At 37.9% G+C, this 60846-nt stretch overlaps 1 protein-coding gene across 5 annotated transcripts; it reads left to right on the plus strand.

Annotated features, from left to right (window-relative positions):
* Positions 1 to 7433: 7433 nt before the first annotated feature.
* Positions 7434 to 42880, plus strand: LOC109678689 (inositol polyphosphate 1-phosphatase). Of its 5 annotated transcripts, XM_074071277.1 has the most exons (8): positions 7434 to 7650; positions 13907 to 14990; positions 15227 to 15288; positions 31287 to 31558; positions 33740 to 33800; positions 36821 to 37021; positions 38967 to 39141; positions 40963 to 42880. In XM_074071277.1, exons 4-8 carry the CDS (start codon positions 31355 to 31357, stop codon positions 41519 to 41521), a joined length of 1200 nt encoding a protein of 399 aa, XP_073927378.1. In that variant the 5' UTR covers positions 7434 to 7650; positions 13907 to 14990; positions 15227 to 15288; positions 31287 to 31354; the 3' UTR covers positions 41522 to 42880. The 5 variants fall into 5 exon arrangements, with proteins under 5 accessions (XP_073927378.1, XP_073927375.1, XP_073927379.1 ...); XM_074071274.1 differs by lacking the exon at positions 15227 to 15288; XM_074071278.1 differs by lacking the exon at positions 15227 to 15288 and having other exon boundaries at positions 13907 to 14849.
* Positions 42881 to 60846: the final 17966 nt, after the last annotated feature.

The following is a 60846-nucleotide window of genomic DNA, read 5'->3' on the forward strand; positions in this document are numbered from 1 at the left end:
ATTGCAATAAAGACACTTGCACATCCATGTTTATTGCAGCATTACTCACAATAAGCAAGCTATGGAAACAGCCAAGATGCTTTACAACTGATAAATGGATTAAGAAAATGTGGTATTTATATACAATGGAATTTTATGCAGCCATAAAGAACAAAAATTGTCATTTGCAGGTAAATGGATGGAACTGGAGAGCATCATTTGCAGTTAGCCAAGTTCAGAAAGACAAAGATTGCATGTTCTCTCTCATATATGGAAGATAAATCCAATACAAATACAGCATCATCATATATATGTATAAATATATACAGAACATGTTTCCAAAAGTGGGACTGTTAGAAGGGGCTATGGGTGGAGGAAAAGAAAGAAAGAATGATAGAAAGTGAATAATAATGAGATACATATCACATATGTATAGGAACAAGACACTAGGAAGCACACTGAAAGCTGTTAAACATCAGAGGATAGGAGAAACAGATGATAAAGAGTAGTAGAGGGGGGACCAGACTGACTTAAGTACAATATATTTATGGGCAAAATACTAAGGCAAAATTCCCACTGAACAATAACAGATACCTAAACAATTAAGAGCAGGTCATGTTAAGGGAAAAGCACCAGTGGGAAGGGGAGGGTAAATGAAGTGGGTAAAGGAGGGTAAATGTGGCTGATGTACTTTCTATACAAGTATGAATATGGAACTGAAACCTGTTGAAGTCACCATAAGAAGGGGAATGGTGTGGGAGAGAGAATAATGGAGGGGACAAACCATTTTGGGGCATAATACATGTATATATGGAAATGACACAATGAACCTCCTTGTATGACTATCATAAACTAACAAAAATGTTCTGTTTACATAGTGAAGGACAGGAAGGTAAAACAGGTTTTCTCTCGGGGGAGGATACCAGTGGGAGGGGTTTGGGCATAAGGAAAGGGCAAAGGAGGGAGAATATAGTGGAAATATTTTGCACTCATGATAAAAATAGAACAATGAAACCTGTTAAAAATTGTTCTAAGAAGGAAGGATAAAGGAGGAAGATGGAGGGGGTGAATCTAATTAAGATATATTATAAGCACTCATGTTAATGTCACAGTGTACCCCCTCTACAACTACAATATCAATTTTTTACAAAGGAAAAAAAAAGGAATTTCCTTTTATTTTCCCTTGTTGAAAATCAATGATTGGCAATCAATTAAACTCTGCAGGCCCAGGCCCACCACAGGATGCACAGAATGTAGTCCACCTGCATGAAGCTCCAGGTGTCTTCAGATAAGGGGAATCTCGGGTCATACAATTGGAAGCCAATAAGTAAATCATTCCTCAACTATTAAAAGAAGACCTTGATTCAGTGCCTCCAGATGGTCACGACAATCTCAACTTATTGATTCCAAAAAGGTATGGACACCCTCTCTTCATTGTCACAAGATGAGCAGTTTGGGATAGTGTAATGCCTGTGATTCAACAGCACTTCCCTTAAGGGATTTGCCATTTCTTCTCTTATGCTATGGGCATGGATGAGCAGCACTGTGTGTTTCGAGGTTGTGGAAGTATCTGAGATTGAGCAATGAAGTCTTCTGGATCTTTTCCTTTCCTCTTGCTCAGTTAAATAAGCAAGCTAAATAAGCCCTTCTACAGGATAATATTTAACAAATATGCATCAGTATGGCCATATGATTCATTGAAATACTTTCTAAGCTGGAAAATAACCAGTGCTTACTGCCGGGCAGTTCAGTCACTCTCGCTCTAAGGAACCCCAAAGTAAGCACTCCTTAAGAAACCAGTCTGGTATTTGCCAGCTGGTTGACCATCGCTATCTACAGTAGACCCTATTTCCAAGCATTCACAATGAGCCTAGATCCTTTGGGGGAGATACAAGACGGCCTATGCCTGGAGCCCGGTGGACTCTTCCTCCCAAGGCTAAGACTGCCTGCTGCAGCTGGCATGCCCCAGTGTTGCCCCCACACTGAAGTGTACCATAGTACTTCAATATTTTGAAGATTGTTCTTGCCTTTCATATACTTGTGTTAATCATTTTGTGTGGCCCAAAGGACAGGACTGAACCACATACAGTATGGTGAAATTATTGAAAGGATCCCATAAAACAGAATTAGATTCCAGAAAGCCTTAAGAATTGCAACCAAATCTGGGTGGGGCAGGGAGTTGGCTCTCCTCTACATCCCTCTCTCTGGTTACATGGATTCACCTTCAAACTTGTGGAAAGTTTCCTTCTTTCTTGGTGCTCTGTCTTGTCATGGTCAGATTAATAGGATCCAGGTTCTGTGTTAAGTGTTGAGCCCTGGTGACATGGTGCTGTGCAAACACATAGTAGGCCTACCTGTCATGGTCTAGAAATTAGAGAAAGCTTCCTAGAATAAGCAACTGTTTTAGACAGAGAAACTGCACCCATGGAGTATCACAGGGGACTCCAACTTTCTAACAGCAGCATGGATAGGTAGAAAGGCACCAGGTCACCAAGGGCCTGTGAAGCCACCCTAAGAACATTTAATCAGAATATGATGTAATGAGATTTGAATTCTTTCAGTAACAATTTCAAGCATGCCTTGTGGATCAGAGAAAGCACATGTGGTTCCCCAAACTCCTCTCTCTACCTATTCCGTAAATTCACACTAACTTGGCTTGCAAGAGATTTTGGCTTGCCTTGGTTTATCTAATCTCAACTATGTATGACATCATTCCACAAAACCACTTTAAAACTGTTATTTCTTTACATGATTATTTATTTATCATCACACTTGCTAACTGGCTGATCTGTTTTTCATTTTCTGAACTCAGCAAAGTAATCTGATTAGCCTCCTGTAACTCTTTTGAGCTGTGAATGCCATGAGGTTACATTGTCTGTATGGATGCTGGAGTGTTCATGAGTTCTAAGACTATGGGGATCTGACAGGCAATGATGACTTATTCCTCAGCTCTTCAACCAATATCCATGCTCACAGTCTTGATTTTAAAAGTATATAATATGCTAAGGATGCTTTCAGTTTAAGCTGCTTGAGTGAAAGTTGCTGAAAGTGACACAGATTGGTGAGAGAGGAGCACACCCAAGTTAAGGGTCACGCAAATCAAGACCAAAGCATATGGCTTATCTAATCTCAACCTGAGACCAGGTATTTGATGTATTTCTGCATCTACACAATAAGAAAACTGCAACAAACAGTCTATAGACCATCCTTTTTGTTCTAAGAGTCTCTGACTGTGGTTAGATGTTGAACTAGTGAAGATGAAGAAGAGGTATGAAATATAATAATTGCTAACAATGCCCTCCAAAATGATGACAGAACTTGCTTCATGAAAGAAGAATGGATTAGGATTGGGGTGACAGACAAGGAAATTTAAGTTTATCTGCAATTTTCAAGACTGGGGGAGGGGCAGGAGTGGTGGTAACAAAGCTGTACTCCTAGCTATATGTGGGAGGTAGTGGTAAGAGGCCACTTACCATGGCCAGCCCCTGGTAAAAGAGTGAGACACTATCTGAAAAATAAACTAAAGCAAAAGGGATGAAGGCATGGCTCAAGAGATAGAGTGCTTGCCCACCAAGCACAAAGCCTTGAGTTCAAACCCCAGTTCCACCAAAAAATGTTTTTAATGTGGCCCCTTCTGGCAAATTATGAAATAATGAATACAGTGTGGTACTATTTAAATAAAAATGTAGAGATACACCCTTCACATAGCCAAGTTACAGAAGTAGCTTAGGTGCTCGTCAACAGATGAATAGATAAAGAAAATGTGGTATATACACAATAGAGTATTATTTACCCTTAAAGAAGAATGAAGTCATGTCATTTGCAGGAAAATAGGTGGAACTAGAGAACTTTATTTTGTTCAACAAAATAAAGCAGAGTTAGAAGAATAAATATCAGATGTTTTCTCTCATATAAAAAAATCTAGATCTAAAAAAAAAGACATAAATGTAAAAGGAGTACTATTTGGAGGTTAGCACTGGTAGAAGGGGGCAAGGAGAAAAGTGAATTGCGAGCAAAGTGTATTATACGCACCTATGAAAATGTCATAATGGAACTCATTTTTAAAATTGTAAGAAAAATGGGGGGAGAGGAGGAGAAAAGGGATAAAAAAAGAGAAAGAGTCATAGAGGGGGTGACTATGACCTAAGTACATTATATGCATGTATGGAAATATCACATGAAATCCCTTTGTACAATTAACATATGCTTAAAAATGTGGTCACAATGAAACAATGTGCTCACAATTAAAAATACAAAATAAAATACATAGCAGCCAGAAAGATAAGAGCATTCATAAAATAGGAAACTTTTTTTAGAAGAAGGTTTCTGTTAGGAAAATAATGTGTATGCATATACAGAAACATACTAGAGGAATGCACCCAAAATGTTAATAGTGGTTACCTAAGGGTCATGGTAGTAATACGAATGACTCACTTCTTATCTATAGTTATTTATATTCACGAATGACTACTTCATATTTATACTTATTTGTATTTCTTATTGTTCTACTTGAGAGTAGGTAGTTTTTTAAAACAAAAATGGATGCAATTTTTAAGGAGATAAGACATGTTATATGTAATCTGCCATATTTTTCTTTATGAGTGATTCACAAACAACTGTTGGACAAGTTTTTCTTTCCTATCTACTCTAATTTCTAGTGAATTGCCACCAAGTGGTGACTAGACCACATTGAAGAAAACTGAAAGGCTTATGTTTTTCCATAGATAGTCCCTCTGAAACAGATTTATTAGAAAAAAAGTCTTTAATACATGGTTTAATTTGACATATGATATGCCAAATTATCCAATAATTAAAATGCTTTGCACTTTCACAATGTAAGATATTATATTACACTGTGATACTATATTTTAAGATATTATATAACAGTGACATTTTAAAGAGTTTGCAGTGTATTTTCAAAGACCATAAGCCTTGGTGCATAGTAATGGTAAATTATCTACTTGTAGATTTCTAATAAGTTGCATTTTATGCAGTGCGAATTTATCTACTTTGGTATTTATTTATTTAGCAGTATTGTGGTTTGAACTCAGGACCTCCCATTTGCTAGGCAGGTACTCTACCACTTGAGCCATATCCCTTTTTTGTGTTAGGTATTATTTGAATAGGGCCTCCATTTATGAACAGGCCACCCTGGCCTGTGATCCTATTTTTGCTTCCTGTGTAGCTGGGATGACAGGCACAGGACATCACACATTGCCCTTGAACCAGGATCCTCCTGATCTCTGCCTCCCAAGTAGCTAGGATTACAGGCATGAGCCTCTGTAAGTAAAATATTAAAAATATCTGTATTATGTAAATACAGTTTTAAGGACTTTGGTTTAGCAAAAAATATTTAAAATTACCACTAAACCACCTGCAAGTAAGTAAATGAATAAACTGACATGTCCCACCAAGTTTAGTAAGTTTATTTACAAACTCTGTGATGTTAGCAAGTTTCACAGGGACTAAGTAAACAAGAAAATCCTCCAGTAATTATTGCATTAAACTCTTCTGAGTTTCCCTAGACTTATTTGTAGGTATGTACACATAGCAACAATAATATGTAAGCAGCAAAAAAAACCCTTTTACAGCGTGCACACACTTCCCCTCTGATGAGCATTAGATTTCTGAATATTTGATATCTCTTTGGGGAAGAAGAAATAAAACCGTATGTGTGTGTTGAAACAGCATTTTTTCCCACTCATATTGGAAAACTTGGAGTCCTTTTCAGAGTATCTTTTTATCATTCTGGTGTTTGGTATTCAGAGGCTTTCTATTATTCATAATACTATAATTTCTTTCCCTATGGAAGATGATAATAGAGGCAGAGAAAGAGAAAATAGTAAATATCAATGTGCTGTTCTCAAATTCAGCTACTATTCTTAGAAACCCTCCATTGAAGCTCTCTTTCCAAATCTTGTTAACAAAAGAAAAAATGACTCATCCCACAATACTAGTGGTAAAATTGATTTAGATATGTATAATTTCTGTCTATATTGAGGAGCAAAAGAGTCACTTAGAGCAGAAAGACAGAGGAAGGCAAGACAGCAAATTTGTATATGGGTTTTCGAAACTCAAAGTGGAAGAGGTAGGAAATGAAGTGCTGATGACAGATTGGTGGTAAATGATAGCATCAAAGGATTTTTTTTTCAAGTTTTAAGTTTTGACAATGATGACAAATTAGAGACGGCAGGTGAACAATGACCTCCTCCTAGACCCTGTAGTATGTTGATGTCAAAACCCTCCACACTCATCCACAATATCAGATGATCTTAAGGGATGGGGACTGGGAGACCGAGATACCAGGAGAGAATTAAGTGGGAATTAGCTTCCTTCACATCTTGGTTCCAAGCAATGGTCTGCATCTCTCCATTGGTCCTCCAAAAACATCTAATGACTGCATTTGATGCTATTTCTAAGACAGAATTGAACTGTGTATATCAAGTAATATATTTAACTTTGCAATTTCATGGAAAGACCAGGGGAAGAAAAAAATGTGTATGGGGCGGGGGCGGGGGGAATGTTTGTGAAGAAAGGAACTACATAAAGTAAGTCCAAAAATCAGTGGAGTCAAGTGTATGTTCTTTCTGATTTTCTAATGTTTTCTTTACACTCATAGCAGTTGATCTGTGGAAACTCTAGGTTAATCATGCTAAGCAAAATTTTCAGTATATTCTACAAAAAGACTTGGGAAAAGTATTTAGGATCAAATATTCAATATGTGTGAAGGCATTTTTGAAATTTAAAATTACTTTTAAGTTGTGAGGTATTAGGAGTAATAAATAGTACAGTGCCTAAATATACTTAGTGCATGTCCAATTATTACCTAAATAACGAGATACTTTTAGGTCACAGAAGGCAGTTATATAACAAAATTGTAAAACCAGTATAAACAGATGAGAGATCTACTTTTCTCTTCTTACCTTTCCAGTCCCTTGTTGGCTTAAGTTTTTACCAGAATGATTTGGTAACATGCAATATAGAAGAGATATCATGAGTGCAGTTGAAGAAAATAATTTGACTTTGTGTATTAGACATTTAAAGAAGCCTCTTAATGTTCTATTTTTAATGCTTAAGAAATGAAATTATTTTAATGCACTATTCCCTATGAAATTAATTTTATATTGATACTTTCCCCAAAATATCAAAAGGTAGATTACCAAATTGTGGATAGTTCTAAATATAAAGTTAGTCAAACTTACTCCAAAGCAAAAAATACAAAAATAATTACTAAGCAGGATGTAAATATTCAAGATAACAAAGTATGCAATGAAATGATTTTACAAACTAAAGTGTACATGGGAGGATCCAACAATGAGTTGATTTTAGAGTCCTCCATGAAAAGCTAAAGTAAATAAGAAAATATGCAGGGAAGTTTAAGAATTGAAGGAAGTGACTTGCTGTTAATAGGCCTGCTCCAGGGAATAACCTTTGTACTGAACAACAGAGAACTCTACACCTAATCAGAAAAGGCTGGGTTTGGCGGTTGTTGAAGGCACCTTCCAATGCAGCACAGAGAAGGGCAATCCAATGTCCCTTCTCTGAAGTTTTTTACTATCAGATTACAGATTTAAGACAAGGAGGAACTCAAATTCTAAGGATCCATATACTTCAAAGCTTTGGCATTTATTTTACATCTGGGGAATCAGTAAGCAGCACTTCTGTGGAAAGGTAAGTGAAAAAAATCCCCATTTTATGAGTTTTACATATATACATTGTGTGTGTGTGTGTGTGTGTTCATAGTGAGATAGACAAAAATAAATACTCAATGCTTAGATGAACCTTGTTAGAGATAAGCCTATGTTTCTGAGCACAGAGAAGTGACTATAAATACATTTGTTATGACTCGTTCTAGAAATGTGTCCTTTGCTTGTAGCTGAAATGCACATTTGAGTCTCTCTATTTTATATGGTTTGGTAACCTACTTTATTTTAAAACGGCTCAAGGAGTTTTAAATATTCAATCTGTCATAAATGTTAAGGATTCCTCTCCAAAGTCTTTAAAAAAATCATATACTTTGATTTCATGACATTCAAACTTTTGTGAGACCAAATACCCAACATTGATTGATATTAGTTAATGATTTAATATAAACACAAAAAAAGATTGTGCAATATGGTGCAAGGAATCTCTTCCAACTAAATGAGTTCAAATCTATCCTTATGAGTAAAAACCTAATATCCTGTGATTAAGTCATTTTCACATATGTTTAATGGAGGAGCTATAGGTAGGAAATGCTGTGAAACTCATGATAATTCAGTGAACTCCTGCAGAAACCAACATCAAGTTTCCAGCAGCTGATTTCAAGTTATAGGATACAGCAGTGGCAAACACACAATGTTGATCTGTGTGATGACAATTGGAACATCAATGCTAGTTTGATGCAATTGATGTCATTGAGTATATAAAGGATATGACTGAGCCCAGAAACACTGCTACCATTGACCCTGCTCTGGAGACCTTGGCTTATGTGCTGGTGAACACTGCATTTCAAAGGACTACTTAATGACATGCAATGCTCATATATAATAGTTAAAACAGCTTATAAGACAATATGTTCAGTATATTTGTGCAAACAATTCATATATACAGAGAGAAAACTACAAAGTTATACCCCAAAATGTCAAGCACTCTGTAGAGTAAATTGTTTTCTTCTTTATACTTTTTCACATTTTTCTTCACAATAATGGTATTTTTATAACCAGAAAAGGTTGCTTTTGATGGCAAATAAGTTTCACCTGAAAGTATAAATATTAAGAATATTTCAAAAAAGTGAATTAAGCATGAAGTTACCCTCTATTAGTTTAAAAACAAAAGCTATGGCATTGGCATAGTAGTCAAAGAAGGATGAGTGAAACAACATAGAGGACTTAGGAATGTGTCCTAGTGCATGAAAAAACTTAATATGTGATATTCCAGTCATCACAGACTAGTGAAAAGGGATGTTTATCCAACGTTGATGTCAGGAATATTGGTTAACTATTAGGGGGAGAGAATCAGTTTAGAGCTCCTCAAAATAACTTGCAGATTATTAAAGACTTAAACTTTACAAGTCAGATAGTTAAAAAAATGGCAAAAACATAAGTGGATATTGTTCTGATCTAGTCTGCAAGCTCCATGAAATTAATATGGATTAAATGAATAGAAAAATGATCAAATACGAAAAGGCAACTAAAACAAAGGGAGAGAGGAGGGGAAATGATTGACATGAAAATTTTCCTCTCACCAATAATAAAAATGCACCAAAACAAAGATGAGAAATTAGGAGAGATTTCTTTTTTTGTGTGTGTTGTCTATTTAATGATATAGTAAGGATATAGGTGATATCATGCACTGTGAGGAGTGTCTTGAAAGGCAATTGGTAAAATCATTGCTGATAATTATAGGACTCTAACATAAAGAAATTCAATTGATACTTGTTATTTAGGAAGAGTATACCTTCTAGACTGGGTCTCTCCAAATTTGTGTTTCTGAACAGTGTTCAGAGGCATCCCAAAGCCTTCAAATATAGGAAGAAGGTTTTCCCAACCATGTCTCAGCTAGATCAATTCAATTTTTATCTAATCCATATGTTAAACTAGATATAAGAATTGTTTCTTAAAGCCAGGTGTGGTGGTACACACATATAATCCCAGCACTCAGTAGCCTGAGTCAGGAGGATCATGAGTTCAAGGCTAGCCTATGCTACAGAGTAAATTCTAGGCTTGCCTGTGCTATATAACAAGACCCTGTCTCAAAAAAAATTTTTTTTTCCTCAAAGAGCCCACTCTTTTGAGGCTGGTTGCAGCAGACATGCTTATAGTCTTAGCACTCAGGCGGGTGATATAGGAAGATCATTTAGCCTAGGAGTTCCAAGTCTAGCTGGGCAACAAAGTAAGACCTTGTCTCAAAAAAATCCACTAGAAATACCAAAATTTGAATATCACTATACTGTAGTATATGATTTCTTCAATAAAATGAAAGTGTTTCAAAAACTACTGGAGGAGTTGAGGATGATAATCAAGAGTGCTACATTCCCAAACACTGGCCTCACAGTAGTAGTTCAAATTCCTGCTCCAGAAGCATGTAAATCATTCTATAATTACCTTGCAAATGGTCAACAGCTCAGACATAAAATCTGAGAATTTCCAGGACCGGTTGCAATAAGGAATGAAAGATTTGCCCTCTATGCTAATCAACAGTGTTCCTTAATATATATCAGCCTGTCATAACAGGAACCAACCTCTACTCAGATGTTTCCAGTGAAAGGATTTTATTGAAGAGACTATTTACAAAAGTTGGGGTGGCTAGGTTTAGGGTTGGGTTGGGTTGAAAGGAAACAACAAGAGACATGGCAACAGTCAACACATTAGCAGGGATAGGCCTGAAGAAATAAGGGTGGAAATCATGCAGGCAGAACCCAGTGGAAGCTGGAGCAGGGGAGGAGGATTGCAACCTTGGAAGTTCAAAGCTACTGTCAGAACCCAGCCGAGAGGAAGGAAGAAATATCCAGCTTTCTCCTTTTCCACCCTTTAATCTACTGTGGTGTCATCCATGGCGTGCCACACTAGTTGAAACCAGCTGAAAAGAAAGCCCAGGGCAGTAGTTATGAACATTCTACCTCTTGAGGCACTGAGTCTAGCAGAGAGTGGCAGATGGATCTGGCAGAGAGCAAGTGGAAAAAAATCAGCATACTTTTTTTTTCTTCAATATCTCTTTTTCTTTTTTGCCAGTACTGGGGTTTGAACTCAGGGCTCCTGGTTGATAGGCAGGTGCTCTACCACTTGAACCATGGCTCCAGCCTCCTCCTCTCAGCCCCATTTCAGGCATGCACTCCTCCCCACACCAGGCTTGTTGGTTGAGATAGGCTGTCTCTAACTTTTTGCCTAAACTGGCCTCAAACCATGATTTTCCCAAACTCTGCCTCCTGAGTTGCTGGAATTATACAAGTGAGCCACTATGCCCAGCACTTAACCAGCATACTTTTAATAGCAAATTATTGGGACTCCAATGCCCAATAAAAGAAGAAATCTTAGCTAAATGTTGACATTAGCTATTCTGTAATTAAGTAAATAATGGCACTCAGAAGACCATTGTGTAACCGGAAGCACAAAAGAGAAAGCAGCCAACTCTATCTGCAGGAGTACATTCAGAGAAGATTTTCTCAAATTGACAATTGAGGTGATTTGTTGTCTCAAAAGCAAAGTTTCTTGCATTTTTTTCTTATTAGGAAAATCACAGTTAGCTGGGTGTGGTGATTCACAACTGTAATCCAAGCACTTGGAGGCTGAGACAGAAGTATCATGAGTTCAAGGCCAGCCTGGGATACATAGTGAGACTCTGTCTCAGAGAGAGAGAGAGAGAGAGAGAGAGATGCATTAGCTACAGGAAACATACACACTACAAAAAGACAAAGTTACATAAACAATCCCATCTCCCACTCTCCCCAGATCACTATAAACATTTTAATGTGTTTCCATCTTTCCAAACCTTTTTCCTGTTTCTATGCACCTATGATCATGATGTATTTGGGACCATATCAGATACTCTTGTGAACTGCATTTATGTGTTAGTGTTTAAATCATAAACACTAGTTCATGTAATAGATACCATTCTGTGACATTTAAAAACTTAAAATCTGATTTAAAAAATCTGTCTCTATGCATCCGGTATATCTACTACAAAATTTCTATTCAGACATTTGGTTTGGGTTTTCTTTTGGCCTTTACCAACAGTCCTGTGATGAACTTTCAGCACATACTACTGCCCTCCCGTCAATTTCAGGCCACTGTCTGTTTTTCTATAGGCCTCACAGTACTAATTTTTACAGTTGTAGGTTGTTTTAAAAAGCATGGGTGTGAAAGAAAAGCAATACAGACAAGTGTGGCCTTCAAAGTCTAAAGTACTTACCATCTGGCCTTATATAGAAAATATTTTTCAACCCGTTACAGAGCTTTTTTTCCCCTTTGAAACAGGGTCTCATTACATAGCCCAGGCTGGCCTCAAATTCACGGTCCTTCTGCCTCAACTTCCCAAATGCTAGGATTACAGGAATGCATTACCATGTGTGACCAGCAGTAGAGCATTTCAATATTATAAATTCCCAGAAATGTAACTTTTTTTAGTGAAAGAATATGAACATTTTTGAGGCATGTTCCACATTCTGCCCTCAGAGTCTTTGAGCTGATTTATGACTTTCTTAGTAAAGCATCAACATGGCCAGTTGCCATACATTCTATTCCAAGGGATGTTAGCCCAAGTCACTGGCTCCGAGTCTTATTTTTTTTCTCAGCCAGTTTGATGACATATCATATTAAGTTTGCACCTCTCCTAAATATATTTGGCCATTTATGTTTTTGTTTTGTGACTTAACTAATTTATTATTTTGCCCATTTTGGGGGAACAGGATTTTTAATTTTGCTAATTAGACCACTGTATTTAATAATGATGTTACTCTGTAATTATATATATATATGTAATATATATTATATAATATAATTATATATATATTATCATATAATATATAATATATATAATTATTATATAATAATATAATTATATATAATATAATATATGTGATAATATATATCACACTTTAATAGTTTTTTCTTATCTCTTAATTTTATTGTTGTTATTGTTGTATTCTTTAGATGAATGAAGTTGAAAGTCCAATACTCAAATCTATCACTTTTCCTTTGTAATTTTGCCCTGTACTCCATGCTTACATTGAGATTAAAAGCAAATCAATGATATTTTCTCCTTGTCTTTTTAAGAATTAAAAAAAATCTTTTAATCCGCTTAGTGTCTGAGAAAGGTTTTAAAGGATGAATGGCAATACGATGTGAGTCCTGGCATCAAATTGCTGGGTTCAAATTTAGTCTCACTACATACTACAACTTTGAATAAGTTACTTAACCTCTCCGAGTCTCAGTTCTCTTGTTTATAAAATGGAGAGAACAATAATACCTCCCATAGGATTGTTTTAAGAATTAACAGCCATAAAACACACAAAGCACTTAGCACTGTGCCATTCGATATTATAGCAGCAAGCAGTTGCCCCAGACAAAAGCAGTATCATGTATGAACATGCAAAGTTATGAAATCAGTTTGTGCATTTAGGAAACTAGACAAGGTGTGGTAAAAAGAAGTGGTAACATGATAAAGCGAGAGCACACAAGGGAGATATGAGGATAGGTAAGACACCCAAAAAACTAGATAGCATTTGTTGCCCTCAACACAGAGAAACTAATGCAGATACTTTAAAGCAACAGAGGCCAATAGGAGAAGGGAACCAGGAACTAGAGAAAAGGTTAGTTCAAGAAGAATTAATTTAGAAGGTAACACACATGTACAGGACAGCAATGCAAGTCAACTCCCTGTATAGCTATCCTTATCTCAACTAGCAAAAACCCTTGTTCCTTCCTATTATTGCTTATACTCTCTCTTCAACAAAATTACAGATAAGGGCAAAATAGTTTCTGTCTGGTAGCGAGGGGGTGGAGGGAGAGGGAGGGGGTGGGGGGAGGGGCAAAGGAGGGGGTGGGGGAAGGGGGGAGAAATGACCCAAACATTGTATGCACATATGAATAAAAAATTAAATTAAATTAAATTAAAAAAAAGAAGTGGTAAGTGTGAGGGGCAGGGTTGACAGATGGGAGGAGCCATGGACTTTGAATTCACGCCCAGGACTTTGCTCCTGATATTACCAGAGATGGAGAACCAAAGAAGACTTTTAATCAAGCAAGAAACCCATTGAGATTTGTGATGTAGGATGATCCCTGTGGTAGCAAAGAGAGAAATGGACTAGATTCCTATCCCCTACTCTACCCTCCCTAAAACTAGAGTTTTGCTTCCTTAAGGCAGATCCCTTACCCTTCTAACTACTTCTGGTAGTTATTGCTTCTTCCAAATATCACATTTAAAGTATTTTTTGATTTTGTCATCATAGATAAAGTTATGAGTCTAATAAACAGTACCAGCAGGATGGATCTAAGGAGCTCTAATAAAATGGACATAAAAGATGAATCTGAGGGAGAAGGTCAAATCAACTGAATCTGCTCTCCTAGTGATTGAAAGCCCAGAAGAGTGTGGGGATGAGGAAGACCACAGAAGCCAGCTGGGGGCAGTACACTGAGTAACAGTTTAAAAGGCAAGATCATGATTAGAGACCCATGATACATTTCCTGTCTACGTGGTCCTAGGTCCACACCTGAAAAGGCACAAGTCCAGAAGACTTTGCTAGGGTTTGATCAACATTCAGCATCCTTGCCATTTCTGTCAGAACAATGGGACCCGACTTCCACTGGCAGAAAGTCCATCTTCATAGTTGCCAATCTATCTATCAAACCCATAATTTCCCCTTTTAAAAGTACGGATGAATGGAGGAGGAAGATTTTAAAACTGAGTTTGTGGGCGGTTACAAAGAAACCACAGAAACAATGAGGTGACCCCGAAGTCCTTTTCTTCCTGGCCCTCCCATCTGAATCATCATACTCCACTTGTGACGTCCTGGACGCCGGGCCCCGGCAGGCGTGGGATGCCCTCGCCTGCCCCAGAAGCCTGGAAGCGTCACCGCGCCTTTCCACGCCACCGTCCCAGGGGAAACCAGGGGGCGGGGACCTGGCAGATGTGCAGCTGGAGGACTCCAGGCCCAGCGAGGCTGTGCGTCGTCCTGGCTTCGCCTTCCCCTCGGTGACCTCTGCCGTCCTCCCTGCCGCTGGCGCTCGCGCCGATCCTGCGCCGGACGCCTGCGCCCCTCTCCGCGCCCCTCCGCCCCCTCCTCTCGCGGTCGCCGCGTGTCCCTCCTCCCTCCTCCCCGCTGCTCCCCCGCCTCTTCCGTTTCTCGAGGGAAAGGCTGCAGTCTACTCCTCGGCTGCGCATCCCCGGCTTAGGTAACACGTATCCTCCTTACGCCACCCCCACCCCGGTCCTCCTCCACTATCCCCTCCTCCATCTCCGCCGCCTCCTCCTCCTCAGCTCTGGTCCTGGGGCCCGGCGGACTGCGCGCGCTCCATCGCCTCTCCGCAGGGCAGGTGAGTCCATCAGGCCGGGATAGGGGGCCCCGGGCCCGGGCCCCGGCCTGCGAGATCTCCGGTACCTGCAGCGGGGCTGCCCCCGGCCTGGCCCGGCCACCCCGGCATCGCTGCTGCCACCAGCCGGGCGGATGGGGCCGCGGCGCCCGCGCTCTGCAGAAGCCACCGAGAGGAACCCGCGCGGGAAGGAGGAGTAGCTAGCAACTTCCTACTTTTTAAAAAATTCTTTCCATTAGCATTTCTAGGTGGAATAAGCTGATCTGACAGTTGTCCGGGAGCAGTGGCGGTGGTTCAACAGGTAGATGGCGTAGCTGTCAAGTGGCCCTGGGTCTCATGGTTTGCTTTTTGAGAGATGCTGCTCAGTGTGGTAGCTCAGCTACTTGATGAGCTTGAAATAAACATACTGGGACTATGTTTAGAAAAATCTTTACCTCCTTGCTATGAATGATCTGCGTTTTGAGGGGTTTTTTTGTTTGTTTGTTTTTTGGTTTTTTGGTTTTGAGACATGCCTGGTGTGGACTGAGCATAGTGGAAAAAACATTTAAACTGGGCTTGGCGCGATCGCAAAGATGGTTAGACACAAAATGCCTGAGTTATTTAGTACACCCATGACGTATAGACAGTCATGGTGTATGTTTTGGAATGTTTTTAAAACTAGTTTTCAGATGTTGCTAAACAGAAGTTCGCCCACTGATAGTATCCACACTACAAAAGAACAGTGGATTAAGGCCGTGTGGACACACTGTTCAAGGGCACCCCATATGTTGAAAAATAATTCATCTAATTTCTAGTTTTGAAGCCAAAGTTGGTAAGAATCAGTACTGCTCAGCCTGACGATAGTCTAATGATGGAAATAATCCACTGAACCGCTATTGACTGGTGGATTAGTTTAGTGATCTCATTCTCACCTTTTAAAATGGGAAATATAAGGATAAACAGGCAATGGAAGAGCTCATTTTTTTTCCCCTATGCAGCTGTTTGTTTGCTGCCTTATTTAGAACCTACTTTATTTTTACGTTTTTGAGGATTTTTATACTACCTTTGAAGTTAATTCTTCGTCATGAAGAGGATTACCTAAAATGCATAAAGTTACTTTTCGCAAAGAATAAGCTACCTCTTTAAGTTTTAAGCTTAACCACAGTTTGCTTGGAAATTGCAGGTAGACTTAAGCCATTTTTGCGGGGGTACTGGGGTTTGAACTCAGGGCCTCACACTTACTAGGCAGGTGCTCTTACCATTTAAGCCAGTTCGCTAGCTTTTGTTTTGCCACAGGTTTTTGTCATGATAGGGTCTGAGGAACTATTTACCCAGGCCTGGCTTTGAAACGTGATCCTCCGGATCTCTGCCTCCTGAGTAGCTAGTATTATAGGCATGAGCCTCCTGCACCCTCCTAGACTCAAGCCCTTTAATGGGAAATACCTTATCACAGATTTAAATTATATCTATATTTGTGGTACTACTGAAAAGACAAAAGGTAATGTTTTACGGGACATAGGAAGCCTGTGAAGCATAAGTTATAAAGGTAATTCGTTATATAGATATTTCTTTATTTCTATTTACGATAACAATTAGAAAATGTTTTATTCTATTTAGTATTATTTAGACATTGCTTAAAAGATAATTGTGTTATATAAATTAATTAACTAAACCCAAGCAAGCATCGTTTTGTTTATAGGCGAGAATGGCACATATGAGAACTTTTTTCAGATGAGTCTTTTTATAAATGTCCTTAAAATACTTTGACTCTCTTAATGAAATTAACAGAACTCTATGTCAATATTTTTGCTTGGCTTAGAAATGAAAGACTTTACTTTCATCTCCCAAGATTAGTGTAGAGTAGTTTCCAAATTTGTCTGATTAAATAGTTTCCTGGGATAGTGGACAAGTGAGGGAGTGGAGATAATACTGATATGAAATTTCGTACTTCCTGTATCAGAATTGCTAAGGAAAAGAAGATACTTAAAATAGGCAAAAAATGATAACAAATTTTAAAAGATAAGGCAGCTATGTATGGAAAACACAGGTGGGAAATGACTGTTGTTACAGTAAATAGCTGACATAACCTATTAGGTCTGTACAGCTGGGTACCGGTGGCTCACATCTGTAACCCTAGTTACTGGGGAGGCTGAGATTGAGAGAATTGTGGTTTGATGCCAGCTGGGGGAAATAGTTCATAAGACCCTCATCTCCAAAATAACCAGAGTAAAATGGACTGGAGGTGTGGCTCAAGCAGTCTCACCAAAAAAAGTCAAAAGACATGTCTGTACATAAGATGTTCTTAAAGCTACAATTTTATTACTCTAATAATGTCACTCATTTAAGAAATTCAAAATGTTTACATCTCTTCCTAGTCAAGTTTCTGTTTGAATTTTGTAAACATATTTTTAAAATTTAGTTTCTTTTAAGTGGTATGTAATATTAATTCAAGCTCTTTCATGTTATAAAAGGATTTTATTAATGGATCTTTAGTACAGATTGCTGTGACTAGTAACTCACAGTAAAGTCTTGTGCCTTATAATTTCTTCCATCATCATGTAACAGATTTGTTACCTCCTCGGTGTTCCTGATTAAATATAGGAGGACACCCATGCCAATTGGAAAAACTTATTTGCAGCTTTGATTAAACTCACCAACTCATCCTAGAAAGAAGCTTTACTTGAATATAAAACATAGAGAATGATATGTGAAAATAAATTAATAGCATAGGTCATTAAGCATCTACTTCATTGATATTAAGTATTTCCATTTGCCATAATGGAAAGTATCAGAATTTATTTTCTTTTTCTTTCCTTCACTTGAGCAGTCTTTTTCTTTCTTTCTTCCTTTTATTAAGAAAGAGGCCATATTTAATTTTTATCAACTAAGTATGTAAAATCTCTTAAATTCATTATCCAAGTTTAAATTAATTTAAATATTTTCTAACTTTACCAGTAGATATTTAATCTTGTGTTTTCCTGTATAGTGACTAAGGTAGGCTTCCCCTCCATGCAAATGAGAGTTAAAATTAAGATCAAAGGAGTTAAATTCAAATGACCAAAGGAAATTGTTCTTTTAATATTTCTTAAAGCATCACTTAAAGTGCTATCCTAATTTTTCATTATTAGCAGCTTATTAAATGAAGATTTGATCTTCCAAATTCCAGAAAACCCTTCTAGTTAATTCCTCAGAATTTACAAGAATCAAATGTAATCCCAATTTGATTGGAGAACTGTCTGTTTTTAAAAATATGACAAGTTCCTTGCCTCATGGATAGTGCAGAATGGGGAAATTAAAAATAAGAATCAGAGCAAGAAGATAAATATTAACCAACTTCAACATTTATTTGTTTATGGTTGCAAGAAGAGCAAGAATGCAAGAGCATCTGTGTATGGAAATATGGTGACTGAAAGAGCCATTGATATCTTTTTAGTACTTTGAACTTTTCAAATAAAAGGTACTATAAATATTCTTGTATCGATTCATGTTCCCTTGAGGCAAATGTTACATTCAGAATTCTGTATTGCTCCATTTGACATTTTGTAAACATCTGTTTAAAGTAAACATTTGCTTCTACAAAGTGAAGAGCAAATAGAAAGCCAAAAGTACACTGCTAGGCCACAAAATGGGGCACAACTGTAGTCTATGACCAAAATGATACATAACATAGCATATGACTGCTACTTTCTTACAATAACCTTCAAGTAGCTGTGGTTAGGTCAACTAATTTATTTATCATTGAATAAATAATCATCATTGTCTAGAAAGCACTGTAAAGAACCTTTCAACTCTTATATTTTTAAAAGTTTTAATCTTAAAATTTGCATAATGAATAATACTTTAAAGATTAATTTTGGTGCAAGAAAATCCTTTTTAACCGTGCTTATCTCTAATGGAATGAAAATTAATAGATTTCTAGAACTCCCACTGTGTGTCACGAGAACATGGAATGTGTGGTCTGCTCTCAAGACATTGACAGCCTTGGAGTGAGAACTAGGTGCCCAAGTAATGACTTGGTGGGAGCTTTAGGCCTTCCTCATAAAGGTCATCGACCCTTCCCACACACCCAAACTATCTTATGTAAACATGCAGTCTATTAAAAACCAGTGTGATCGTTATTAAAAATCAATGTTAAGACAAATAGCCCAGTGCCTCCCTTTCAAAGTAATTTTTATATCCCTACTACAACCTCTTTTTTTTCATTCAACCAACAAATACCTATTATGCTTTTATTAGGTAGATGATAACTGTCAAACACTTTTGAAATGGCATTTCCTTGAACTTATGATTTTGTTCTGTAAAATATATATAACATCAAATTTTCCATTTTAACCACTTTCTAGTGACAATTCAGCAGCTTAAATTAAGTATTATTCACATGGTTGGACAACTATCATCACTGTTCACCTCCAGAACTGTTTGGTCATCCCAAACTAAAACACTGTGTATACTCATTAAATAGCGTCTCTTCATTACTCTCTCTCCTGACCCGGCACCATTCTACTTCCTGTCTCTATGGATGTGACTGTTCTGGGTACCTCATATACATGGAATCACATAATTGTTCTCTAGAGGCTGGCTTGTTTTATTTAGCATAATATCTCCAAGATTCATCCATGTTGTAGAATGTATCCAAATTTTAGAGCTTTTTTAAGGCTGGCATAATAGTCTCCAACCTCTTTTATATGGAAAGTAAATATAAAAAGCAGGGATTTTTTTTTAACATGTAGTTGTACAGGGGTGTTTCATTGTGACATTTGCACATGTGCTTATAATGTATCTTAATTAGATTTACCCCCTCCATCATTCTTCCTCATCCCCCTTCTCCCCTTCTTAGAACAATTTCAAGCTTTCATTGTTCAGTTTTTGTACACATAGCAAAGTACACCCACCATATTACCCCTCCTTCATCCTCTCCTTTTGCCTTCCCCTCTGGTACCTTTCCCCAGACAGGACCCATTTTATCCTCCTGTTCTTCGTCTTTTTAAGTGTATATTGATTGTTCAAGGGGGCTTTGCCTTGGTATTTCAGACATGTGTGTATCACACTTTACTCAGATTAACCCCCTCTATTATTTGCTCTTTCTCTATCGCTCTGCTTCCCTGTTATTCAACAGCTTACAATGTATTTTGTTATACTATCTTCATACACAGATGCAATGTATTTCAGTATTATTCACTCTCTATCATTCTCTTTTTCCTCTTCTGCCTGTCAGTAGTCCCCTCAGTCGACACACAATTTCAATCATATATTTATATGTATATACATATACATATATATATATATATATAGAGAGAGAGATTAATGATCATGTATGTATTTATGTATACATTTATCTTTCAGATCTTTCAGGTCTAGCTTCCACATATGAAGGAAAACTTGTACTCTTTGTCCTTCTGAGCCTAGTTTACTTAGCATAACATGATGATCTCAAGTTTCATCCATTTACCAGCCTACAACATAATTTCATTCTTTATGGCTTAGTAATATCCCATTGTGTACATATATCATATTTTCTTAATTCATTCATTTGCTGCAGGGCATCTGAGCTGTTTCCAAAGCTTGGCTATTGTGAACAGTGCTGTGGTATACATGGGTGGTTCTTTCATATCCTGGCTTATATTCCTTCAGGTGTATAACCAGGAGTGGTATTGCTGGATCATGTGGTAGATTTATTTTTAGTTTCTTAGGGACTTCCATACTTCTTTCCACAGTAGTTGCACTAATTTACATTTCCACCAACAGTGTATAAGGATTCCTTCCCCCACACAAACACCCTAGTCAACTTTTGTTGTTTGTGTTGTTGATGACAGCCACTCTGACAGGAGTGAGGTAAAATCTCAGTTTCGTTTTGATTTGCATTTCCTGTGCGGCCAAAGGTTTGGGGCATTTCTTCCTATATTTATTTGCCATTTGAGAATTTATTGGCTTTTGAGAATTGTTCAGTTTATTTGCCCATTTATTCAGTGGGTTGCCGATTCTTTGCAGGGTTAGTTTTGTTGAGCTCCAAAACCAGTGAAGTTTTGATCTAGAACAGAACATAGAAATCAATCTTGTTCATCCTTTTTGTTCTTTTCCTTTTCTCCACTTACAAAAATGAAGCGAACAAGTCCCTCCAAGTCTGAGTCTTGTAGCTGAGTAATATGCTTATCTGACAAAGGGCAAAGGAGGGCCTTAGAATCACCTGTATCATGGCCTACCAAGGGCTTTTCGACACACACCTGAGTGGTTTATCTAGACAATAAAAGGCAAGTGTTACATGAGTTGGTACTGCCAATAAATGAGAGAACTCAGGAGGAATGATAAATTGACCTAGAAATCTTCCTTAATGACCAAGAAATGTTACATCTAAAGAGAAGTATTCAAAATAGACTTGAGGATTCTGGTGAACAATGGTCAAAACTATGAATAATACTCTACTGGAAAACTTCTTTCTATGAGGCTCTTGTCTCTGTTTCTGCCCTGAGCTATGCACTAAATTCATATTTTCTATATTCACATTTTTAAAAATATTTCTTTCCTGTAAGTTAAGATAGTTACACTGATGTTACTGTTATTTTTTATGTTGTGTCTAATTTCAAGTTTCATGTGTGACACCACAGTTGTTCTAAAAAGATTTCTTAGCATTCAAAAGTTTAAGCATATAGTTGAGAGAAAAAATCCAAATGAATCAAGTTTCTATGTGGAAAATATGCCTAAGTATGGAAAACTAATAGTTTAAAAGTATTTCTAAATGGGATACATTCATAATGTTCAAATGAATTCTGGGATGCCTTTGAAATACCTCCTTTACCTATGCTAATATAGAATAGTTATTATATAAATCAATATGTGTGTTTCTTCCCCCTCCCCCTGCATTTAATTTTTGTTACAAAAGGCAATAATAGATTGCTGGAGTTATGGCTCAAAAGGTAGAGCACCTGCCTCACAAGCAAGAAGCCCTGAGTTCAAACCCCAGTACCACCAAAAGGCAATATATGTTGATTCAGCTGAATGGGCAAGGCTGTCTTTCTAGTTGCAATAATCATAGGAGCCCCTGTTCTGCTCCTAATTACCAGAAAGGGACAGACAGAGCTGATTCACTGTGGTACCGGTGTTCCCTTAATTGCTGGAGTAAAGCCAACTGAAGGATGTTTTCTCAACCCAGAGCTACTGAATCTGTCTCAAGGGAAAAGTCCCAAACTCTATATTTTTAACATGTCCCAATTAATACTTGTTCTTGCTTGCTTGGAAAACACTGCTTTAGCACAGGCTCCCATTTACAAGCTACCAGAATAACATCTGAGAACAGTGGTTCTCTTTGTGCCCAGTTGCTTTTAGCAGCATCACTGAGCAAAAATGTGGGCTAATGTGGTCCGTTGGTAAGCCCAACAGAGCTAGGGTGAGTTAGACTAGCAGCATATTAATGGTGGGTATGTCACCACTATTTGAGGATTAGGGATGATGGAGTAAGAAATGTTAAGAGTTAAATAGATGGAAGAATATATCCCATATTTAATGCCTTTTCTAACAAAATCAAATTAACTTGCTATTTTGGGCAATTTAATTAACTAAATTAATCTTGTTAAAGATAGGTCACCTCCAAATGAGATAGTATAATTTCAGGTTCAGTTCAGTTACTAGTCCTCCAGATAGAGCTATGGTTTGTTTTTACAAATGAATACACAATGTATGTAGACTTTTCTATAAACAAGTATGGGCTTGTGTACCTAACAGTAGCTGGGTAGTGATGATAAAACTCAACCACAGTAAACACTATGACAAGGGTAAATTCTTTATTTATAAAAGTAAGAGGAAATTCATAAGCCAACATTTATTGAATGCCTCTGAAGTGAGTGCTAAGAGTTATAAGAAATTATAAGAAACCACATATGTTTAAATCTCTTTCCAGATAGAACATAGCCAAGTAAACAAATGTATAGTGTGTTAAAAGAAAGAGAGAAAGAAAAGAAAGAAAGAGGAAGGGAAGGGAAAAGAACAGGGGGAGGGAAGGAGTAAGGAAGGAAGGAGGGAAGGAAAAAAAGAAGGAAGGAAGGTAGGAAGGAAGGAAGTGATGAAGGACATCACCAGCAGGTGAACTGATTCTTCTCCTTCCACACATGCATGAAACACACACACACACACACACACACACACACACACACACACATATGCTTGTATTGAATTAGACACACATACATGGGAGTATAGAATTTCTCCATGTATAGATTAACAAATTTATTCAAAGTCAACCCACTCAGGCAGATAACCATCACCTAGGTGCAGAACATTACTAGTCCTATAAGCCCCCTTCACATCACCCTGTTAGCAACCCCTCCTATTCTTCAAAGGTAGCCACCATTGTGATTTCTAACACCATAAGTTAATTTTGCCTGTTTTTGAGGTTGGAATAAATTAAATTGCACAATATATATCTTTAGAGTCTTCACTTACTTCACCTGACAATGCTTTTGTGGAAGCATCCATGTGTTGTCTTTTGTGTTATTCATTTTCTTTGCTCTATGGTATTTTATCATAGGAATATGCTAGTTTATTTCATTTCATTGATGGTTACTTGGGTTATTACAAGTATATATTATTATGAATAATGATGCTCATAAATACTCTTGAACATGTCTTTTAGTCCATATGTGCATAGATTTCTGTTAGGTATATGTGTACAAGAGAAATTGCTAGAAAATAGATTATGCTTACATTCAACAAAGTACAATGCTTTTCCAAAATGGCTATGCCAGTTTTATTCATGGTCAGCACTGCATAAGCGTTCCCATTGTTTCATCTCTTCACCCAAACTTGGAAATTTTAATCTATTTACTTATGTGGTAGTACTGGGGTTTAAAACTCAGATCTTCACACTTGCTGGCAGGTGCGCTAACACTTGAGCCAGTCTGTCAGCCTTTTTTGTGTTGGGTGTTTTTGAGATCAGGTCTCACACACTCTTTGCCTGGCTGACTTTGAACCATGACCATCCTGATCTCTGCCCTCCTGAGTAGCTAAAATTATAGGTATGAGCCACTGGTGCCTGACTGGTCTAATTAATTTTAAGTATTCCACTGGCTATATATTGGTATGAGATTTTAAGTTTGCATTTTTCTGATTACTAATAAGGAAGACTACCTTTTCATATGCTTGTTAACCATTTGGATATCCTGTTTTACACAGTACTCATTCAAGTTTCTTGCACTTGAACTAGCAAGAGGAAAGCCTGTGAACCAGGAGGAGCAGCTTGAATGAATTCATTGAATTCCTAGAGCATGACATGGTGGGAAAAGGATGGAAAGGCACAAATCAGCTACTAAGAGGTACAACTGTGAAGTGGTGACAGTACTACCACCCAGATCGAAGTAAAAATAGCATGAACAGGCAGTCCCATACTATAATACTACTGGTTTCTGAGAAATGTGCAACAAATATCTAAAAGTTGATCAAAGCTTACACTTTGGAAGAACAGCTTAGTTTCAAATTAACTAAAAGGTAGTAGTATTGCAAATTCCTGGTAATGCTGGTAGTCCACTTTCTCTCTGGCCCAGGTATTCGGGTGGGCAATTGAGCATCTCCTAGGGCTGTCTTTAGGTTGCTGCTAACAAGCTATACAACAAATGAAGCCCCACTCTTGGCTTTTTAGCCAGGACAGCCTCCAACCTTTACTCCCTGTGGCAGCCTTATAAGTATAAAACAAAGATGAGGTTGAATGCAGTCTGCTTCCCTAAAACAGCATGTGAGCGGAGTTAGAGACTTGGCCACATCTTAGCATGTGTCTACTAGGGAGACTCTTGGACAGTTTAACCTGCTTGAGAGAGATCATGATGAACACCTTTCTGTGAAACACTCAGGTACATCATGGAAGCCAGGCCTTCCCACCCACCATAGCCATAGCACAATGGCTTCAAATTGCCATTCTTCAAAAGATGAGTGAAGACTGAATTCAATATATGGTGTGTGTGTGTGTGTGTGTGTGTGTGTGTGTGTGTGTGTGTGTAGGAGGTGGAGTCAGTGTGTAATGGGCAGAAATGTGGGCTCTGTAGAAGTGTTGGATTATTTGTTGGAAGAAGAGAATGTCAACAGAGATGCTTTGACTCACTTGCCAGTCACTAGAGCATAATCTGTTTGGTTGAGAGCCCTTGTCTGAGTCCTTACTACTGTCACTGAGGACAACAAAAGGATATGGCCAGCTTCTGGTACAGCCTGCTCTTCACACAAGAGCAGACTCCCCGGGCCCTGGAACCCTCATGAAATCTCCTGACAAATACTCTTCTTAACAGAAGAATGGCTCTCACAAGTCACTCATCCTTAGCTGCTACACTGTGAATCCAGAGTTGTCTCACAGCGTTTCCACCCAGATGCCCAGAAACTGAAGCAATCGGATCTGGCCCACATAAAGGAACTTTATTCTGGGTTATTCAGAGAATCACAAGTAGTTCCCAGGCTTTTCGATTTAATGAACTAGTAAAATTTCAGAAAAAGTTTCAATGGCCCATATAAACTTGTTAACCTCTTACTTTCTCAAGTAAGGACATGCAACTATGTTTCTATGAGGTTGTATTTAATAGTCATAGCTGCCACTTGCTATCTACTATGTGCAAGACTCGGTGCTAGGAGCTTTTCCAAAGATACCTTGATTGATCTTTATTATCTTCATATTACAGATGAGGAAAGGCTCAGAGAGGCTAAATTTCCTGATGCCATACAGCTAGGTAGTAGCAGAGGAGCCCAGGTCTATTTGATTCCAAATCCCATGTCTTTCACACTATATTGTTTATTGTCTCTTAAATATGTGTAAACTATTCAGATATGATTTTTTTAATTTTCTTTTTTTCAAAGTGAGGATTGAACCCTAGCATGAACACATGCTAGGTAAGTACTCTACAACTGAGCTACACCACTAGCCCCAGATATGTTTTTAATCCTGTTGTTCTAGATAGAATGGCTAGAAATTAAAGTTAAGTGTTTTCTGTATAGAAAGGCTTGGGGTTTTTCCTGACCTAGCTCTCTCTCTCTTTTTTTTTTAATATTTATCCAGTAAGATTTGACAATTGCACAAAAGCCAGAGGGAGACTAATTCTACCTGACATTGTGACACAATAGGTTTACAGTTAGTCTGAAATGATGAGAAATGAAACTTCTTTAAGCCATTTTGCTAAAATATGGCTCAGATCATAACAAAACAAAGTGTTGCTACAAAACAAGGTTTATGAGAGGTTATTTTAGTACTCACTGCATCGCTAATGATTTGGCTGTTAGAGGAGCTCCTAGCAGGAAAGTTTGCTTCAGAAAATTAAACTTAGTGACCATACAAGTAGGGAAGACAACTCTGTCCCATTTTTACTGGGTGGCCAGAAAACAAAAGACAAAGGGATGGATTGTGTTTGCATTTCTGAGATCACCAAGGTCTCTCTTGCAGGAGAGATGTTAGGGGCTGGATGTGTTTCTCTGACATTCAGACATTGAAGCCCCCAGTATTTCAGAATATGACTGTACAGTCAGCTGCCTATATTCACAAGTCCTACAGTTGGTTGAACTAAGCAACTGTGGATGGAAAATTCTTGAAAAAATATTGTCCCTATATTGGACAACTTTTTTACTGTCACCATTTCCCAAGCAATATTTTATAACAACAATTTATATAACATATATACTGAGTTAGGAATTATAAGTAATACAGAGATGATTTAAAATCTACAGGAGGATGTGCATAAATTACATGCAAATACTACACCATTTTATGTGAGAGCATTCACATATTTTGAGGATCCTGGAACCAATCTCCCAAGGATTCCAAGAAATGACTATCTGGAGAAAGGACCCTTAAAGGTCACATGAGGTCATATGGTGGGTCCTTTTCCAGCCTGATTGGGGTCCTTATAAAAAGCAGAGACACCAGAAATTCATGCCCATGGAGGAAAGGCCAAGTGAGCACACAGTGAGAAGGGGCTGCCAGCCTCTAGAATGGTAACAAGATAAATTTCTGTTCTTTAGGCCACCAGTCTTAAATCACAACCTAATACAAGAAGGTATTAGGCATGAGTAGAGCTTCTCTTCAGCCCCCCAGCTGATACCATGAGGCTGGCTAAGAGAGACATCAGTGAATACTCGTGTACCCCATCTCAGTTGCTGAGAGACCCTCACTGGTTCTGCCCTATTGTTCTGTGACTGCCACTGGCTGTGAGCTCTGTAGCAAGTGCATTGGTAGTGGGTTCACCTTTTAGGATGTGGCTGTGAACTTCACCCTGGAGGAATGAGTTTTGTTGGATCCTTCCCAGAAGAATCTCAACAGAGATGTGATGCTGGAAGCTTTTAAGAAGCTGTCCCCTAAATAAAATGAGAACATAAGAATGTGGAAAACAAGTACAAAACACTAGAGAGAAATCCTAGAAGTCATGTGATAGAATCTATGATTATAAAGAAAGTAGCCAATGTGAGGAAGCTTCAGCCAGATTCCAGATCATATTGTGAAGAAGAAAACTCATGGAATAAAACCTGGTCAACCTGGTGTGTGCACAGCAGTGGCCACTGGTCATTCATTCTTTAAGAAGCACATTCCATCTGATCACATTTGATTCTATGAATCAAAGGAAATGGATAGAAACACCATGAATGTAAAAAATGTGAAAAAGTCTTGACTTAGTCCCCTTCAAAAGCATGAAAGAGAGCACACTGGAGAGCAATCCTCTGAATGTAAGCAATCTGGGAAAACGTTCAGGAGTTCCAGGTCCATTCAGTTATGTGAAAAAACTCACACTGGAGAGAAACCCTATGAAGGTGAACAACGTGGAAAAATGTTCACTTATCCCAACAGTATTCGAAGGCACAGGGTACTGCCCAGTGGAGACTGGCCTTACGAATGTAAAGCATGTGGGAAGGGCTTTCTTCATCCCTATTGCCTTTGAAATTATGAAGCACCTCATACTGAAGAGAAACCTGGTGAATGCGAACAATATGATTCATCATCTTTAAATACTTAGAATCCATTCAAAATCACACAGCTCCCACTGGAGAGGACCTTGGGAAGGAAGGAGGAAAGCCCTCAGTTCTAGTTACTTTTGAAATCATGTGAGAATACATATGAGAGAGAAGACCAAGTGCCAGCTAGTTCTGAAATGAGGGCTGTAAGTGTGAAAGATGAATAACAGATGTGTAAATTGGCTCTTAAAATCATCTGAAAGATAGTTTCCATGTAGAGTTGAAAAAATTCTGTATTGGAGTCTTGATCTTCCTATAGATTATCTTAAGTATTCTATTGAGTGAGTATAGATGGAGAAAGATAAGGAAGCAGCATACAGAAAACCAGTTTGATGCTTTGATTTACTTAGAGGAAATGGTCTGCTTAGTCAAAAATAGTAGGCCATCTGTGCAAATTAATTAGAAAGTTATTGGAATTTGTTTGATTTTTTTTTTTTTTTTGAGACACGGTCTTGCTCACTGTTGTCCAGGTTGGCTTTAAACTCCGGGGCTCAAGTGGTTCTCCTGCCCCAGCCTTTGAAGTAGCTGGGAATACAGGCATATGCCAGCTATTTCAGTAAAAAGTCTTATATGTAGGCTGTGGAAAACTTTTTTTAAAAATTTTTTTAGAGAGAACTGGGGTGCTAGAGAGAGGGAAATAGCTGGAAAAGTGTGGGTTGGTCAGCATGTTTGGAGAAAGTGTAGTCTTAACTGAAACTGCCCAGTTCTACCTGGAGTTTGACAGAATACAACGATCCCTCCAGTCAGAGCAGAGTAATTAAACTTGAACTTTGGGATGACTTTGGTACTGAAAAACCCAATTACCAGGTTACGAATTTCTATAATCTGTACACCTGCTAATTACAGGGCTGTGGCTCACAGCTGAAAGGTCTTCACTATTGGTTGAGTTGCTGTGCTCGCCAAGCAGCACCTGCTCAGGTGGGGAGAATAATCATTACTGAGGAAGTAAAGGTCAAATCTGAAGAGGAGGAACTCCAGATTCCTGACGGTAGCCGTAAAGAAACTTATCAGGGGTTATTCAAGAGTGTGGCTGGTACAGTGTTTCTTTTCAGAAATATTAATTGATTTATAGACGATACTGATATTGTTTATCTTGGAAGCTTTCAAAAGTGGACTCCTTAACATCTTCATGCTGCTTTTAAGATAAAAAGCTATTTAGATACTGTTGGTTCCCTGATCCTTTTCCCTTTGCTGATAATGACTGCAGAACATTTACTAAGAATCAAAATTGTGTTTACTGAATTAGTTGTCTGGAGGTGCATGTGTTATGGTGGGGATATGTACTGTTCTGTGTATTTATAAATTATAATCTGTAGCAAGTATATGTCATATATGCCATAAATGCCTTGTAAGTCAAAGTACTATAAGCCTTACTAATGCAACTTTTATTTATTTTTGATAATACTGAGGTTTGAACTCAGTACTCACTTGCTAGGCAGGCACTCTACCACTTGAGCCACTTCACCAACCCTGCAATTGTTTTTTGTAATGTATAGGTTCAAGACAAACTAAAGCAAATCTTTCAACATTTAATTCTTGAAAGAAAAGGTATTTGTGTAAGCAGGTGTTATTGTTTAAATTTTAACTATGGCTCTACCACCTGAAAGTCTTTTTATTATAAACATAAATATTTTGTTTGGACACTTGCCTTGAGTTAAGAATTCTTGTAAGTTAGTACTTAATTGCCCTCAGACATTTTAAAATGTCATTTTTACTATAAAAGTACTATATATTTACTGTAGAATATCTGGAAATTATAGGAAAGCCTAATTAAGCCACCCACAATTCCACTACTCAGTGATAACTACCATGAAAACATCTTTCTCTCACTCTCTCTGTATAAACACAAATTGTTATAATAGCATACTGTTATACTATATATGTCATTTTTCCACTTAATATTATAGGATTCATGTATTTCCAAATTGTGTTCTTCAAAAAATGAGTTTCCTGACCAGTTTTCTTACATTTTACCAATGTTTAAGAGCCTTTTCAAGTTTTTGCTACTACAAATAATTTTAATCCACCTTAAGCAGAAATAGTTTAACTCAACGCTGATCTCCTTAAAATAAGTTAAGGAAGGACTTGAATTACTGAAGAAAAGACAGTGTGGCATGTGTAGGGATCTTGATACACCTTTATCCTCCAGAAACCTGTATTTGCTGGTTCCCTAGCAGAGTGTCAGCAGCTGTTCCCCATGCTGCCTCCAAGGATGAATGTTCACAGTGAAAGAGGGTGTCTCATCGTTCTTTTCATTTTCCTTTTGTTACTCTTGAGGTTGGACATATTTTCTCTGGGTGGTTGACCCATAATCTTAAGGAGAATGTATTTTTTTTTAAGCAAACTTAAGATGAACCAGCTGTGACAATTCATCATTGACCCTGTTGCATGAGCATCTTCTACTTATACTAATTCTTGACCTCCTAAAGTCTATTCAGGAAACTTCTAATGAAGGAAACTGTCCAATATGATAATAAGGAGCCTGAGCATCTGGATGACCGATTCTGAGCTCTACCAGTTAGTCTTATGAAACCCTGAAGAAGTTACTTAACCTCCCGAAGCTTCGCTTTCTCTAACTGTAAAACAGGACAGATAATCCTTACAGGAGTTCTCACAATAATGACATAGGAGTTAGTCAAGCTTTCAGTCAGAGGCAGCTGCTATTAAAACAGAGAAGTGTTTCTGTCCTAATTGCAAGGTAGGCCCAATAGATATGGCAAGGCATGACATATCACACTCTTAGAAGGCAGAACTTTTTAAGTGCCAACAAATAGCATGTTTCACTTCATATTATTATTTAACTTTTCTTGGTAGAGGAGCCCAAATTAGTGGGCTTTTTTAATTTATTTTTTTAGTGGTGTGTGGGGATGTTGGCTGGAAATGGCTTGTGCTGCTAGGACAAAAGCAGCCTCTGAGCCTTGCAGGATTGAGTGCTTGCTACCTTGCTACTTAGTACTTAAGAAAGTTGTCCTGGTACTGATAGCATAGATCTTCCCACAGGGTTGAAGAGAGAGCTCTGCTTAAGCCCCTGCTGCTATGCCTATGTGATCATTCTAAAGTCATTGCAAAAATCTGGCTTTCCTTTAACACTGTGCTGTGGATACTGTAAATACAACGTTGATTCTTATTTCAAGATTTTTCTTTCCCTGGTAGTTCAGTTCTTTGGATTTTTAAAAAGTGCAATTATTGTTTTTTGGTTTTTTTTTTTTTTTTTCCAGGCTTCTTCTAAAAGTAAGTCTCAGATCAGCCAGCCAGGCTGGCTGACCAGGTGGACTGCCAGATGGGCTGTTAGCAGTGCGAGAGGCACCCTGACATCATGCTCTGAACTACTTTCTCTTTCACATTCTTGTACTTTTCCAGCTGAAGGCCTGGCAAGTGGGTGCCAGTGTGACCAGCAATTGCTGCTGACAGACAAGAGAGGGTCAGCAATGTCAGAGGTCCTGCGGGAGCTGCTCCGAGTGTCTGAGAAAGCTGCCAACATCGCCCGGGCATGCAGACAGCAGGAAGCGCTCTTCCAGCTGCTCATCGAGGAAAAGAAAGGAGGAGAAAAGAACAAGAAGTTTGCAGTTGACTTCAAGACCCTGGCCGATGTACTGGTACAGGAAGTTATAAAACAGAATATGGAGAGCAAGGTAAGAAAGGTCACAGCCAGGGCAACTGAAGTATTTGCCTCTGTGGCTTCTTTCCTCCATAGAATAGCACATCTTTTAGTTCCCTGCAAGTACTAGAGCCTTGCAGTCAAGTTAACACCTGGGGGGTTCCCCCTCACTCTGATTATAATATTAATAAGATGTTTATTACAGAAAATCTTTAAAGTATAGAAAAGTAAACAAGAAAATAAGAATTACAATTCTAACACCTAGAGGTAAACATTGTGTATAAAATTTTTCATGTATTGATGAATTTCTTCTGGATAAATTATATGTTGTTCTCTGAACACAAGCAAAATTAAGAATCTTCTTGATCCTACCACTTGAGAAAAATACACCTATGTTTTGCTAAATGTTGTGAGAATGTTAACTTCCGTGTGTGTGTGTGTGTGTGTGTGTGTGCAATCTGTAGCATTTATTTCAACAGAAACAAGAACACACTGTTTGGCGGCCTTTTTTACCTTGGTATGTTTCCTTGATAGAGTGAGTTTCAACCTTTGACCTTAATCTTTTGTCTAATTTTGCCTTGGTTATGGGCTTGTAATTGAACAAATTATCCCTTTATTCCTCTAGAAAAACATGTCATAACTGAAAATGGCTGATTCTAAGTATCTTGAGTTGACTAGAGCAAGAAACAGTATCCATAAGTGATAGTAATAATTGTAAACATTTATAAATGCTTACCATGTGCCAGGCACTGTCCTAAGGGTCTTAAAAATATTAAGTTATTTATCTAACAATTTATGAGGTAAGAGCTATTATTCCAATATAATAGATGAAAAAGGTATGGCACAGATAGCTTAAGAGACTTGCCTAAAGATGCACAGCAAATAAATGGCAGGATAGGTTTTGAACATAGGCATACTAGCTCAAGTCTGGTTTCTTTATAATTCTGTAATTCCCTTTTAAATGATAAAGTAATTTTTTTTTTACTTTTGGGAGAATCAAACTTTATGACAGAACATGTAAAATACTGGAATATTTTATGAGATTTTTTTTTAAATTTGGGGAAATATTTAGAACATTTAAGTGAAATCTTGACTATAGATGGGAGAAGGGAATAAATGACCTCATGAAATTTCTCATGCCTTATAACAACTAAATACACTAAATAAAGCAAGTTTGTTTCTGCTTATTACTGATGGAGATAACTGAGTCTGAAGGGTGCTTAGGCAACTTGTTTAGATATGTATCAATGTTAATTTTTATGGGCTAATATTTGCTTCAAAGCATACTCTCAGGCAATTGTTCATTCATGAAAGTAAATCCCAGAATATATGAACAAATAAATACCTCCATTTAGGTCATACAAAACATTTTTATTTAATGACCCCTATGCCATGTAATCCCAGAAATAGCTCTTTAAGCCAGTTGGGGAAGCTGCACTTCTGCCATTGATGAATGGACTACTTGCAGCCCTTGTTGGTTTGTACTGTCTTGTAAAAGAGAAAAAAAAAAAAGTGGTTGTGGCATTATTAAAACTTTTGGCCACCTACAGATAACTGAGTTCAAGTATTTGAAGCACTTCCTTGCTTTTGTTCCCTGGGACCATCATATTATAATTTGGTACATATTTTGAGAAAAATTATCCTTGCCCCTGAGGGTCAGAAGCAAAATGAATCTGAAAGACTCCATATCACATAGAGATAAGACTCTCATCTGGCTCCATTTATTCACTCTTTATTGGAGCATAAATCATTTGCCAATAAAATATTTTTTTCTATATCATCTTCCTGACTTGAAAGCTAATAGTACTTCTAACAGGTGCAGAACCACCTGCACCTGTTATTTACCTGAAAATAAAAACAAGATCTACTGTTATCTTCTCATCTCTGTTTAGTCTCAGGCCATAAATCTAGGTATTTAATATTTACTTGAATAAGCTACTGTGATGCTGTTTAAGAGCAATGGTTAAAACCTCTCTACCATGGTTCTACCATGATTTAAACTTTCTAGAGGGGCAAAGGAACAGGAAAACACTAAGCACTGAATCAAGCTGACTTTATTTTTTTTCATACTTGAGTTGGTTTCTAGAATTGGAAATTTCTGAATTTCAGATCTAATTGTGCTACTTAATTGAAATATAAAATGTCAATCTGTTCAAAATTGAAAATGTGGGTTTTGTTGTTGTTTTTGTTTTTTGTCATACTCTGAATCATTCAGTTTCCAGGCTTGGGAAAAAAAATTTTTGGAGAAGAATCCAATGAGTTTACTAATGATTTGGGTAAGTATGAGAATCTTAACGTGTCTTTGTAACATAATTATCATATGGTATTCTAATCTCCAACTTCATGAAAAAAAAACAATGTTTGGAAGCCTTTCAGTGTAAACAACATAATATATGTGAATGCTGAGCTTCATTCAGGCTTTACCTCAGAATATCATGCCATTTAAGTTAGAAGAAGGAAAGGAAAGGGGGAGAGGGAGAGAGAATCAGCCTCTTGGAATAAGTTAGCAAGTCCACACATTACTTTAAATAGAAATCTAGCATTTTAATAGTTTATGACAGACCATTTGGGAAAACTGCATGACCTTTTGGGCATGTAATGGAGGTTATTGATGCCTCCAAAAGATGCACATCTACACAGTTGTGTATTTTCAGGTCCTAGATGTTAATACCTTTATGGATCCCTGGGGGACTGCATGGCCGGTGGCTAGGAAAGTAGAAGAGGACCTGGTGCTGAAATGTTGCATGATCTTGAGCCAATCACCTCATTTCTCAGGGTCTCAGAACCTTTGTATAAGGTTCTTGGACTAATGAAAGGTTTCATTTAGTACCAGGTTTTTTGTTTATTTTTTTGTTTGTTTGATGTGGGGTCTTGCTGTGTTGCCAGGCTAGTCTTGATCTCTTGGGCTCAAGTTATCCTCCTACCTCAGCCTCCAGAGTTGGGACTACAGGCATGGACACCCATCTAGCACAAAGTTTTTAGTCTTACTTGGTTTCCTGTGGACAGATTATTCATTGGATCTCCATGATCTCTAGTATTATAGGGGAACATCACAATCTGACTTTTTTTGTTTGCCTAATGGTAGAAGACTTACAATAGTGAATCTTAAACACTGATCATGTGACAAAGTTCACATTTACCAAGAAAATCCCCACAAATTTCTGGATAAACTCTGAAAATATTTTAGCCTCTTTCACAGGCTATGTATTGTCATATGCACTTAGTTCTATGACACTCAGTAGGAAGAAAGAGAAATCTCAAACTTCTGAAGCTGAAGATGGGGTGTATATGATTGAAGTACTTCATGTGCATATATGAAAATAGAATAATGAAACCCACTTGAAATTGTTTACAAAAGAGGGAATAAGAGAGTAATGGGGTGACTTTGACCAAAGTACACTATATGTGTGTATAAAAATATCGTAATGAAACGCTTTTGTATAATATGCCAATAAAAAAGAGAAATTAAAAAACTTCTGAAGGTTAAAAATAATTCCTGTGATTAACTCACAAGAAATCCTCTTTTAAAATCCTACAGTTGACTACTTCATTAGTAGTTATTTTAATACTTCATTTATCCCTAACTATAGGGGCAAAAAGCATTCCACATTCAGTGTCCTATTGTTGAAAGGGTAGAAAAACAAGGAGAGGGAAGAGAAGAAGCTGTGGTTGGTGATGTAGGCAGGTCCAGATCACGAGCAGGAGTTTGATTTCCCTCTCATGTGAATGATCCTATGACTTCCAGCAGTTCCAGAGTAGTGCTCAGTGTGTGACAGTTACTACTATTATGATTCCCCAACTTTAACAATCTAGTTTAATTCAAATTTAACTTGAGTAAATTTAAATGACTGTTTCTTACGGGTTCAGAATCATTATTGTGGACTGGGATGTACCTCAGTGGTAGAACACTTGCCTGGCATGGTTGGGCCCTGGGTTTGATCCCCAGCTCCACAAACACATACACTAGGGTCTTATTGTAAGAGATTCATACTGTGCTTCCCAAACTTTACTGACCCAGACCCTCACCTCGGGATCTTGTCGCAGTTCAGTGGGTCTGTGTGGGGCCTGAGATTCTGATGAGCTTCCAGGTGATGTATCTACACCTGGTTCCAAGACCTGATGTCTTGGAACTGACAGGGTGGCTAGGAACATGTGTCTAAACACTTAAAAATCCCTGAAGTTCCATGTTCCCTTCACTTTCAAAGAGGTTTTTCCATCTATTACTGTCACTTATTATTACTAATTTCCCAGCCATTTCTGTCTGGAGGCTGGAAACCAGATTAACCAGGCATCTAAGATGCATGTTTAAAGTGACAGAAAGGCACCTGGACTTGATAACTGGCTTTGTTTGGAGAAGCAGTGTGACGACTTTCTATGTGCATCATTTTGAATCACATTGTTTTACTACATTTAAAGATTAGTATACTTCATCTTCTGTTTATGTTCAGAAATAGTTAAAAGCAGTATCGTAGTTGGAAGTAGAAGCACTCTGGCATGCTGATAAAAATTCCTGTTTTCAATAACATTCAGACATGAACAGGGTGACTCATGTATATTAAAGTCAAAAAAGCAAAAACAAAAATTATTAGAGATTTGGGGATTGTTTTAACTCATATATGGGCCCCCTGAAACTGAACACAAAATTATATAAAAATTGATATAGCAGGGAGCAGTTCTTTTGATTCCTGGAACCCACCTCTGTGTTGTTTGGTTTTGTTTTTCATTTTTTGGCAGTACTGGGGTTTGAACTCAGGGCTTTGCCCTTGCAAAGCAGGTACTCTTCTGCTTAAGCCATGCCTCTAACCCTTTTTGCTCTGGTTATTTTGAAGATAGGGTCTTGCTTTCTTGCCCAGGCTGGCCTGGACTATGATCCTCTTATTTTATACTTCCAGCCATAGCTGGGATACCAGGGTTTTGCACCACAGCACCCAGCCATTGGTTGAGATGGGGGGGGGGGGTCTCTCAAATGTTTTTCCCAGACTAGGCTGGAACCACCATCCTTTGGATCTCAGCCTCGTAGGCAGCTAAGATTACAGGTGTGAGCCACTGACACTCTCTCTACTGATATTAAAGGCACGAGGCCACCCAGGATCTGCAACTTTGTGAAGCTGCTCAGGTGATTCTGGCAGTCAGCCAGGTTTAGGAACTGCTGGTCTGGGTGTATTGCCCTCACCTAATCTAAGTTCACAGCCTTTGTGGCTTCCTCCTCCCTTTTCTCTCCCCCTACCTAACTCCTCTGTTGTTCTTTCTCCACTGCAACTCTTGAAATGCAGTGATTTTAATGTCTTTATTCTAGGGGAAAAGATTACCATGGAACTGTGTCCAACAGAGGAAGAAACAGCAGAGCTTCTTAGCAAAGTCCTTAGTGGCAACAAGTTGGCATCTAAAGCTTTAGCCAAGGTTGTTCATCAGGATATTGCCTTTACTGACCCATCTCTGGATTCCATAGAGATCAACATTCCACAGGACATTTTGGGAATTTGGGTGGATCCCATAGGTAAGTATAAGAAGGTGTGTTTGCTGTTTACTTTTATTTGTTCTTGTTCATAATCCATTTTTATGGGGGTGGGGGCTTTGAAAACTAAAAATGATTGAGAGTATGGAGGTATAGATAGTAACACAGCCTGAAGTCAGCCTAGGCAAAAGCAGAAAGACTCTGTCTGGAAAAGAAGTAAAAATAAAAGGACTGAGGATTGTGGCTAAAGTGATAAGTGCTTGCTTTACAAGTACAACTCTGAGTTCAATTCCCAGTACCTCAAAAAAAAAAAGGAATGAGGTATATCCTGATATGTTGTGAGCTATGTTTATATATATGTAGATATGTATATGTTATAGCTATGTGCATATATACATTTGTACACATATCTATAACAGGTAAATGTATACACACACAAGCATACAGTAATATGAACTAGCTCATCTTTAAAAGATGTCAGGGACAGACTGGTAAATAAATGAGAACACGAAATGATAACAGTTAGGTCCAATTGAAAATACTGCTACTTGAAGAGCACTCAGCTCCAACGGATTGTTGCCATATGGGAGTACAGACCATATCTTCAGACTTTTAAAAAAAAGAAACCAAAGTCCAAGTTTTAAAGTTATAACTCTCAATTTTAACCAGTGGCTTGTTAAACAAGCCAACAACAAAAACATGGTACAGGTCAAGGAAAACACAGCTGAATGTCTCAGGAGCAGTCAGTTTCTGAGCCTGTCTAAAACTTACCATTTTTTTTTGTTTTTATTATACTAGAACCATAAACTACAACTCATTATTTTTAAAATGTAGCCCTTATCCTCAATGATGCTATTAATCCAAAGTCCTGGGTATTAATTTTTATGAAGTTTCTATCTCCTTTTTCATTTTTTCCCCACTTCTGTGGCATATTCCACTCAACACAACTGGACCATTCATTATGCTGATGAGGAAAACTCCCCGACCCTCTCCCTTTCTATAAACACATTAACACAATGTTACAAAAATGCCTTTAATCATCAGAGAAATGCATCCATTCAGCCAATCGATTATATATGGAAACTAAGAATGTTTGCCAATTTTTTTTTCTATGACTGGGGTTTGAACTCAGGGCTTCACACTTGCTAGGTAGGTGCCTCACTTAAGCTGCCCTCCTAAACCTCCCTAAATCTTTTATCGCTTCAGGGTAAACTAATAATGTCTGTTACAATTCCTGAGGAACAAGGACCTCCTGTCTCTTGGTTCTGCCTTGCATTGATTATGTTATCTAGCTTTCTGGATCTTTTGCCAGGCAGGCACATCCTTAATGCTTGTGATAACTTGCTGATCGTTGGCAGTCAGTTGCTGGCATATCCATCTCTTAGGGGAAACCTAGTTCCTCAGCCTCTTTTTCACAGGAACACCATTAATTTCTTCCTTTTGATGCCACCTTCATTGCCCTTTTCCTTCTTGTAAGTTGAGCAACCAAATAATAATAACAGGTAATTCCATCTTTGACAGATTTCTATTGTACTACTCCTCTAATTAGTAATGGCTCTAAAATATCCCCATCAGTTATCCTGAGTTGTTAGCTTTCAAGTACTTTTGCTCATTATATGCAAGGTACTATCCCAAATGTCTCAGAACTTTAGCTATGTTCCTCTCCCTTCAAGAGTTCTCATATGAAACAGGTGCCAGGAGCACTGTAACTTCAAACTCACAGTCTTGGTTACATAGAGGCCCTATCTCCACCAAAAAAAAATTAAAAGTTCTCATAGTCTCTGGAAAATGAAACATAAACACTTAAGAGTGAAATATAAGAGGATAAATAACAATTCAATATAGGTGACATCTAAAAGTAAACCCCTTATTGGTTACCAAACTGGTAGAAGAGGGAAATTAGACAGGATGAAATTTATACATGTATTCACCATTATCTTCTAAATAATCTTTGCCTGAATCCCAACACATTTGCTTCATTTTTCAGATTCAACTTATCAGTATATTAAAGGTTCTGCTGATATTAAACCCAACCAAGGAATTTTCCCCAGTGGACTTCAGTGTGTCACCATTTTAATTGGTGTCTATGATATACAGACAGGGGTGCCACTGATGGGAGTCATCAACCAACCTTTTGTGTCACAAGATGCCAATACTCTCAGGTAAAGCTGAACATTTTGGGTATATTATAGTTTTTAGAACTTATGACCTGAGTTTTGCTTGTCAGGACCATCCCTGTACTAATGTACATTCTCATGGTTGGATACTGCATGTTTGAATTGAAGTTTTATTTTCATTGATAGATTTGGCACATTTTATTTGGGGACAAGTAGGTGCTGGTAGAAATTTTAAAGAAATACTATTTGGAGAAATCATGTCTTTATATTTGCAAAATAGCAGTCCTCTTGAGTTTCTAGCATTGACTCAAAACTAGATTGATAGAATGGTGCTAGCACTGTTTCCAATACACTTTGGACAAGATAGATATCATTACTTTATTGCCAGCTGAACTTTTATATAATTTTAAAAGAAATTCAAAACAAAATGTGAAAAGTATCCAATGAAAGGATTGATAGGTATGGTGAAGATTAGAACCTAACTGTGGGTTTCTGTCCCTATAAATGCTGTCAGCACCCCTGCCTTTTCTACTGCCTTCCTCCCCACCCTTTCCATGGACTCCTGAACAGAGCATGGAGGATGGTCAGGAACCCAGTTGTCTCTAATCCTTGGCCTGTGCTGAGGGTTGAATCCAGGGCATAGCAAAGTCTGAGTAGAAAACTGATTTTTCTTCAGTTTTTGAATTGAAATAGGTTGTATTTTTCCAGTTATATAGGACTATGTATTTTTATTGAATTTTTAGTTATTTTAGTTTAGAAGTCATAAGTTTCCAAATCTGGAATTTTGATATTTTTCCTTTACCCTTGCTTTTCCAAACTAAAAATGTGTTTTAATAATCTTTAAAGTCACTAAAGGTGTGGTGGTACACATCTATAATCCCTGCACTTGGGAGGCAGGGATTATATAAATTCATGACCAACCTGGGCTACTTAGGCAGACTCTGTCTCAAAACAAAGTCATTAAGAAATTCAGAAGAATTGAGACAGAATGCAGGCGTCCTCATGGATTGGTGGGCAAAGCATTGAGTGCTGTGGACTCTGGAGTGAGAGCACCTGAGTTTGAATGCAGATTCTACCACTGAGGAGCTGGTGTGCCTCAGCAAGCTATTTCCTTTCTCAAATCCTGTTTTCTCAGATATAAATAAAGTAAATCACCCAACATAGAGGCTAAGTTTAAGCATTAATGAATGAAAAGTGCTATTGTTGTTGCCAAAAATCGAGTCCATCTTTCTTGGTATGAGAAGCCAAAGTGGAAATAATAAGAGAATAAAAAGGATAACCAAATTATGACAAACTTGTTAGAAAGATTGTAAGAAGCAAGGAATGGTGGGCCATGCCTATAATCCCTACTTCTTGGGAGATGGAGATAGGAGAATCTTGAGTTTGAGGCCAACTCAGGAAAATTTAGCAAGACCCTCTCCCAAAAATGAAATAAACAAAAGAGATTGGGGTGTGGTTCAAGTGTCAGAGTGCTTGAGGCTTTCAGCATATCACAAAGATTGAGAGATTTGCAGATTGACTTATCTGGTCATCTTTTCTCCCATTAAATGTTAAATGCCAAAACCGGCAATGAAATTTTGCAGTGTTTCTGGAGGCCAGAAATCCCATACATACTTTAGTGTTGGCCTAGATTGATATGATAATGCAATAAAATTGAAAGCCTTCTTCCTGCAGCAACACAGCTGCTTGCATATGAGTAACTTTCAGAAATGAATTCGCCACTAGGTATTTCTAGGCATAGATGCATTAAAACTCATTATGTTTTGATGAACTGTACATTTTTTTCATATCATTAAGCTTGAAATCAACATAAATAATGAAAAGCAAATATTAAAATCACTTCCAACTAAAATTTTCCTTCTCCAGGTGGAAAGGACAGTGCTACTGGGGCCTTTCTTACCTGGGCACCAATATCCATTCCCTTCAGCTCGCCACCTCTAAAAGACATGACAGTGACGCACAGACTGAAAATGGCAGCTCTGAGGCGGAGTTCTCCCACCCCTTTTCAGCAGTCATTAGTACAAGTGAAAAGGAGACTATCAAAGCTGCCTTGTCATGTGTGTGTGGAGATGGCATATTCCCGGCTGCTGGAGCTGGTTACAAGAGCCTTTGTGTTGTCCAAGGCCTGGTTGACATTTACATCTTTTCAGAAGACACCACATTCAAGTGGGACTCTTGTGCTGCTCATGCCATACTGAGGGCCATGGGTGGGGGGATGGTAGACATGAAAGGATGCTTGGGAAGAAATCCAGAAATGGGGCTGGATTTGCCTCAGTTGCTGTACCACGTGGAAAATGAAGGTGCTGCTGGGGTGGATCGCTGGGCCAACAAGGGAGGACTAATAGCATACAGGTCCAGGAAGCGGCTGGAGACGTTCCTAAGCCTTCTCATCCAGAACCTTGCATCTTCAGAGACACAGACATAGGACCTGACGTCAACATACGATGTAACCCGAACTGAAACTGTTTCCCATTATCTCTATCTTTTGAAGATAGTTTTGTCCTATTGATGGTTAACATTCACCTTCCTCTTTGGAGGAGCATTTTTTTTCCATTATGTGTTCATAATGTTAATTTCAGTCAATGACATTCATACAACAATTAAGTTGGTATATGATATTCTTACAATAAATATTGTCCCATTAATGTTGCTTGAAAGACTTCAATAAAATATTGAAGAAAGAGGAAAAAGTCCCATTCAATTAGTAGAGTTACTCTAACCATCTAAGTTACAAAAGAAATGTTTCTGAAACACTAGGGAGACTCCAGCAGGGTTTTGTTTCTTGTCTTGAAGGGAGAATCTGCAGTTTTAGCTTGTGGAGGAACATTTAGAACTTGAATTTGCATAATGTAGCCAAGTTCATGCAATTTCAAGAGTATTTCTGTGTTTCTTATTTAAAAAAAAAAAGGAAAGGAAAGACAGACCACCGTGGGTTCCCTCCCACCTTTACAGAGTCAGGAAGGAAGTTAGAGAGAGGGATACACAGGAAGTTAGAGACAGGTATACACACAGGGAGGAGAGAGCAACACACACACACACACACACACACACACACAGACAGAGACAGAGAGAGGGACAAACACACAGACATGAAGACTGAGAAAGTTACATAGACACTCCATCCCTGTAGGAAAAGCAAAAAGAGATAGTATTCTGTAATTGTTGTGTATTTACTATACTTCACAAACCAGAGGTACGCTTAAGATATATACACCCTTGTGTGTACTACTGTCCCATACTAAATATTCTCTTAGAGGGACACAGACCACTTTTACTATTCTCTATAGCAGCCCTCTTGATCCCATAGTGCCAACTGGAGGTGTCAAACCTTCAGCTGTGACTTCTTTCTGACCTGCGCCCTCTGGGGGCCAACAGATGTTTCTGCATCATCCTCTTTTTCTACAATTATAAAATGCAAGAGGGCTGCTAAAGTCAAACTCCTTTCTTCTAACATCCCTAAACTAAAAACTTAATCAGCAAATAATATTTGTATATATTTATGCTATATACAACATGATGCTTTCCATGTATACACTGGAATGTCTACATCGAGCTAATTAACATGCATAATTAACATTTTGGGGGTGAGAACACTTAAAATCTTACTGTTAGCATTTTAAAGTATACAATGCATTGCTGTTAACTATAGTCCTCATGTTCTACAAGGAATCTTGAACTTATTCTTCTATGTAACTGAAATTTTGTATCCATATACCAATAACTCCCCAAGCCCTCCTGTATCTCAGGTCCTAGTAACCATTCTACTCTCTGCTTCTGAATTTGCCTTTTTTTAAAGATTCTATCTATAAGTGAAACTTCTGGGAAATTTTTCCGTGTTTGGGTCGTTTCACTTAATACAATGTCCTCTAGGCTTATCTAGGTTGTTAAAAATGATAGGATTCTCTTTCGTTTATAGCTGAATAGTATTCCATTTTGTATATATACCACATTTTCTTTCATCACTCCATCCATTGACGTACTCTTAAGTTGATTCTGCATCTTGACTATTGTGAATGAACATGTGAGCGCAGATGTCTCTGACATACAGGAAATTAGTGAAGTACCTTTTAGTATTTTGTTGCATGCAACAGATTCGGGGATTTCTTTAGTGATATCATTACACATTTTGAAAATCTACATTGGGCTCTGTGATTATTAGTCTTGTCATTGGCAGTCTAATCTTAAAGATTGCTTTGAAGATGATTCCATTTTTCACAGAACATTTTACAAATGAAAGTCCAGGACCCATATGTACCAGCATGGAGAAATAGAATATGGTTCCAAGAAAAAAGAGTGTGTGTTGTCAGTATGAACACTTTTAGAGTATGTAAATTATCAACAATATGCAATGAAAACAGTCATCTTCAATGAGATTTGAACACTTTTTCAATTTATTAGAAAGGAAAAGTAACCTGAAGAGAAGAGGAAATCAAATATATTCTGTAAAGATCTATTAAGTACAATCAGCCCTCCATATCCATGACTTTTGCATCCACAGATTTCAGCCAGCCTTTTGAAAATCTTCAAAATTATTTCATCTGTGCTGAAAATGTACAGACTTTTTCTTATCATTCCCTTGGCAATGCAGTTGAACCACCATTATGCAGTAAGTGATCTAGAGATGATTGAAAGTATATGAAGCACACGATTAAGTTCTATGCAGACACCATCTTATTCAAGGGACTTGAGCACCTGTAAAATCGGGGAGTCTGGGAGCCAATCCCCCTCCCATACTGAGGGCAACTGCACACTCATTGTCAATCCTCGTAGGAAAGCCAAGGTCCGTCCTTGAAGCACGTGTCTGGTGAGAGGTCTGCATTACTCTTGCATATGCCACGCCCAGGTAAGTATGATTTCTAATCTTAATTTCTTTAGAGGAGGAACTTAGAAAATATTTTCAAAGCATCTGAGAACATAGTTATTATGGATTTTTGTAATTTCTCCTCTCTTTATAATCTCAAATTCAGCACTTTTTTAAGATTTACCTTTACCAAAGCCTTCAGCTCTTTATTTTTGAACTCATGTTCCATTATCTTATATTGTATTTAACCTATAAATTTAATTATTAAAAATTAGAATATAGACGACTGGGAAAAAAGTCAGCAATTCTTAGAACACAGACAACTCATTTGATGAGAACCGGGGCACTGTAGAGAGGAGCCTCTTGGCTACAGAGGGTCAGGTGTCCTGTGTTTATAGGAGAATGGACAGAGAGAGATGAAACTGCCAGGCCACTCGTATGGGTACTGGTAGAAAGAGAGCTTCAATTGCACATCCAGAAGAGCAGTCTCTGGGAATCCGAGAAAACGCTGACTCAATGCTGACTCATCTCTTGCTCTTAGGGCCCATATCCAGTCACTCAGGAAACCCAGTCTCCGGAATTCCACCAGTCCTCATCACTCCTCCTACCCCTCTCCTTGCACTAGGCCTCCCTGATGCCTCACCTGGATTATTGCAATTAACTGGCTCCATGTCCTTACTTCTCAGTGCAGAAGCCAGAGTGATCCTTCAGGAACATCTGATCACATCTCTGTTTTGTTTAAATTCCTCCAAATGTCTCCTCTGCTCTCTTGGGGTGAAAGTTAAACTCCTTATATCCCATAAGGCCCACCATCTACCCTTCTCATTTCCCCATGGGGTGGGAAGTTATCTGCTCTTTCTGCTATGGTCTAAATGTATCCTCTGCCAAAAATCACGTTGAAATCCTAACCCCCAAGGTATTAGGAGGTGAGGCCTATGGGAGGTGATCAGGCCAAGAGGGTGAAACCCTCTTGAAGGGGGTTAGTGCTCTTATAAGAGAGGCCCAACAGAGACTTCTCACTCCTTCCACTACGCCAGGACACAGCAAGAAAGCAGGCACACAACGTGACAATGAATCTGCCTCCATCAGGGACTTCCTAGTCTCCAGAGCTGTGAGAAATTTCTGTCATTTATGAGTTACTAAGTTTATGGTATTTTATTATAGCAGGCTAAATGGACTGAGGCACTCTCCCCCTTTCTCACTCTGTCCAGGACACTGCCTTTCTTGCCAAGCATGCTCTCTCTCCCTGGGACATTTCGATTTGCTGTTGTCTCTCACTGGAAAGCTTTTTCACATACCAGAGTATTCCTTCTCTTATTTCCATCAGAGCTCTGCTCACATGTCACTTGTCACTCCAGTGTAACCCGTACTCTCCCACCCCATCCTGCACTCTCTGACCCTCCCCTGCTTTCCCTCCACAAGATGATTGCCTTCTAAAACAAATACAACTTGTCGGTCTCTCCTTCAGAACCTTAGCTACACAAGGTCAGAGGTTTTCATGTCTCACCTATCTCCATTGCCTAGAAAGTGCCTGTGCACAGTCAGTGTTAAATGTTGACTGAATGAATGGATTAGGTTCAGAAAGCAGACAATAACAAATATGCAGTACTAACTGGTTTTTACTTCTAGCCACTGTTTCCAAAACATCTCAGAAATCTTTGCTATAATTCTGAGAATTAGCCTGGTAGTTGGTCTGTTAAATTCGCAATCCTCAATGTCAAACATCACTCTAGTGCTTGAAGTCATCTGTAGACTCCTGTGTCAAGGAATAAGCATTGACACATTTCCAAATCTAATGTTGAAGCCCTGGATAGCAATCATATTGGGAATAAGTGGAGGAAGTAATGGTTAAGTCACTTTTCCTCCACTTTCCTGTCTTTCTGATCAAAGAGCAGGAACAACAAGAGTTGTAATAGCTGGAATGCAAGGGAAACTGTCTATTTCTCCTTACAGCAAAAGCTAGGCCCTTCCAGTTGGGTTTGGGGATGAGTTACAATGTTGCTTAAATTCATCTACCTTTGGTCAAGGATTTCTAAAAGCAGGAAGTTCTGTGTCAGGTGGATTACCAACCTCAACCTTTGAAATAAACTCAACTGTGCCCTTGATGATATAAAATATTAGGATGGCTGTGGAGACAAACTTGTCATCTGGTTAACTTGTCATATCAAATAGGAAAAGTAATAAAAATCCAGAGAAATTTAACATATTTTTATCCTTAGGATTTGGGAAAGAGTCTCACTAAAGTGGGAGATTTGTAGCTTTTCACCAGGACAGATATTCTTATCAATTTACCATGAGAACATGCCACAAGCCAGGTCATGAATATGGTAGGTAAGTTCTACAGTGTTTTCAAATTCTAGGGATTAGGATCAGACTTTGCAGAAGATTGTGAGAGTTGTGGTCCAATCTCTAGGGAACCTAGACTTGCATGCCCACATGGTAGCTACAGCCTCAGGTGGCCATTGTGCATGTAGATGTGGTTACTCTGAACTGTGGTGTACTTTAAGTGGAAGTGCACACTGGATCTTATGGAGAAGGAGAATATAAAATATTCAAATTCTTCACATTGGTTACAATGTGAAGTGATAATATTTTGGATATGTAAGGTTAAACAAAATATTTTACCACAGTTAATTCCATCCATGTCTTTGTTCTTTTGTTAATGTTAGTGATCAGAACATTTAAAGTTACACTAGGGAAGGGTTGATTTGGACCCTCCATTTCTGTCTGTTATCGCCTGGCTCATGTCCATTTCAGTTTTCTTTGCTACTTTCAATAAAACTACCCAACTAAATGAAAGTGTCAATCATGCATACTAACATTTGTGGATCTTTGATAATTTTTCTCTCACTTTTTAAAAATTGTGGTACATATACATATGATACCATTTATCATTTTAATGAGTTCTTAATGTTCAGTTCAGTGCATTACATACATTCACATTGTTATACAAACATTTCCAATACCCATCCCACGACTTCATCTTCTCAAACTTAAATTCCCCATCTCTCTCTCTGCCCAGCCTTCGACAACCATCATTGTACTTTCTGTCTCCATGAATTTGAGTATTTGGGTACCTAAAGTAGAATCATACATTTGTCTTTTTGTGACTGGTTTATTTTACTTAGCATACTGTTTTCAAGGTTCATCCATGTTGTAGTATGGATACAGAATTGCCTTCCTTTTCAAGGCTGAATATTATTCCATTGCATGGATTGCCATGTTTTGTTTATCCATTCATCTGTGATGGACACTTGGGTTGCTTTGATCCTTCAGCTATTGTGAATTGTGCTGCTATGGACAATGAATGTACAAATATTGGGTAATGGTTTTAATATGAAGGAATATAGAACTCAACAACTTACTATTGAAAGTTGGTAGTACCATGCCATGCTTGATGACAAAGAAGTAAAATTTTTCTAAAAACAAAGAGCTCATGAATACTATTATATGTGCATTTGTAACAACTTGTATATTCAGTCCTAGAATTGTATTCTTACGGATATTATACAATCTCCACTATTCAAAATTATTCCAAATGTCTTCTGAAAACAGTCTAGTAAGTGACATTTAAATGTCTTTTTCTCATACAAATTTCTCCCCCCTGCAAATCTAAACTAAGCATTTGTTATCCAGCTCAGACTAACTTCTCTGGGCATGAAACAAAACATTGCTCATGGTTTATAATTTTGCTCACAGAAATTTACTATCTCCATCTTAGATTATCAAGTCCTCTACTACTACATAGATTCAATTTAGTGGGTGGTGATGAGAGAGAGTACTTTACACCTGCCAGATGCAAATGCTGTTTCATGACACCTTGGTCTTAGTTAAACAGAAATTCTATGTTGGTGTGTAAGTGAGTTAACAATATAAAGAGGAGGAACCAACCTGAATATCTAGTAAGTCTTGCCTATCAAAAGAACTTAACAAACTAAACAACTCTGGTAGCTCCTGTACATTTTGTGTGAACTTGCTGGTTTCAGATCCAAGCTGACAGGATGGTACAAAGTCATAGACTAAGGAATCCGGCCCAGGGCAGGTAACAAGTAATAGAAACAAGGATGAAAGAAGCTATTTTCCTAGCAACAGTCAGGGTACTTACAACTAATCGTGTCACTTAAGCCTTGGATTCCACTATTGGTCATTGCTATCCTTCAATTTTTGTAATAACATAATACTTTTAAATTTTGGAATATAATAGTTTAATTTGTTATGATGAAATAATAGCTCATGAAGGCATTAAGTTCACCAATACAAGTAATTAGTAAGTAGCTAATCGTGGTGGTTTTTTTCAAGATTCTATTTGTAAGTTACTCACGTACATGTTGCTGTTTTGTTTCTCACTTTTGACACAGCTACTGGTTTATTCTTTCTTTAATGCAATCACATACAGCTAATTATACATTCACTGATTTAAAATTTAATAAAAATATATCACTAGGGGATAATTCTTGTCCACTGTTTTGCCTTGATAGGCCAAAGTGAACCACAAGTAAAACTTGAAATACCATATGCCAAGGACAGAGTAAAAATCAGTACCAGAGAAAGAGCATGGGTTTCACAGATCTGGAGATGAGATCAGAGTAGATACTAAGCCATGTCCCCTCTTTGAATCCAGATTTCTTCATCTGGTAACAAGATTTATGCCATCTCTCAGGAATAATGCAAGAAGCAAATAATGTATATAAAATATCTCTAAGGTAGTTGATGCTCCATAAAATATAGCTGCTGCTGCTACTACTCCTTTTTGTCAATCTAAAAATGATCAGGAAACACAAACAGCATTAAATGAAGAGATTTTACCTCAGTTAGCCAATGATTCAGAAAATTTATAAGTACACTTAATTTTCTGTTATTATGGTAAAACAGTTAACATATCGAGCACTGCATTCCATGCTGGGTTAGGGATTTTTGTGCATTATTTTATTTAAGGCAAAATTGTGTATCTTTGGCTGCCATGGTATAACACTGTCTTTTTTTCACAGGATGAGATGTTTTACTTTCATTTAAAAAAAACTCTAAGTTTCCTACATTTAGTAGAGAATGAAGACCATTGTCTTTTAACACACTTTTTATGTTGCAATCTTTTGTCCTGACTTCAGACCCTTTTGTCACAGGCTCTGCATATGAGATTTGTAAGTACCAAGGGATGAGTATCCTGGCTTTCTGCTGTGTGATAGAAAAGTACAAAACAGTCCATAAGATAGCCATTCTGTCCAGAGGAAGTCTAGCCACAAGAAGTTTGCAGTAATGCTGTATTTCAGTAAGTGTTAGGTTTAGGTATGACTGCAGAGTACTTTCAATAAAAGCAATTGCTAACAAAAGGAGAATGGAGTGGTACAGGGGTGAAATGCAGCTCTACCCTAAAGTCTTCAGGGGCTTATGCTTCTTTTATCCCCCCTCTTTTGTCTATGGCCTTTTCTTCTCACAGACTGAGGACTACTGGATCTGCATTTACCACAGTCAGACAGAAAGACAAAGAAGAGAAGGGTGGATGATTTTCCATCCCATTGACCACATACCTAGTGACGTTACTATGTAAAACTAAAGGAGAAGCAGGAAAATACAATTTTGTTTTTGGGCAGTCAAAAATCAGGAGTCTTGTCACCCTGGAAGATAGAAACTGGTACAGGAGGACAACTAGCAATATCTATTACACAGGGCAACTGAGCTGTCCTGGCTTTGCCCTCAGCTTTATCTCTGATGTCACATCCCTTGATGTCTCATGGCCTTCATAATCAGAAGCCAATCGTTTGTCACATTCATTTATTTACTTACAATGCATTTTTGACATCATCCCACAAAGAATTACAAGTGATATAACCTATGTATTCATCAAGATGATGAAGAGAAGGAACTTCCTGGCAACAAAATGAAATATAATGAAATATAAGATAAATAGAAGTACAGTTATTCCTCTTCTGAGACCTGTGAGAAATTTCTGTGATTCTTGACCATGGCAACTTACCCTAAGGCCTTCTGCCTCCTTTCAAACTCTGCCTCTGTTGAGGGCTGAGAATGCAGACAAACCAGTGCCAAGTCTCTGTTTTATGTGCCTTGCTCAGCCATTACACTTGAGGAGTCTGTGCACTCAGCCCTGTCCTGTCCTGTACATTACAGCCACTGTCTGTCACTCTTTGTCTGCATCCAGAGCCCCGAGTATGTCACTGAAAGCAGCCTGAAAGCCACCATACACAGAATGCCACTATCCATTACATGGCAGAAAAAACACAGATGTGTACATTTGCTGTTTTCTCCAAAGAGGAAATAAACTAATGTTCCCTACAAGATTCTTCTTGTCCCCAGCTTTGTTTGCATTTTTTTCTCTAAGTGCTAAATGTTTTGTTGTTGTTGTTGTTTTGTTTTATTAAAAGAAGAGTAGAAACAGGAAGATGAAACCTTTTGTAAATAGTTAATAGCCCCAGTGTGTCTGGCTTGGTAATTAGGGTGAAATGTGTTCCTAAAGCGAGTCTAAGTAACTGCAGGTGTCCCCTTAGAAGGGAACACAAAGCCTGGTGTGCACACAAACAGATCTTTGAAAATGGTCTGGTGAAGTAGCTGTTTTGATCATGACACTTTCTTAAAAGGTCTTGTTTGCTTATTTCTGTCTGATACTCAAGCTAGCCAAAATTCTGGTTTTAATAAAATATCTGTATGCTAAATAAAATTTTTTTCTAGGCTATGTTTTCAATGTTCATAATCCTAAAGGAGCCACAATCATGCAGGATTAAGAGGGCTTCCCCCCCACCTCCTTTTTCCTATTTAAAAAAAAAGGAAGAAAAGGCCAGGCACAGTGTCTTATGCTTGTAATCTAAGCTATTTGGGAGGCAGAGATCGGGAGGCAGAGATCAGGAAGCAGAGATGGGGAGGATCGAGGTTCAAGAACAGCCAAGCTAAAAAGTTAGCAAGACCCAATCTCATCGAATAGGTGTGCATGGTGTCGTGGCCTGTCATCCCAGACACAGGGAAAGCATAAATGAGAGGACTGTGGTCCAGGTCGGCCCATGCAGAAAGGCAAGACCCTACCCAAAAAAATAGCTAAATCAAAAAAGGATTGGAGCTGTAGCTCAAGTGGCAGAATGCCTTCCTAACAAGGGCAAAGCCCTGAGTTCAAATCCCAGTACCACCAAATACAAAGAAAAGAAAACCATTCCTAGCCTGGATTCATTGGTTTGTGATGAGGCTCCCCAGTTAGGTCACCAAGCTTGATCTAATACTCTGCTATTGCCATGTTGAAATTCTTAAAAGTCTTACCTTCGAATTTGGGTTTTGTACATTAAGTTGGAGAGACATGGAGCATATGCATGGAGGTGTTAAGTAGATTTTAAGTTATTTCAAACAAATGATTCTAAGTGAGCACAATGGCACATTTTGCCATGATGAGAACATGGAGTTGTAATCCTCCTCCTCACTAGAATGTGACATTGTACCTTATCAGGCCACATGTGTGAGTTCCTGGGCTGAACTACTGGACTCCATACCCAAACCACAAGAGAAGTAGGTTTACTGAAGGTGAAGGTTTGGTTTAGTTATTTGAAAACTGAGATGATAAAGACATAACTCACCCAGGGTGTGTCTGGGTACATTTTTCACCTAGCAAGTGAGCTGGTACATTCAGCACACTCACATTTGCTGTAAACTTAGCACTGTCCACCAGGTGGCTCTAGCAGATTTGCTCAGGCATAAAGGAATTCAAGGCAAATTGTAGCAAAGTTCTTGTCCTAATTAACTTCAAGGATGAACTGCATCATCATGCTTTAAGTAGATCATGCTCCTTAAGCAGCTCACTCATTTTATTGTGTTTTAAACATTCATTACATGCTCCTTAAAGAACTGGGAAATATGGAGAAGTAAAAAGGAGTCTAACACTGTTAATGTTGCAGTTAATTTCACCATGGCTATTTTTCTTCTATGCATAAAAGAATAAAAATTTTTTTCACATATCTTATTTAGGACTTGTATTCAGAATAAAGATCTCCTACAAATCAACAAGAACCAGGCAGAAGGCCCAAGCTTGTTTGTTTGTTTGTTTTTAAATACCTTCTGTACCCTTAAAAAAATACTCTAATGGCCAAAAAGCACATGAAAAGGTATGCAGCATCACTAGTTGTCAGGAAAATGCACAAACCCTCATAGAGATGCTGCTACACCAACCAGAGTGACTAAAACTTGATAATATCGAGTACTGGCAAGAACTGAGGACAAAAATCTTATATTGTTGGTGGGAGTACAAATTTGTACAACTACTTTAGGAAAATGCTTGGCAGTATTTATAAAGCTGAACATATGCTTATTTTAGGACCCCTTTCCCAGAACATACCTAACATAAATGCATGTAAATATACATCAAGAAACAAGTACAAGAATATCCATACCAGCATTATTCACACTCGCCAACACTTAAACACTAAGCAAATGCTTTACTGCAGTAGAATAAATAAATATATTATGGTATACTAAAATGGAATGAAACAAAACGGATTCATTTTTCGTAATGCTCAGTACATAACTATGATATCATTTATATAATGTTCAAAACTAAGCAGAACTAATGGAATTTACCATCAAGAGCCCTGCTCAGGAAGGAAGTTCTTCTTGGGAAATACCTTAGCTGAAGAGACTTGCTAGGGCTCAGCCTCTATTCCTATCCCTAGGGCTGAGAATGAAGGCACTCATCCCATTTTAGAGTAACTCTGAAAGCCTATGCCATCTTCAGAGCTCCCTGCAAGGCTAGCTGAAGATTTTGTTGAGATTGCAGTTCAGTCCAGTTTATACCTCAGCCCAACCATGCTTCTTTCCTCCACCTTCCTCCCTTCTCCTTTTCTGAGCCCTTCCTTCTTCTTCTCTTTCTTCCCATCCGTAAGTATTGATCCCATCTGTACAGTAATTTTAGTCAGTTTCCCTAACAGAAGTCAATCTGTAAAGTCAGTGTAGTAGTTAGTTACCTTGGGGAAGTAATGACTGGGAAAGGTCAGGAGAGAGGTTTCTCAGGTACCAATAATGTTCAAGATATACCTTGATGACAGACATATAAGAGTGTTCATTTTGTAAAAGTTGATGTATATACTTAAAATTTATATATTTTACTATATGTTTTACAACTAATTATATGCTGATGAAATTAGTTGGGAAATTGTAATTAGTAAAGCCTATAGTATTCTTTGAATTGTACCGCTTTATTGTGGAAAGTAGATAAAATTTTAAACATTTATATTGGCAACTCAGCAAGTAATGTGGAGAAGCACATTTGAACTCAAAACAAGAAGCTGTCAAAGGATTTGTGATGCCCAGCAATGCAAAGAACTGTAGTCTACCATCAATCCCGCTGCACTGGGTAGAGTCAAGTAAAATCCAGGTAGCCTTTTTGCTGAGCTAGTCATCGTGTCTGGCTTTCATGATGAATCAATTACCTGTATTTGTTTTCTTTTTCAGTTCTAAAATCCTAATATATGACACTTCTTAAGAATTGTTTTATACATTTTTCACCCAAAGATCCCATCTATTTCTATAGCTTCAATTATGCTCATTCATGCAACTTCCAAATTTATATAAGAAAGGAATTAAGCAAGGCATAGATTTGAACAGGGAAAATCCCTGTTCTCTCTTTCAAATTCCAGACTCACATTTCCAATTGCCTGCCATCTTTCTCACTCCCTTCCCCCATTAGACTTCTCTAGCATTTACAGTTTTCTGATTCTAGTCTCCTCTTCCATATCCTTCCCCAAAGGAAACTCGGGGACCCTGCTCTCATCCTTGGGCTCTTTTTCCTGCTCTCTATTTCCTTTCATTTTTCCAACATCCTAGTCATAACTTTTGATCAGACCCCCCTTGCCTCTGGCCACATTGCACACACACACCACCAACAGGGAAAGAAGCCTAGACCAGGCATCCATGGTCCTGGGTCTGGTGCCATGGACGATTTGTGGAGTACAATCCCCTGTGCTGCAGTATCTTCGTGGGCTGGGCGGTCTCAAGAGACTCTTCCAATGTCAACATTGTATAAGTGATTCTTAGGCTCCAAGAGCCCTAAAAACCCTTTATACCAGCAAGTAGGCCTTAGTTTGGCATCCAAGGCCTTCCTCCTACCCCTCCCCACTACAAAACAGAAAATGAAGAAAATAGGTAAGTCTGTTGAAATCACTCAAATTTGAGCTTCTTAGCTCCCAGCTGCTTTTTGCTGGGTTTCTAAGCCTTTTGCTCTGAGCATAGGCAGCCTTGGAATTAGAAAAGTCTTGAAGAGTCATTGCATGCAGACTGCCAGGCTTAGTACTGGACATTTCCCTTTCCTTAAGCCCTCAGATATGGGTTGCCCCACATCCCTAAACTACAATTGCTTCTCCCCAGCCCACAAGATGGCTGAAAACTGGAGTCTGTCTTTTTTTCTCTCCCTCTCTTCACTTTTAGGCCCTACAATGTAAATTTGAAAATGCCTTGGGCCAAAGATTTCTTAAACACCCTAATCATAATGGAAAGATCAGAAATAACTCCAATGACTATCAATAGAAGAACGGTTGAAATAAATTGTAGTTCATTGTGGGGAGCAGATGATGAGAAGCCTATGAGAACTTAACATTGGCACAGTTGTGCTCAAGCCGAGTTTGGCACAGCCCTGTAAGAGAGTGGATTATGAGAAGCCTATGAGAACTGGACATGAGCAAGGTGAGATGCAGCTGCTTTTCTGAGATGCAGATGTTTATCTGTAGGCTGAGATTGGCACAGCCCCATCCACAGAAGAGGAAAACATAGAAGAACTGCCTCTCCTAAGTTGTTTATGTTCAGAAATGCAGGTTTCTCCTGTTACAATGTCACACCCCTCCCCAAGAACCACTGCTCCACTACTGGGTATAAAAGACTCACTGAAGGAGGATGCAAGGCTTTTTGCTTTGGGGCTTTTTGATTTGGGGTCTTTTGCTTTGAGACTTTTGCTTTGGGCTTTTGGACTTTTGGACTTTTGGCTTTTTGATGTGGGAGGCTTTTGTAAGGGAAAAGAATTGTGGAAGGGAAAAGGATTATGGTAGGGAAAATGAATTGCTGAAGGGAAAGTGCTGGAGGAAGACTGGTGAAGGAGGAAAATGAATTGAAAGGAGGATTGCTGAAGGGAGAAGAATTGCTGAAGGAGAATTGCTAAAGGGGAATTGCTAGCAAGTCTGAGGGCCGAGACTTTAAAAAAGCTGAAGAGAGAACATGGGACAGTGTGAGTCTGCTCTGAGAACTCTATACATGGGTTTTAGAAAAGCTAAGCTAAAAAAAGCTAAGAGAAAACATGGGACAGTGTGAGTCTAAGGAAAGAGGTTTTAAAGAATAGTGAAGCAAAGTTTTAAAGAAGACTTTAGAAGCAAGGTTTTAAAGAACTGTAAAAGAGTAAGGACTTAAAGAATAAAGACAGAGATAAGAAGCAGAGTAAATGAAGAGAATAATAGAGAAAAGAAGCAATGAGGCAGTTGTGTGTCTCCTCCTGAAAACCCAACACACCTAATCCCACTTTCTGTCTCTCTGTCTATCCTGTGTCTTTTCTGCATCTCCCATTGCTGCCCACTTAGCCCCAGTTAGGTTTGGTAATAACCAGGAGTGAGAGAAAGCTTGCTCCAACAAGGGAGTAAGAAAAACCTTGCTTCACGGCCCCAGCTGCAGAAGAGAGTGAGAGGCAAAATGCAGCATAGCTGCTTTTCCTAAGTTGTTTACTTTCAGAGAAAGAAGTAGGAATTCAGGTTTCTCTTGTTACAATGTCACACACCTCCCCAGAACTGTTGCTCCACCTCCTTGTTGCTCCACTGGATATAAAAGACTCACTGAAGGAAGACACAAGTTTTTTTGATGGGGGTTGATTGATTGGTGGGCTGTTTGTGAGAATGACACTGCTGCTGCTGAGTTATGCTAGAAATTAGAGGAAACTTGGGACAGTGCAAGCATGAGCACCGAGACCTTAAGAAAGCTGAAGAGAGAACATGGGACAGTGCAAGTCTGAGGGCCACGACTTTATGAGAGATTAAAGTTATCATTCGCTGGTAAATGGATGGAATTGGAGAACATCATTCTGAGTGAGGTTAGCCTGGCCCAAAAGACCAAAAATCGTATGTTCTCCCTCATATGTGGACATTAGATCAAGGGCAAACACAACAATGGGATTGGACTATGAGCACATGCTAAAAGCGAGAGCACACAAGGGAGGGGTGAGGATAGGTAAGACACCTAAAAAACTAGCTAGCATTTGTTGCCCTTAATGCAGAGAAACTAAAGCAGATACCTTAAAGCAACTGAGGCCAATAGGAAAAGGGAACAGGTACTAGAGAAAAGGTTAGATCAAAAAGAATTAATCTAGAAGGTAACACCCACACACAGGAAATCAATGTGAGTCAATGCCCTGTATAGCTATCCTTATCTCAACCAGCAAAAACCCTTGTTCCTTCCTATTATTGCTTATACTCTCTCTACAACAAAATTAGAGATAAAGGCAAAATAGTTTCTGCTGGGTATTGAGGGGGGGGAGAGGGAGGGGGCGGAGTGGGTGGTAAGGGAGGGAGTGGGGGCAGGGGGGAGAAATGAACCAAGCCTTGTATGCACATATGAATAATAAAAGTAAAATGAAAAAAAAAAAAAGAAACAGCAAGAAAAAGAAAACATAGGACAGAGTGAGTCTAAGGAAAGAGACTTTAAAGAACAGAAAAGACTTTTAGAAGTAAGGTTTTAAAGAATAAGAGGAAAGAAGCAAAGTAGAAGAGAATATTAGAGAAAAGAAGTAATGAGGCTGTTGTATGTCTCTATATGAGCACCTAGCACACCTAGCCCCACCTTTCCGCATCTCTGTCTTCTATCGTTTGTCTTTTCTGCATCTCCAGTTGCCCCCAATTAGGTTCAGTAGACCAGGAGAGAGAGAAAGCTTGCTACAGTCCATATATATATATATATATATATATAATAATGGTAGTCCATACATATAATGGTATAGTATATAATCAATGAAAAGGAAGAGTTAGTTCTAGATGCATTGGTATGAAAAGATACTCAAGGTATACTGTATTGTTAAGTGAAAAAAGCAATTTATAGAGACTGATCCAGTTTTTCAATTCTAAAATATATTTTTAAACTGGGCATAGTGGCACACACCTGTTATCCCAGCCACTTGGGAGGCAGAGACAGAAGGATAGTGATTTCAAGGCCAGCCATAACAAAGTTAGTGAGACCCTATCTCAGAAACAAAATACAAAATCAAAAAGAGCTTGGGGGCATTGCTCAAGAGGTAAAGAGCTTGTCTGCCATCTATGAGGCCCTGCATTCAATCCCTAGAGCTGCAAAAATAAATAAATAAATAAAAATTGAAAGTCTTAGTAGGCACACTAAATTATTTGTGGTAATTATACTAAGGGATAGAATTGCAAAACTATATTAATTTTCTGTCTTGTGGTTATTTCTAATTAGCAATAATTACTCTTACAACAAAGGAAACAATAATCCAGATTTCATTATGAAAAAAGTAATGTTTGGGCTGCAAGTTATGCATACTCTCTGGAATGTAAACCTGATGAGAGAAGAGACTTTGTTTTATACATGGCTGTGCTTCTAGCTCCCAGAACAGTGGAAGTTAAAAAAAATAGGCCCTTAATAAATACTGTACTGGTTAAATCAGTGAAAGAAATGTATCAGTAGTATTTTATGTAAATATTAAGACACTAGAACTAGTTTCATATAATTAGTTACCTACAAAGAAGTATTGCATATGGGATAATGGAATAATATTTTGAGGGGGTCATTTGAATATAGCCATGTACTTTTCTTCAAATAACATGAATTTCTAGAATATGTTTTAAATACATTCCTCTGCTGAGATTGTAAATTCCCTAACATCATGGCTTGTTCTTTCTATGCTAGGTAGTACTCCATTTTAATAAGGACTGTACCAGAACTCTGAGGGTCTAATAAATATTAACTGAACAATTGCTCAGTCATTGATATTTCATTATTTATTATCAATGATATAGATGATGACCTGGTATTTAAAGGTGAAGCCTTTTTAAAATCTTTAAAAATTTTATTTTTGATTTATCATACATTAATAATATGAGGAAAATCCATTGTGATAATTCCATACATGCATACAGTGTACCTTGAATAATTCGCTCCCTCTATTACATTACCATTCCCCATCTCTCTATGCTCATACCAGATAAAGTAAACTTCAAGCCAAAATTAATCAGAAGAGGCATAGAAGGTCACTTCATATTAATAAAGAGAACAATAAATCAAGAGGAAATAACAATTGTTAACATACATGTACCAGCAAACCCAACTTCATTAAACACACACTACTTTAGCTGGTGCTGGTGGCTCACAGCTACTCAGGAGGCAGAGATCCTAGATACTTAGGTGGCAGAGATCAGGAGGATCACTATTCAAAACTGGCTTGGGCAAATAGTTTGCTAGACCCTATTTCAAAAAAAAAAAACCCAAAAAAAGGTGGGGGTTGGTGGAGTGACTCAGATGTAGGCCCCAAATTCAAACCCCAGTACCACAAAAAAAAAAAAGAAAAGAAAAAGAAAAAAGCACAGATATCAACACAACATAGTGGGAGACTTAAATACCAAACTCTCACCAATAGCTAGGTCATCAGGACAAAAAAGTCAATAAGGAAACCTCAGAATTAGGTGACACAATAGACCAAATGGACTTCATAAACATCTATTGAGTATTTCATCCAGAAACTGCAAAATACACATTCTTCTCTACAATATGGTATATTTTGGAACTTTCTCCAAAATATACCATATCTTAGAACCCCCCCAAAAATCTTAACAAATATAAGTTATATAAATATAACTCCTTGTATCTTATCAGACCACAATGGAATAAAATTAGAATTTAACAGTAAAAGAAACTACAGAAAATATTCAAACACATGGAGATTGTACAATACACTGTTGAACAATGAGTAGATCATTAAGGAAATAAGGGAGCAAATCTAAAAGTTTGTATAATCTAATGAAAATGAAAATATAACCTATTAGAATCTTTGCAATACAGCAAAGCACTGCTAAGAGGAAAGTTTGTAGTTATGAGTGCCTACATCAAAAAAACAGAGAGAGCTCAAATAAGTAGTCTTATGATATACCTCAGGCTCTTAGAAAAACGATAGCAAGCCAAACTCAAAAATAGCAGATTAAAAGGAATAGTAAAGATTAAGATAGAAATTAATGAATTAGAGCCCCCAAAACTATACAAAGAATCAGTGAAACAAAAGGTGGGTTCATTGAAAAGATAAATAAGATTGATAAAACCTTAGCCAACCTGACTAAAAAGAGGAGGGAAAATGCCAAATTAACAAATTTAGAGATGAAAAAGGGTATATTACAACAAATACCAATGAAATCCAGAGAATCATGAGAGAATACTTGGAAAAGTTTCATTCAAACAAACTGGAAAATCCAGAAGAAATGAATAAATTTCTGGATGTATTCAACCTACCAAATTTAACTTATTGAACTTATAGGATTACACCACTTAAAGAGATCTAAAGCAAGCAATGAGATTGATGCAGTAATAAAGATTCTCCCAGCAAAGAAAAGCCCAGGGTCCGATGGATTCACTGCCCAATTCTACTAGACCTTTAAGGGAGAGCTAACACCAATACTCCTCAAGCTTTTCCAGGAAAAGGGAAGGAACACTTCCAAACTCATTTTATGAGGCCAATATTATACTAATTCCAAAGCTGGACAAAGACACAAGAATCTACACAAGAATTGTAGACCAATCTCTTTAATGAACACAGAGGCAAAAATTCTCAATAAATATTTTCAAACCAAATTCAACAATAAATTTAAAAAATTATACGCCATGATCAAGTTGGTTTCATTCCAGGGATGCAAGGATGGTACACACACATAAATATATAAATGTAATACAGCACACAAACAGAATCAAGGACAAAAACCACATCATCATCTCAATTGATGCAGAAAAAGCCTTTGACAAAATTCAACATGTTTTCACAATAAAAACTATGAAGAAACTAGGAACAGAGGAAATACACTTCAGCATAATAAAGCAAACCTATAGCAAACATCATACTAAATGGGGAAACACTGAAACCACATCTTCTAAAGTCAGGAATGAGGCAATCGTGTCCGCTTTCCCCACTCTCATTCAATATATTATAGGAATTCTTAGAGCAATAAGGCAAGAAAAATAAAAGGGATTCAAATAGGGAAGGAAGAAGTAAAATTATTCCCATTTGCAGAAGATCAATACTTAAGTCCCCAAAGATTCCTAGATCTGGTTAACACTTTTGGCAATGTAGCAGAATATAAAATCAATATAAGGGTAAAAGCCTTATTTCTATTTTATTTTAGTAATATCAAATTTAATAGAGAGTCAAGATTCAATTGAAATAAGTAAAGATAAATAGTACTAGGATTCCTTATCTATTCTGTATGTACCATATCATATTTTAACATAGTATACATATAAGAATATTAATATTACAAATTTTCAACAATACCAACCCAAAAGTTATCTTTGTAGTTGAGTTGTGAGGGTTCTTAAATATTCCTTTTTTTTGAGACAGGGTCTCGCCTATGTAGCTCAGGATGTCTGCAAACTTGCTATGTAGCGTAGGCTGGCCTCAAACTCACCATCCTCCTACTTCCACCTCCCAAGTGCCAGGATTATAGGTATGTACCACCATGCCTGGCAAGTTCTTACATATTCAAGACACAAGTCATTTGTTGGATATATGTTTGAAAATAATTTCTCCTGTTTTGTGCCTTTTAATTTTTACAACATTGCATTTTGAAGAGCAAATTTCTTAATTTTTTATGACATACGATGTACTATTTTCTCTTTATAGTTTGCATATTTTATATCCTATATTACTTAAAGGTAATTAAAGTTTCCCCTTACATTTTCTTCAGGTAGTTCTATAGTTCTAGTTATTATTTTTAGGTCTATGATTAATT

The sequence above is a fragment of the Castor canadensis genome, chromosome 4 (genome assembly GCF_047511655.1).
Source record: "Castor canadensis chromosome 4, mCasCan1.hap1v2, whole genome shotgun sequence".
In the NCBI taxonomy this organism is placed as follows: Eukaryota; Metazoa; Chordata; class Mammalia; order Rodentia; family Castoridae; genus Castor; species Castor canadensis.

What these genes read in the sequence shown, in the direction of transcription:
- LOC109678689 (XM_074071273.1), top strand. Translation starts at nt 24,226, where the DNA reads ATGGTGGGAAAAGGATGGAAAGGCACAAATCAGCTACTAAGAG. An exon ending in CACAAATCAGCTACTAAGAG is followed by an intron (nt 24,269 to 31,286) that starts GTACAACTGTGA and finishes GTACTTTTCCAG; the next exon opens with CTGAAGGCCTGGCAAGTGGG. An exon ending in AATTTGGGTGGATCCCATAG is followed by an intron (nt 37,022 to 38,966) that starts GTAAGTATAAGA and finishes TTCATTTTTCAG; the next exon opens with ATTCAACTTATCAGTATATT.